Raw genomic sequence first — 60,376 nt, forward strand, 5'->3', positions numbered from 1 at the left:
AAAACATCCCATATTAGCGACAATGTTCTGACGATGTCGTTTCTGCTTGAGGCTAGCTGGCTAGTGTGGCTAGCGCGGCTTTGCTAACAAGCTACAGCCGGCCTGGATGACAGTGAGAGCGGCTTACTCTGGTTTCACACCCGGTCCTTCGTAAAGTCTCGTGGTCACAGCTGGACTTATTTTTCGTTTAAATGGACCGATGATTTATTTATTTATTCATTTTAGTAACGGTATAAACAGTGAAAGGTGGTGGATTGGCCAGATGTAAACTTCAAATATCTGTTCGTGTTACCAAGACATCCCATATTAGCTCTGATGGTTTCGGTGCCTGCAAAGAGCTAGACAGCTAGCTAGCTAACTGGCTGTCTTTTTGACTCAGGGTCATAGCTGGACTTATTTTTCGTTTTTATGAGCTGATGAGGGTTTTTTTTTAGTAACGGTACAAACAGTGAAAGGCGGTGGATTGTCCAGATGCTGGTCGATGTGGAAAAAATAACTGAGTTGTTTGGTGGTCGCTGACACGGAGCTACAACCGAGGGCAGCTATCCACCGGTGTGTGTCAGACAGAGCATGCAGGGAACGAGACATACGAGGCGGCGAGGCGACCACCGATCGACCGGTGGTAGATCATGGATCAGGGAAACCGAAGGCAGGAGAAGCAGGCGGCTGCCGGTCAGAGCGTGAGGTGAACTGAATTTCAGGTAAGAAGTTATGAACTGCACTCTATTTGGGTCAGATATAAACCGAGTTTAGGTGTAGTTTATTTTCGTTGTGCTGACTTTTTACAATCAGTTATAATAACTCGTACTGCGTGCTAGCTAGCACAACGGAGTTTCTATACAGCTGTGTGCGCGCTAAGTTACTGATGTTGAACTTTATGACAGCCTCCCCTGTCATTCTCTCGCCTGTTCAAACTTCAGTCATGAAACTGATCAATGATCAGCTTTTCTCTCTTGTTTGTTTATCGCGCTAAACAACAGCAGCACGTTTAAGCTTGATCAGCTGTTGTTAGAATTCATTTGATTTTAATTTCTAGTATCAGCTGATGTTTGCTGGAGCCACAGCTGTAGAAGCGGCTGGTGGAAACCAGGAGATGACCTTACCGAATCATTAGAGCTGAACTGGTGATGGAGAAACAGGTTTACCTTTTTTTTAGGTGACATGAATGAGTTGAAGGGAAGTTATGAACTATTTCTGAGAGAAATAAACACCAAGCTCCTTTTTTATTTAGCTGACAGCTGGTAACTGTGCAGGGGCGGATCTAGCAAAGCTTTTGCCAGGGGGCCAGGTAGGGCATCTTACAACCAAAGTTTGTATAATAATACACAAGATTGGCTGTAGACCATTGTTAATCATTCAGAACACTGTGTAAAAATAACAAAAAACAAAAAGTGAATGCAAAAGTGCATAAATATTTATTTTACGTGATTGATGTGTGTGGCGGGGCGTGGTCTGCAGTGCCGCTGCAGGGGAGGTGGACCCACCTGAGCGGCATCTGCAATCACGCCTCTCTGGCGTAGTCTGTGCTCTCTCAGCTGTTTTTTGGGTGTGTGTCAGGCTGTGAGTTGAAAAGCTACAGCCGGCTGTGTGGGTACACCAACCATGTGTGAAAAGTGGTCCATAACGTAATGCTTCAAAGCGTGTTCATGCAAACATTGTCGGGTCTGCCGTGGTACAATGGGACTTCTGCTCATGAAACTATGTGCACAGCATCTGCAAATCGGGGCTGTACAAAGTCACTTCATCTTTACCCAAAATTGTAAGCTGTCATCTGTGAGGCGCGAGCGGTGTTTGTTTTTACCATAGTTCATGGTGGAGAATGGCTGCTCTGCTGAGTTTTGCTCTCTGTAGCTGTATGAATGGCAAACTACACTGTTTACCAGCGGCATAGGCACACTTAAAATTTCTTCTGAAATTTTCGCTTTCTAGTTTGTTGTTGTTGTTGTTGTGCTAAGCTAAAAGGCAGAATGCTACAGGCATGGCCCTAAAGAATGTAGCCTCATGGGCAGTGTAGTCCGTGCTGCAGCGAGAATGGACTGCCATACACGTTATGTGTCTGTGAGCGAGGGAGGGAGAGAAAGGAAAAGTCCGAGCTGTTACGGAGCAAAAACGGGAGCTGGAAGCATGTAAATATAATAATAACCACAGCAGCCAAGAAGAGTGCCTGACGAGCCCAGCTGTAAGTAAGCTATTAAGACTCGACTGTACGCTGTATTCGTGTTTTCCTCCGAAACAATAAGTTCCGTTGGAGCAGCCTTTCAACGCCTCTCTCTGTCTCTGGCAAGCAAAGTTGACCCAGACAACAAAGTAAAGCTATTTTTCGGCTACCAGCCCAACACGGAAACCGACGTATTAGCCAGAGGTCCCTTTACTACGGTTCGGAGCCGCGGACCTTCAGTAACAGTAATAAATCACAGCAATAGTACATTCACGTAGTTGTAAACAGCATGATAATATATTAAGTAATCCAAAGTATTCAGAATACGTTACTCTCATTGAGTAACGTAACGGAATACGTTACAGAATACATTTTGGGGCATGTATTCAGTATTCTGTAATGGAATACATTTTAAAAGTAACCTTCCCAACACTGAATACTGAATAGATGAGTCCACTGTCAGAGGCCATAAGATGATCATTTTTAACCTTCACTAAAGCTGTTTCTGTGCTGTGATGAGCTCTGAAACCTGACTGAAACTGTTCAAATAGCCATTCCTCTGCAGATGATCTGTTAGCTGTTTGACAACTAAGGCTACGTTCACACTGCAGGCGAAAGCGCATCAAATCCGATTTTTTTGCCCCTATGCGACCCGTATCCGATCTTGGTATGACAGTGTGAACGGCACAAATCCGATATTTTCAAATCCGATCTGGGTCACTTTCGTATGTGGTCCTGAATCCGATACGTATCCGATGTTTTAGAAAGCGACTGCGGTGTGAACGGTCAAGTCGCATTAAATCCGTCTTTTACGTCACTGACACAAGACAGACGCCAATTATCGGCGCCGGAGAAGCGCCCGATAGGACATCGCGAACGATTTCTTGCCATCCGGTGAAACTGTTGGGAAGACCACGTTGGAGAAATGTGGACATTTTATTTTTACTGTATTTTCTGCAGATTCTGACAGAAATCTGCAACTATCCTTTGAAGCACCGCTCCTCTAAAACAGCAAAAAGGATCATCTACATTATTATGTAAATAACAAAATAACTTAAAGCAAAAATTTGGAAACATAAAGTCCGAAGTCTTTATATTAAGGGCCATCAGTCAAACAATATTGTTTGCTCTGGGTCTAAACAGAGCGAGTTGTGTGTGACATCTTCTTTTGCACATGCGGGCCGCTTTGAGCGTTCACACTAGAGCGCGTTTGATGTCGCATTTTATGTGTAGTGTGAACAAGCAGACAAAAAAATCGGATTTGATCAAAAAATCGGAATTGAGCATTAAGACCTGCAGTGTGAACGTAGCCTAACCTTTAAAGAACTTTTGAGATGAAATGCAGGTTGGAGACAGCTGGGTCAAGAGATGGCTTTTTAAGTAACTATTTAACTACTGCCAGCTTGAAGGCCTGTGGTACATGATCATTTTTAAGTTTGAAGCATTAATTATGGCAGGACTTCTTTGAGCAGTCTTGTAGGAATGCGGTCTAAAAGACACGTTGATGGTTTGGAGGAAGTAATTACTGACGTTAACTCAGAAAGATCAATTGGAGAAAAAGACTCAGTACCATTGATACTTATTCAAAGTAGCCGTAGATAATGTTACATCTGTGAGATGATTATGAGTCATTTTTTTCTAATGGTTAAAATTTTATTTGTGCAGAAGTTCATGAAGTCATTACTAGTTAACGCTAAAGGAATGGTTGACTCAGGGCTTTGACTTTTTGCCAGCCACAGAAGAGGATAACAGCAAATGAATTATATCCCTAAACTTAGTTGCAGCACTTAACATCAACTGTTATTAAATATATTCCCCACTGCTGTGTAAATGTAAATGTTATTAGGAAATGATCAGACAAAAGAGTTTTCTGAGAATACTGCTTCTATGCCATATTTCTGGACAGGATGCAGTGTGATTAAAGCTGGAGGAGGTGGTGAGAGGGAGGTCTGAGCTTCCCTGCTGCCTCCACGACTTTAGATAAGAAGAAGAAAATTGCTGATGATTTATGATTTTGTTATTTTAGATTTTTAACTGTGATGAATTTTCAATCAATGTTCATCAATCAAATTGCATGGCACAATTCGCCGTGCATTATTTTATTATTTTTTTAGGATGTCAATTTGTCATGTTTTAACAATGTGAACATCTTTTATAGTAACATGTTTTCATGTCATATTCAGCATCAACATTTTTCTTTGTTGTCTGTCTGGAGTATAATGTGTAATGTTGTCAATGCCCCTGGGATGTTCCTGGCCAGTCGCCTAGCTTGGGGGTCACTGTACCGAGTGCTCCGATTACCACTGGGACCACTGTTAACTTCACCCTTCATACATAGGGAGAGGAAACAAACAAACAGCAAAAGATGGCACAGCAGATAGAAACGCAGGTTTGTCCTCTAACTCATTTGTGCAGTCCAAAGGAACCCTTCATCTGGATTGCCGAGTGTCAACATGCATTTGACTGTGCCAAGTCTCTCCTCTCCAGTGCCCCTGTACTGGCCGCTCCTGACTTCAGCAGGGCATTCAGGCTGGAAGTGGACGCAAGCACTACTGGCACTGGGGCAGTACAGCTACAGGATGGAGTTGATGGCATCAGTCACCCAGTTTCCTACTGGGTTCAAGCCTCACCAACTTAACTACTCCACCATTGAGAATGAAACGCTAGCCATGTTGCTTACTTTGCAGCATTTTGACGTTTACGTAGGGTCAACCACAACACCTGTTATGGTATATACCGAGCATAACCCTTTGATATTCCTGAAGCGCATGTACAACCACAGCCAGAGATTGATAAGGTGGGCTTTGCTTGCTCAAGAATACTTCAGACATAAGAGAGGTGTGGACAATGTTATAGCTGATGCACTTTCAGGGCGCAGTGTTGAGCTCCCTGATGAACATGGTGGTATGTGTTAAAAGAATGTCTGTTTTACTTTATGTAAAATTTTGTGTGGGGGTGTTGTGGTCACTGACCTCTGGTGGCTCTCCCTATGTGAGAGAGCTTTTTCTCGTTTCTCCCTCTGCTGTATTCCAGCTCTGCCTCATGAGCCGCAGCTGACATGTGTTGCAGCTCATCAGCCATGGCATAAAGACTGCGTCTCTAACCGCCATGCCCCTTCTTCTTCTCCCTCCCCTTTTTGCCTGAGCTGTGAGCTGCAGTGGTTTGGGCAGCGGGCTGTAGCTGTGTGTGTGAATTTATGAAACTTGGCGTAACTTTGGCTTTTCTTTTTCTGAGTAAAGGTATGCCTTTACTGAGATAATTGTGAACCACACTGGAAGCAGGTAGGGGTTCTCTGCCATTTTTGTTTTGACTGTTTTCTCCTGTTTTGTGGCTAGACAGGGAGCACAGCCATTGTATTTTGTTTTCTGATAGACAGATCTTGGTTTGTCTTTTAGTTAGAAAGGAGGTGTTTTGTTTGTTGTTTTGGCCTTGAAGACCCTGACGCGTAGAGCTTCCCTGTGTTTATTTTTGGGCCTAATTAGTTCTGTGAAATAAACCGTGTTTTAATCACATCGACTTTGCGGTCGTAAATGGTTTTCATTACACTTTGTGTTACCCTCCACCCCAGTACTACTTCGTTTCTAAGTGGGGTGTAACAATGACAAGCAAGCTGAGTTTACCAAGTTAATAATAAAAACTTTACTACTTGTGTTCATATGCGTGCTATTTAAAAAAAAGAGAGGTGATCATATCGCTTTAAGAAGCTCAACTATGACTTGCACACAACAATGTAGTCATGTGATGTGAGGGAGGAAAGAAGAGCTGCTTTACAGGAAACTGCTCAGTAAGTTCTGACTATATGCCATACTCAACAGAACAGGAAGATTGTCTAAGAAGAATGACTGTTACAAAAACCATCCACTCTTCAGCAGTGTAAGGTCCTGCTTCCAATGAAAAGTGACATGAAGGTAAGTCATGTACAAGGAAGAAAGAATGCTGCTGTGTTTGTTAGATCAGCGTCACTAAAACTGTTAACAGTTATTAAAAGATTCACACATGGTTGTGGTAGTCTGACGGTCTGGGGAGGCTTTGCTGCTTCAGGAACTGGACAACTTGCCGTAACTGATAAAGAGCAGAATTTATCATTATTCGTTCTTCAAAAGGCATGATAACATCAGAATTGGTGTGATAGAGATTTTAGTATTGTCTAAACACTTTACAGCCTCAGAGTTTAAATGTAGTATTTGCACAGTAAAGAATATCACTTGTTGTATACTAAAATAAAACAGACAGCTGTTTTTTTCAAACACAGCAGCTTGTGTGTGTGCAGAAAGATCGCACAAGAGAGCTGTGCCTTCTGTTCTGCCAGCACTTCATTTTGACTGCCCATCTTCAAAACACAAGTTCCTGCATAGCCATAATCAGAACTTAGGATTTAAATACCACACTTGATCATGTTCAGAGCCTCAGCCTCATGAACCCGACCATGATAGTCATCTCAGTGTCCAAGCAACAGGAACATATACAAGAACAATGTGGGATTTATTCTATGTTCCTGTTTCCAGAGGTCAGCAACAGAGACAGAGAGCAGAGTCTCCAGGATGTCTATGGAGAGTGAGCAGCCCAAAGATCCTAATCCATATTTGAGTACTGAACCTGAACCTTCAAACACAAGGTTAGAGACTTTTTGTTCTTCATGGACCTGATGGTCAGCTCACAACGGAAAGAACAATGTTTTCATTAAGGAGAGCTATTGTGCACAGATCAGTTTAAATTATGAATTAGAATAGTCAGAACTGGTACAACAGTGGTTGCAACTGGGATCTTCTCACTTTTGTTTATAGGCTATATTAATACTCCCCATCCAAGTTTGGGGTTTACTGCCCTGAGTGTTCCAGTTATGAGGACCTCTGGTGCCTTCACCTTTCACATCTTCTTTAGCTCATCTCTCAGTCTTTGCTGTTTCTCAAGCTTCTCATTCTCCATCTTCTTGATGTTGCTATCACTCGGTATAGCTACATCTATCACTACAGGCTTCTTTCTCTGCTTGTCCACCTATGTGCGGTTGATTGCCGTCACCAGATTGCTTTTCTGTGTCTGGAAGTCTCACAGGATCTTAGTCACTGGGGGCGAACACCATCTTAACCTTGGGACCAGCACATACTCTGCACAGATGTTCCTGTATAACTCTGTATGTATGCCCTGCCTGCTAGCATCTTGCACTCAGCTGTTATGTGCTGGATTATCTCAAGGGCATCTCTATACAGCCTGCACTTGGGGTTTTGGCCCAGATCTCAGGCCCAGAGCTTGTTCCTGTGCTGCCACAATTACTGCTTCTGTGCCATCTTTCAATCCAGCCATGAGCCACTTCTTCTATCTGCTGGTGTTTGCTGTGCAGTCGACTGTCCTTCTATGATAGTTTCTTTCCTTGCTCCTCTTATTTTACAGGTTTGTGCTACCTGAGGTATTCACAAAATACGTGATCATTTGTGGCCATCTTTCTGATGTACTCATGGCTCTTTCTCGTTTCATCCTGGATAGTAGTTCTGACACTCACTAGTCTTTGGCCTCCTTTCCACTTAGTGTATAGTCTCAGGGTGCTGGATTTTGCACGTAACCCTTCATGCATGGTAAGGGGCTTTCTAGTCTTATTGTCAGTGGTTTCTATTTTCTTCTTTGGCCAGCTTATTGTCCAAGCAGGGCATCTGATAACCAGGAGGGTGTAGCTGTCCATTATTCTTCCCATTAAGCTAACGTCTCAGGACTTGCCTTACTCTTCAAAGGTATAGCCTGTGGGATTCCAAGGTACTTATAACTATCCTCATTTTCTGCAATGTAATACTTCTTGTAGTACAATCCTCTCAGTTCTGACTAACTTCCTTCTCCTTATTACTTATTACTACTGCTATTGTTGCTCCTAGTGGTGGGGATCAATAAATCGATGTCTCATTCACTCCTGGCATACAGCTTGATGTCATCCATGTAGAGGTGGTGGCTCATGTTTAGTCCATTCCATAGTTGGCATCCATAACCTTGTTAATGATCTGGCAGGACTATCCAGAACAGCAGTGGGGATAGAGCATATCTTTGTAAACGGTGATAACTTCTGCAATTGGCTTGAAGTTGGTGTTTAGGGTTGTTTGCCATATCTACATTAATTCCGATGAAGGCTCTGACTTTACTGTCTTTTGTACTGGTCAGAATCAGAATAATCTTTATTTGACTAGTTAGTGCACACAAACAAGGAAATTGACTATAATTTTTCTTCATGTCTACAGCCAAAAGAGATGTCATGTTTATCAGGACAAGCAGCTATCCTGCTGTGCTTTCTGTCATGACATGCTGAAGGATCCAGTCTGTACTAGATGTGGACATTGGTTCTGCAGACAGTGCATCTGCCCATACTGGGACCAGTCTGCTTCATCTGGGGATTCCTGTCCTCAGTGTGAGAAAACTTCCAGAACCAGTAATGGACTACAGACAGCAAGTTGGAGCAGCTGTATACAAAGTAAGACTGAATATCTGTCTGCTGAAGGGCTTATTTATGAAAACAATTTTTTGGTGTTTTGTTCAGATATTAAATCAATATTAAATTCTTTGTTTTTGATTGTTTTTCTTATCTTTCAGAAAATGCTGGCCTTCAGGAGGTTTTAGATGAACATAAGATCGATCTCAGGAAGAAATATAAACATGTGACGGAAAGAGCTGATGAAACGGGCAGTGGAACTGTCTATCAGGGAATCTATGCAAAGTTCCATATCACAGAGAGACAAAGTAAAACGGTTCATACCCAGCACGAGGTGAGGCAGCTAGAAATGGCTTCCAAGGAGAAACCCATGCATGACACTCAAATCAGGTGCCAAGACATTTTTGAAGCCTTACCTAAACAACAGAAACCCATCAGAGTGGTTCTGACGACTGGTGTTGCTGGAGTTGGAAAAACATTCTCAGTACAGAAGTTCACTCTGGACTGGGCAGAAGGTTTGGAAAACCAAGACATCGATGTGATGGTCTTGCTTTCATTCCGGGAGCTGAACATGATCAGAGATGACCGGTACAGTCTTCTGGAACTGCTTGATGTTTTTCATCCAATATTACGAAAGGTCACAGCAGAGCAACTCGCTGTCTGCAAACTTTTGTTCATCTTTGACGGCCTGGATGAAAGCAGACTTTCACTGAATTTCACTAAAGGGAAGCTTGTGTCTGATGTCACACAGAAGTCATCAGTTAGCAAGCTGCTGACAAATCTCATCAAGGGGACTCTGCTTCCCTCGGCTCTCATCTGGATAACTTCTCGACCCGCAGCAGCCAATCAGATCCCTCCTACATGTGTTGACAGGGTAACAGAAGTACGAGGCTTCACTGACGCCCAGAAGGAGGAGTACTTCAGGAGGAGATTCAGTGATGAAGAGCTGTCCAGCAGAATCATCTCCCACATGAAGACATTCCGCAGTGTCCACATCATGTGTAGAATCCCAATTTTCTGCTGGATCACTGCTACAGTTCTGGAGCACATGTTGACTACAGAGGAGAGAGAAGAGCTGCCCAAGACCCTGACTGACATGTACTTACATTTTCTACTAATTCAACCAAAAAAGTATGAGTACCATGAGGGACATAAAACGCGTCCACAGAAACTGATGGAGACTGATAAGCAAGATATTCTGAAGCTGGGAAGCCTGGCATTTGAACATCTAGAGAAAGGAAACATTGTGTTTTACCGAGAAGACATGGAGCAACATGGTATCAATGGTGCAGGGGTCTCTTTGTACTCAAGAGTTTGTACAAATGTCTTCAAAAGAGAATGTGGTATCTTTCAGAAACCAGTCTACTTCTTTGTTCATCTGAGCTTTCAGGAGTTTCTTGCTGCAGTCTACATGTTTCACTGTTACACCAACCAGAAGACAGAAGTGCTTCAGAAGTTCCTGAGAAATGGTCTTTGTATTTATCCTGAATCTTTAGTATCTTATTCATCATCATCCACAGATATATCCTTTCTGGATAAATTTTTGTGGAGAGTCATGCAGAAATCCCTCGAAAGTAAAAACGGCCACCTGGACCTGTTTGTTCGCTTCCTTCATGGTCTCTCTCTGGAGTCCAACCAAAGACTATTAGGAGATCTGCTTGGTCAGACAAAAACAAATCCGCAAATAAATGACAGACTCTTAGACCTTTTCAATTCAAAGACTTCAATTCAAACAATGACACTAAACAGCTATAGAAACTTCAGAGGCCTGTGGGGTCAAACAGAGGAAAGACCCAGAGCATTATCAATCACCCAGCGAGTCATCAACAATGTGACGACAATGAACATTTACAACATGTCTCCGGACAGAAGCATCAACATCTTCTACTGTCTGTTGGAGATGAATGACCGCACATTGCATCAGGAAATCCAAGAGTTCCTGAGGTCAAAGAACAGATTAGGGAGAACCCTCTCGGAGTCCCAGTGCACTTTTCTGGTCTTAATGCTGCAAACATTTGAAGAGGTTCTGGATGAGTTGGATCTGTGGAAGTTTAACACAACATTGGTGGGAAAATGGAAATTGATTCCAGCTGTGAGGAACTGCAGAAAGGCTCGGTGAGACAAGGAGTGATTAACATCTTAAATCAGTTTTAATTAAGCTGTTTTGTTTTTGTTTTTTTGTGGTTGATTATTTTTCTCTTTCTGTGTGTGTGTGTGTGTGTGTGTGTGTGTGTGTGTGTGTGTGTGTGTGTGTGTGTGTGTGTGTGTTTTTTATTTTTATCTTTTGTAGTGATAAAAGAATGAGGGTAGTGCATATAATGTACAATGATATAAGGCTAAAGGTTGTCCTTGTTACTGAAATTATTGCTATTATTTACATTTATTTTGCCTAATCCATTATTTGAGAAAGAATACTGTTAGACCTGGCCTCTCCCTTAGATAGTGTGAGGTTTTCGGCCATTCTGGATGGGCTCAGCATATAAGCATAAGTGGATGGATGCAGTAATAAAAAAAATGTGACTGTGGTTCTTCATTGTTTTGGTTGTTTGTTTTGTCTTTGCCTTTAACTATCGAGTGTTATTGACTAAGTTTTTAGGTGCAAGGTCATTTTGGGTGACTTAGCATCAGAAGGCCACCATTGCATCACTTTTTCACAGCTAATTCAAATCTACATGATTATCATATCTGCATTTAGGGCCTTTAGGCCAAAGGACAAGGGAGTGAACTGATGAGGACATCTAGTGGGCAAATAATATAAGATAACCACAGATTTGTGTGTGAGCACCCCATTTCCACATGAAATGTATGAAAAACGTGCTATCTTTATAACAAATTTTAAAAATGTATCTGTCATTGTAGACTTTCTGGATGTCAACTGTCACTGACTCACTATGAAACCATAGCCTCAGCTCTAAAGGCCAAGAACTCCCATCTGACAGAGCTGGACCTGAGCTTGAATGTGATGCAGGATTCAGGAGTGGATCTGCTGTCTGCTGCATTGAAGAGCCCAAATTGTAGACTGGAAACTCTGAGGTCAGTTTACTGAATGTGCCTTAGTTTGAAGTGTTAAGCAAGTCCTTTATAAACTGACACCTATGCTGTGTGATGAATGTAATGTTCCCCGTCTCTGCCCCCCTCCCCGTGGTGATGCATTGGATATATTTGTGGCCTAGGCCCTGTTTCAGAAAGCCGGTTTAGAAAACTCAGAGTTAAAAATGATACTCAGGGTTGAGTAACCCCGAACTGTCCAACTCGGAATATTCGGTTTCAGAAAGGCTGATAACAATTAGTTCAATTAACGCGGAGTTGCTTTAACCCCAAGTTAAGCGCGCGCACGAGGATACATAAAGCCCTGATTAGTGGAGCACAGATTAAGCGAGTCACCATGGAGACGGAGGGAAAGAAGGCGCGGTCAATGTATTTTACAGCGCTTGAGGCCGAAATTCTGATGGCAGCATATGCCGATAACATGCAAATTTTCCGGAAAAAAAGTAACACAGCCTCAGCTGCAAAAGAAAGGGAGCATGCATGGCAAAACATAGCCGACAGAGTCAATGCGTGAGTGTTAATTTAAACATTGATCTAGGGATTTCCACCCATTTAACACGTTATTTTATTATATTTCATTTTATTTTTTATGTTATACATTTTATTTTGTGATGTGATGTGAGCGCAGGTGCAACCCAACAGGCCCCAAACGTTCCTGGCAGCAAGTAAAAATGAAATATAAAAATATAGTCCAAACAGGTAAGGTGTAATTGTATTATGAGCCATAGTGCTTGGTCTGTTTGTCCTATGTAAATCAATTGCAGTTAGAGGCTACATTAATTTTCTTTCTGTAAGCACTTATTGAAATTATCTGAGCACATTACAAGTACATATTTGCTTACTCTGTATGCTCAAATGTGACCCGTTATAGCCAACAGTAAAAAAGCGGAGGGCCGAAAAACAGGTGGGGGTCCTCCACCAGCACCACTCACAGAGGCTGAGCAGTTGGCCCTCAGCCAAAACAGTGGGGACATCCTCTGAGTCAATAACCCCGCAAGACACAAGTGCCTACATAAGAGGTAAATTACTATACTCCATTACTATACTTCAGCCTACTCCTTTTCAAACAACTGCATGGAATGATTTTATGAAATGTTGGTGAATGTATATGTTTGAAATAAAAATGAACTGAACTGAACTGAACTGAAATAATTTGTTAGTTTGAAATGCTACAGGGAACTATGTACCTGTACATTAATGCTGTGGAAAGACTTCCTGTTCACATAGTCTCCTTCATTTACTGAAGGAGCAATGATTGGAATGTGAGTGCCATCTATACAGCCAATCACGCCTGGGAACCCTGAAAATAAATGTAAAATTTAAGTAGTAGTTCAAGTATCACCACATCATGAATTAGGTTTTGTTCATCCTGATACCTGCAATTTTGTGGAATCCCTCTTTGATAAATCTTGTGGGTCTATGACCGGGGAACACCACAAACGAGTACAGGAGACGTTTCAGTGCAACTGTCACATTCCTGACTGCCCGACAGACGGTAGCCTTGGAAACGTGCTCAGCGTCACCAATATTATACAGAAAGCTCCCGTTTGCAAAAAAACGAAGTGCAATACAAATAATATGTACAGAACTGAGAGAATGTCCGCGATGTGTGAGGATGTTATTCAAATATATTATAGATTGTGCTGAAAAACAGTAACGTTCACACAGAAAATCATCAGGAAATGATAAAATGTCCAGACGCGCTCTAATCACTCTCTCCCGGCGGAGAGCTCTGCGGAGAATTTGGGCTTCAACATCTACTGGCTCTTCAAGGAAGGGGCACGCCATGTCTGACACTTCCTACAGTCAGGTTTCCGACAAAGAGGCGGAGAAGGTCAGGGTTAGTTGAAGTAAACCTGCTAGGGGGCAGGTTAGCTTCACGGAGTGTGTCGTCATAGTAACTCACTCAGAATTAATCTAAACTCGCTTTGTGAAACCGAAAACCCAGAGTTTTCGTTAACTCAGGGTATACTTACTCAGAGTTTGCACTAAACCGGCTTTCTGAAACAGGGCCCTAGTGTGATATTTTATGTGTTAGTAATTTCTGTTTTCAGTACTTTCAGTGCTGGTTTTCCTTTTAGATATGGCTACTGAAGATTACTTTTAGTTAGAATGCTCTGCCTCCAGTGTCTTTCACATTGGGTCCTTTACAATCCATACACCAAACCAATAGTTGAGGATAAAATCAACAATTCTGTTCTCTAGGTAAAAAAAAAAAAAGGTTGCCTCGCAGTAATCTGAGATAGGAAAACCTGAGGGCCATATAGCTTTTGTTCTTCAGCATGTAGTCTGTGTTTGTGGCAATTGAAGTCTTCTTTCTGGTTAGAGGACTGTCAGATGTCTGAGAGTGATTTGATTTTGTTCTTTTTGATGAGCTTCTAATTTTTTTGTCATTGTTTTGTTTTTAATAACTTGATATTGGAAGTAGCTTTCCTTTCTCTTTAAGTTCAGTTTTTAAATTGTAAACAGAACCTGCTTTGTCATGTGGACTTTTTAAACATTATTATTATTGTTACTTCCTCACATTACTGGGAACCCACGCTAACAAAAGCGTTTTTTTTTTTTTTCCATATACAACTTAGTTGAGGTAAGTGTGTGTGTTTGTTTGTTTTTGGTTTTAATTCAGGTGTCCTATGGTTTCTTATTTTTATGGACAATTTTGCTGTGTTCAAAATTTGTCATAGTTTAGGGTGAAGAATGTAGCTGTCTGTCACAAAACGGCTGTGTGTAGGCAGGAGAGGACCCAAATGCAAAACTCACCGAGACGGAACGTGAACTCAAAAGCACAGCTTTATTGCTGAAAACAAGGCCAAACGATACAAAAATAAACTGGGAAAACTAATAATAAATCATACATGGGGGGGGGAAAAAGGAGACTCACACACAGCTATGAGGGAGGACGCGACACTAACAAAGAGAAACACAGGGCTTAAATACACTGAGGGATAACGATGGAAATGAGACACAGAAGGAGAGCACAGCTGGGAGTAATTAGACTGGATAAGACAAGGGAAGCAAAACTAGAAACAATGATATGAGACACGTACCTTCAAAGTAAAACAGTAAACACACCAACTGAACTCTAGACATGTAAACTTAACAGACTGGGGAGACAGAACATAGGGACCTGGAACATGGGAGAGAAAGGCACAGTAGAAAACCTAAGAACTAAACCCTTGACAGCTGTAATTGAAACCTAGCGAAATGACAATAATCAAAACAGTACAGCCAAGGACTCAGAAAATAAACCATAATATAAAAATACAAAAACTCTAAATGCTGGGTCACAAAGACCCAGAACCGTAACACTGTCATAATGGTGTAACGTTGAAGGGAAATGTCATTCAATTTTATTTCAGAAATGGTCACTGATTAGGACAGTATTGTGAACATCCACATTTAAAAACACATCTGTATAATCAATGATTTTATTCACATGCTCTATTCTTTGTGTAGATTGTATGGCTGCAAACTGTCAGACACCAGGTGTGCTACACTTGTCTCAGCTCTGAAGTCTAACTGCTTCCATGTGAAAAACCTCGACCTGAGTATCAACAGCTTGATGGATTCAGGAGCAGAACAACTGTCTGACCTTGTGAGGAGCCCACACTGTAGACTCGACACTCTGAGGTCAGACATCATGTTTTGGTTGTTGAGATTATAATGTTAATAAGTGCTGGAAACACTAAACAACAGATACGAGCGTTATACTGGTACATCCCAAGTATCCTAATGGTAGCCTGCTTTCATATTCTGTGGTTCATTGCATTTGCTATTACAGATCAATACTGAGCCTCATTCTTAAAATAACAAACAGTCTGCTACTAAATTTGATCTGCAACAGGTGATATTCTGTACTATTGGTCACATTTAAAAAAAAAAAAAAAACTACTATGATTTTTAATTGATTGATGAATATTCTTTGACTGGTATTCATTTTCTAAACATCTCTTCTTCAGCCCATCTCTGAAATTGATTTTGAAACACTGAATGAATTCATCAAGCATGCTGGTTAAAAATCGTCCTTTTTTTTTTTTTATTTTAAAGTTTGGAGGAATGCAGTTTGTCAGAGAATAGCTTTGTCTCTCTGGGCTCAGCGCTGAGGTCCAACCCCTCCTATCTGAAACATTTGAACCTGAATGACAACAACCTGCAGGACTCAGGAGTGAAGCAGCTCTGTGGTTTTTTGGAGAATCCACTTTGTAGACTGGAAACTCTGAGGTCAGTTCATTTTTTTTGTTTCATATTTGTTTGCATGTTTTAGAGCAGAAAAGGGAAAAGCTATCCAAACCGACCTGGCCCTATATGAGTAGGTAAGTACCCCTAAACCTAATAACTGGTTTTGCAATTATTGGCAGCCATAACTGCAATCAAACATTTGTTATAACTTACAAGGAATATTTTATGTATCTGTAGAGAAAATCTGGCCCAACCATTTTTGCATAATTGTGTTAATTCAGCCAGAGTAGAGGCTATTAGAGCATTAAAGTGTTTTTCATTTATTTAATTTTCTTTTTACTTGTGTCCTGTCTGGCACCTTTGTAATGAGAATTGTGATCTGAATGTGATGTTGAGCCAACTATATTTGCTTGTCCAAGATGTGCTTTGTAAATTCTTTATAGGCTCCTCTTCCTCATGTGTTACTTTTATCATTCTTCATTTCCATTTGTGCCACTTGACAATAGTACGTTAAATGTACAATTTGGCCAAATCCAACCTGACAGGCAGGAGGGGGGAAAAAAGACAGAACGGAAAAGGAACTGGGGAGAAAAGGGAAAAAATAGTTAATAAAAATTGAATAAAAATAGAAAAGAGTTTCACATCTATGGACAAAAAATCCTCTGAAATCCACATGAAAATCAGAATACGTGTGATTAGAGTGTCTATAATTTTGTCCATCTTATTTTCTTGATCAAAGATTGAGGAGCTGTGATTTGTCAGAGATCAGCTGTTCTTCATTGGTCTCTGTTCTGAAGTCCAACCCCACTCATCTTAAATATCTGGAGCTGAGTAACAACAACCTGAAGCATTCTGGAGTGAAGCAACTGTGTGGTTTTCTGGAAAGTCCAGACTGCAGACTGGAACATCTCAGGTCAGTTCGTTACCTGAAATTTTATGTATTGTAGAAACTTAGATACGCCGTGTAAGTTGTGAAGGGAAATAAGCAGAGTTATGTATTGATTATTCTCAATCAAAAAATGTTCAATCATAACATATTCTCAAAAGTGTCAAATCTGTTTACAGAAAATCCTCAGAGTTAGAAAATGAATTTCATGAAGGAGACATTTTCTGGGTTTTTTGTTCTGTTGATTTGAATTCATTAAAATGCCTGATAATCCTGTGGAACAAACACACATAAGCGAAAGCCTTTTTGAATATGAGTATGAGATTAAATGCTGTTGCAACAGTTTACTGATGTGTAAAATGCTAACATGAAATTGATCTTCAATAACAGGAGGCAGTTCTTTTAGAATGGAGAGGTCACTGAGACATAGAGCTCTTTGGGACAATTTCATTCATTTTTTAAATATAAAACTATATATAACTTATTCTTTATTCAGATTAGGGTGGTGCAGTTTGTCTGGGATGAGCTCTGCTCTTCTTGGCTCAGCCCTCAAGTCCAACCCCTCTTATCTGAAGCATCTACACCTTAGTGACAATGAACTCAAGGATTCAGACGTGGAGCTGCTGTTGGATCTAGCCAAGAGTCCACACTGCAGACTGGAGTATCTAAGGTTAGTAGAGGGGTCGAGCCATTCAGGACTCAATTTTGTTCCACTGTGGACTGGAAACGGAGTTCACACTGAATCCTTGCATGTGTGAGAACTTCTAATTTAGCACATTCACTCCAACTCGTTATCACAAGAGCTGGTTACGCTGCTCCACTGCTGCTCTGAACAGGAGTGATTGCATGTACTGCATCAGCTAATGAAGGGGAGCCTCTGTACACACCCATTTATCAGTTCTGTTCTTTGTTCTCTCTTCTTAGCTGGAAGTAAAGGGTGGAGCCTTGAGAAAGGATGATCTGTGTCCCGATCTCCAGAGATGTTGAAACAGCAGCACACAGAGTACTTCAGTGACTTTGAACTAGTGTAAAGTCTGTGGTAATCACTGTTTCTTTCTTTCTTTCTTTCTTTCTATTTTTTTTTTTTTTTTTTTTTTTTTAATTATCATGATACCTGATCCCAGTGTTGGGTGTCACTACTTCAACAGTAAAACTAATCTCTGTAATCAGAGTACATTTTTCACTAACACAGTAATGGACCATAGTGTAATACTAAATAATTAATTGCATTATAGTTACTTATATTATCTGTGTTATAAAAGGTTGTTCAGTTGTCTGCATGCAAGGGCGTAGATTTGGCATGGACGGAAGGGACATGTCCCCACGAATATCCAGCGATTATTGAATTGTCCCCACCAATAATTTGATCTCTTCGAGTAAACGAAAAACCCGATAAAAAGAAAGAAAAAACAAAAACCGATCTGTCAACGTCTCATTCACCTAGCGGTGCAGAAAGAGTTAAATTACGTTCTCTACTGGAGTCCTACATCATGTGACAAATATGGCCAATGTGATTGGCTGTGCCTTTAAGGGAGCTCTGTTTAGTTTTAGCAACAGCAAGCCTGCGCTGCGAGGACCTACAAGGAGGAGAGGAGGATGGCAGCACAAGGGAAGAACCTGGATATAAGAAAGTATTTTTCAAAGAAACCTGTAAGTCACTTAAAGTCAAGTTCACTCATAAAATGTGTCCGTCATAATAACGTTACAGGCTATGCTAGGCTTTGGCCCACGTCAGTCTAAAATTGTATCTAACCATGAATAATGTGTTTTGGAAACTAACTGCACAACAGGCAGCACTATTAGTTCTCTCAGTCTCCCAGAGCAGCATTTCTAATTTTGATTGAAACTGTCAGAGAAAACGGCAGCCTCGAGCAAGCCAGGATATTAGTTTACAGAGGCTGTTACAATTATGTCTAACGTGACTAAGGTCAACAATGACTCAAATGAGATTATACAATGCTGCTGTATACCATGTCCACCAGGAGAGATTGGACAGTATAGATGTAAAACAAATATGCCAGCAGTTTATCTCAGTTAACGAGAGGAGAAGGCATGTGTTTGGCTCCTTCACATAGTGGACATTGAGTTGTTGTGTGGGGCACCAGTAGTCCATGTCTGTTGCTGTAACAGTAGTTCATGTTTAGAATAAGAAACCCCAGCTCACCGATTTGATCGGGGCCTAAAATGTTGCATAATTTTGCTGAGAGATCTTTTACTTTGTGGTCATCTTAGATGAGTAGTTTTATGGACAAAAACCACCAGGTCATTCAGTGTTCCCTTAGTGCTAATGTATAAGAGATGTTGGTGTAACTGAAGTAATGTTGTTAAGTCCTTAAAGTCATATTCTTTTATTGTCATGACTGTATTTGAAGCTTTGTTTTTTATTTTTGTATGATACCTGATTTATGTGGAATATGGCTGAAGTAAAGTAAAGCCTAAAATACTTAGTCAGTCATTTGTTTAATAGTAATTTAACATTATATAATTCACATATAAAACTATGAATTGTAATTTTAAATGGTTTAAAAGCATGTAGAATAGCATATGTAGGCAAGTATATTTCTCCTCTTTTTTTTTTTTTTTTTTTTTTTTTTTAAAATCAAGAAGCAAAGACAAAAAGGAAAAAAAAAAAAAGAAACAGGGCAGGGTTCGGTGGTTGAATCATCCGTCCCCACCAATGCCAAAACCAAATCTACGCCCTTGTCTGCATGCCAGTCACACTGAAGTCTCGTTAGGCTGATTTTCAGCTGCTTTCTCTTCCTGTTGCCGTTTGTTGTTTTGTTTGTTTGTTACCAACACACAACCACCCATATCTTAGTCAATACATTTTCTTTTGTACCTTAATGTTTTGTTGGTCAGTTTTTGTAATATATATTCAATATATTATGCCAATAAAGGTTATTGGTAATGGTAATCATTAGAGATGTCTCCCTTTATATGTGAAACATCCATGCACACAATAATGATAACAGTCACTACTCCAAACCTTGACGGCTAATGTACAAAAAACGATTAAACAATAAAAACAATACAAAAATAAACAAAAATATAAAAATGTGGCTCTGTATCGTCGTCTCTCTGTCACGAGTAACCTCTGGCTATGAATATTTGTAGCTACATGAGCATATCTGTATGTGCATAAATAATCTTAACTGTCTCACTGTGACACTGCAGATATTTACTTTATGAAGCTTATTGTATAATGTGATTAAAATGTGCTTTATTGTTCCCAGTGTGGGCATTTATAATTTGATCTAATATCAGCCTTCTCTGATGATAGCATCTTTAAAGTCACTGTTTCACATTTAACTTAAAAAAAAGCTTTCCAATCATTCATGGATGTAAAGTTTTAGAAAGAGAGGGATCATTTTCTAGTGGTTAAAGGAGTTGTGGCAGTTTGTGTTAAAATAACAACCGTAATCTCAACATTTTGATCTTTTTATATAAATTGTATTTTGAGTTTAATCTTAAAATATAGACTTTAATGTAAAAAACAAAAAAAAACCCAATACTTTTTTTGTTCTTAATGTGGCCCTAATACTCCATCAGAGAAAAGTGCTCATGTGTCTTTAAGAAGCCGATCTGTGACTCACACAGCAATGTGGTCATGTGATGTCCTGTAAATGGGATGCAGGGGCTGCTCTGCGTTACAGGAAAAGATTGCATTTATGTGGTGTGACACATAGAACCCTGTGAATAACTGAAGATTACTTAAAGGAAGAGGAAGACAGCATAATCCACAGTATTCAAATGGCGTTCTAAGGAGAAGGACTGCTTCAAAAATCGTTCTCCAGTCTTAAGTAGTGACCCTGGACCCAAAGCCACAAAGTAAGTTCCTGTTTCTACTGAACAGTGAGATGAAGGTAAACTTTAGATCAGCCTCACTGAACTGCTTCTTTCCCACTAACACAGGAAATCTTCAGTAAGAAGTTTTAACATCTGTTATTTAGTTTATTTTCTCAACAGATAAACTTTTTAGGACTGAAAAACAGCAACATAAAGCTTACTGATAAAAGCATGCATGCGTTTTTCTATCCGTTTGTATCGATATACATGTAAAGCTGAAAATCTTTAAGGAAGATTGCCTGACTTGTGTATTAAAGGCAAACGATTCCATATCAGAATACCTGTTTTTACAGTTATTAAGGAACCACGATGGAAACAAATCGTGATTCGTGCTCAGAAATCCAGGTGAAAAAAATCCCATGAAGCTGATAAACTGAAGTAGGCTAAAAAAAATTTAAAAAGCAGCACATCATGATGATGCTCACTTACATCTATCAGTTTGGAAAGGACTACCAAGCTATTTCCAGGGCTTTGTGATTCCAATGAATCGCAGTGAGAGCCATTATCTATAAATGGACAAAACTTGGAACAGCTGTCTAAGGATCTTGGAAAGAAAAGCATCTGGACTTCTTTAAGTTGCTTGAAGATGTTTCACTTATCATCAGAGAAGCTTCTTCAGTTCTAGAGTCAAATGGTGGAGAGTCCCAGATTTAACCCCTGCGGGAGTGTCCCCCCGGGAGGGACAATGGACCCCCTAATGATCCTCTACCTAATCACATGAGCCAAGGGTTTAACTCATTGTCAAACCTAGCCCCACCCTATCATGTGATTTCCTGAGGTCAGATGGCCCAGGATGTGAGTGGGCATCTGGGAAGGGATCTCAAAACTGGATCTCACTTCCCAGAAGTGGCCAGTCTACCAGAATTACCATGAAATGCAGTGATGATGTCAGGATTGATGGAACGGGCTCAAGTGCAGATTCTGAAGTTGAAGCAAAAAGTCTTTATTTACAACACCCAGTGAACTATATACATAATGTGAGGGGAATGAATAGGGGCTCCAGGGATCCACGGGACAGGAAGGGAAAATGCTCCACACACACTTGTAGGTCCACACTCTGTTCGTTCCACGCACTCACTCGCTCCACTCTTTCCAAAGGGGAGAACCCACAATAAGTTCCACCCAGCTGAGCGAACACAGTAGAGAGAGGGAGCAGAAACCAAAACAAAAACACATGTGGACTTACTGGGTCGGCTGGGCAGACACTTAATTTCAGATCATTTGTTTGATGATCTGAAATACTTTTTCATGTCACTGTTTCTTTAAAATGACTTCAGTGATTTTAAAGACATGGTAACATCAGAATTTGAGTGTATTTTCTAAGCCGTTTACAGGCTCACAGTTTAAATTTATTGTTTGCTGCCCAGAAAGGAATATATTTGTTGATTTGTTAAATACACAGGACCTCAGCTATGCACGGACACAGTGTGTCTGTGAAGAAAGATCACACAAGAGAGGGAGGGGATGTGTTTTCTGTTCTGTCAGCAGTTAAAGTCCTCTTCAAACACATCCTTTCCTACACAGCCGCATTCAGGATTGAAATATCACTCATGATCATGTTCAGAGCCTCCTCACCATAAACCCAACCCTGAGAGAAAGTCATCTCAGTGCCAAACAACAGGAACATATCCAAGAACAATGTGGGATTTATTCTGTGTTTATCTTTCCACAGGTCAGCAGCAGAGACAAAGTACAGAGACTCCGGGATGTCTATGGAGAGTGAGCAGCCCAAAGATCATGATCCAGATTTTGGTATTGAACCTGAACCCATGACAAAAAGGTGAGTGACTGTTTGTACTTAATGAATCTGATGGTCAGCTAGCAATGGGGAAAATATGTTTACATGGAGTAGAACTATTAGTGCACAGATGTTCCATTAAAGGAAAGAATTTACGAATCACTTACAAACTGTCAGGTTAAGTTGTGAATTATGCTTTCTGATAAAGAGCAGAATCCATAGTTCCATCAATTACAACAAGTTGTCCAGGTCATGAAGAAGCAAAGTACCACCATACAATCTCCTTCTACCTGGCAGCTCTATCTTCTTTGCCTCCTTTTCTAAGATATCCATTGTTCCTTCTCTGCATATGTCCAAACCTTTTCAGCCTTGCCTCTCTAACTTTGTCTCGAAACCACTCAATCTGAGCTGTCTCTCTGATAGTTTCATTTCTAATCTTGTCCATTCTGGTCACTCCAAATGAAAATCTTAATATTTTCAGGTCTGCTACTTCCATCTCTGTCTCGGAACCATACATGCATCATAAAAGGTCTTGCTACAATCTTGTAAACCCTCCCTTTCAGTCTTGCTGCTATCCTTGAGACACAAATCACCCACAAAACTAGTCTCCACCTACTCCACCCTGCCTTCACTCTCTTCTTTATTTCTCTTGTGCACGCTATTGCTTTGGATGGTTGACTCTAAGTATTTAATCTCATTTACATTCACTAGTTCTAGTCTATTTGCATCTTCACTGTTACAACTGTCTCCCTCCCATTCATGCCCATATTCTGTCTTGCTTCTACTGACTTTCATTCCCTTTCTCTCTGGAACATACCTACATCTCTCTGGGCTCTCTTCCACCTGCTGCAGAGTGTCAGTACAAATCATTGTTGTCTACAAATGAGTCCATTGAGACTCCTCCCTGACCACATCAGTCGAGCTGTTCATCATCATTCCAAAAAAGGATAGTGGTCAGAGCTGATCCCCTTCTGCCTTCATTCATTTCCTCTTCTTGATTCCTAAAGTCGTCCTACAGTTTATATTCTGATAATGCATAGCTATGTAGCCCCTAACACCACCTTACAGTTTCCCATTTCTTTCAAACTGCACCTTCAGCATAAGATGTAGTTTGCGCTGAGAGTGGAAGACACAGACTTCACAGCATGTACATCAAATCTGTGATCGTATACATCAAGTCCATTCACCTTGTGGGCTTGTGTCCTCTGCCAGAGTCCTGGGGGCTTGAGGGTCCTGAGCAGTATTCTTGCTGTTCCTAGGACTGTGCTCTTCTGGATAAAGATCTCACAATGTTGTTCCTGGGATCTGCTGGAGTCAATTCAGTTCAAATCAATTTTATTTATATAGCACCAAATCACCACAACAGTTGCCTCAAGGTGCTTTATATTGTAAGGTAAAGATCCTACAATAATACCAAATAAAGAGAAAAAAGCCCCAACAATCATGAAACCCCCTATGAGCAAGCACTTTGGCCACAGTGTGACATACAGTGGCTTGCAAAAGTATTCGGCCCCCTTGAACTTTTCCACATTTTGTCACATTACAGCCACAAACATGAATCAATTTTATTGGAATTCCACGTGAAAGACCAATACAAAGTGGTGTACACGTGAGAAGTGGAACGAAAATCATACATGATTCCAAACATTTTTTACAAATAAATAACTGCAAAGTGGGGTGTGCGTAATTATTCAGCCCCTTTGGTCTGAGTGCAGTCAGTTGCCCATAGACATTGCCTGATGAGTGCTAGGTTGTCTAAGAGAATATTGGGAGCAACAACACCATGAAGTACAAATATGTCTGTGAAGGTTCTCAGTCATCCAGGTCATCGTAGTCTAAGGAGCTTGGAAAGAAAAGCGTCTGGACTTCTTAAAGTTGCTTGAAGACGTTTCACCTCTCATCCGAGAAGCTTCTTCAGTTCTAAGGTCAAATGGCCGAGAGTCCCAGATTTAAACCCAGTGGGAGTATCCCCCCAAAGAGGGACAAAGGACCCCCTGGTGATCCTCTAATCACATGAGCCAAGGTGTGAAAGCGGGTGTGGGACCTAATCAGCCAGGGTTTCGGGTGAGCTCATTGTTAAACCTGGCCCCACCCTATCATGTGAATTCCTGAGGTCAGGAATTCACATGATAGGGTGGGGCCAGAGAAAACTAGCAGATTATAGGAACCATCTCCGTTTCAACCTGAGATGCAGACAAAGCAGAGTTGTTCCTAAGAGCCTGTGCCTTGGATCCACTGTCAGGGGACACAGAGCAGACTTGATTCTACAGAGAGCACAAAATCACCTTCTAAGTGAAAGGATAAGACAGGTCCATTTCACTATAGATGCCCTCCAGATCAAGATCAGCCAGACTCTGCAGGAACTGGAAACCCTCCTACCCTCTCCAATCCTAGAAGAGGTTTACAAGTTTGTGGACAAGGCTCAGCGGGCCCAACACTCTAAAGGAAAAGAAAGACAATGCAGGAAATTCCACACCTTGCTTTCAAAAACACTCACTCCTCAGTCTGAATCTACACAACTCAGAGAAGAACATACACCTGAGGACAGTCAGGAAAAATGGGTGAAGAACTTTTCAGACCGGAAGCTCACTGAACCTGAAAAGAACGTATTAGCCAAAGGACTCAATTTTGCCATTGCTCCGCAACAGTTGCCCATAGTGGACCTCATCACAGCCACAGAAACTGCCATACGGATCAACAAATTATCACAGACAGAAGCAGAGCAAATCAGGATGAAAGTCTCAGCCACCCTCTCCAGTGCCAAAGTCCCTCCGTCTAACCTCACATTACAAGAAAAGAAGGCCGTCGCTTCCCTGAGCAAAGACCACAACATCACTATATTACCAGCGGATAAGGGAAGGTGCACCGTAGTCCTAAACACAACGGATTACCACACAAAGATCACTACTCTCCTCAGTGACAACAATACCTACGAAGCCTTAAAGCGAGACCCCACAAGCAGCTACAAAAAGAAAGTTATAGCTTGCCTTCAAGACCTTGAAAGGGACAAAATCATCGACCGCCTCACATATCACCGCCTTTATCCAGGGGATGCCATACCCTGCATTTATGGACTTCCTAAGATCCACAAGGAAGGTGTCCCTCTCAGACCCATAGTCAGTAGCATAAACTCAGCCACTTATAACATTGCGAAACACCTTGCTACCATCCTTGCACCTCTGGTGGGGAACACCCCACACCACATCAAGAACTCCACCGACTTCACCGACAAGGTCGAGAAACTTACCCTGGATCCAGATGAAACCATGGTGTCCTTTGATGTAGTCTCACTCTTCACTTGCATACTCACCACGGAAGCAGTGGAGACTGTCAGAAAACGATTACAAGAAGACAGCTCCTTGGAGGACAGGACCAACTTCACACCCGATCAGATCTGCACACTGTTAGACCTCTGCCTCACCACTACATATTTCAAGTACAACGAGGGTTTCTACAGACAAAAGCATGGCTGTGCCATGGGCTCCCCCGTGTCACCTATTGTAGCCAACCTTTACATGGAGGAAGTGGAAAGAAAGGCTCTTGGCTCTTTTAAAGGGAGAGTACCCAGCCAGTGGTACAGATATGTAGACGACACCTGGGTCAAAATCAAAACACAAGAAGTGGAATCCTTCACTGCGCACATTAACGCCGTGGATAAAAACATCAAGTTCACCAGGGAAGACACAAAGGACAACTGCTTGCCCTTCCTAGACTGCGCTGTGCACATTGAAGAAAACGGCAACCTCAACATTGAAGTTTACCGGAAGCCCACACACACGGACCAGTACCTCCTCTTTGACTCCCATCACCCTCTGGAACACAAACTTGGAGTAATCAGGACCCTACACCATCGGGCAGAACATGTTCCCTCTAAGCCTGAGGGAAAAAAGAAGGAACACACACACGTAAAGGAAGCACTCAAAACATGCGGTTATCCCAACTGGGCGTTCATGAAGTCAGCAAAGATGCACAGAAAAGAAGATCAGACACCAGCGAGGGAGGATAAGAAAGACAGACGCAACAACGTTGTCATCCCCTATGTAGCTGGTGTATCAGAGAAACTCAGGAGAGTTTTCTCCAAGCACGACATCCCAGTGTACTTCAGACCCAGCAACACACTCAGACAAAAACTGGTTCACCCGAAAGACAAAACTCCAAAACACAGACTTAACAACGTGGTGTATGCTGTACAGTGCAGCGAGGAATGCCCAGACCTCTACATTGGAGAGACCAAACAGCCACTTCACAAGCGCATGGCACAACATAGAAGAGCCACCTCCACAGGACAAGACTCAGCAGTCCATCTGCATCTTAAGGATAAAGGTCACTCTTTCGAGGATGCCAATGTTCACATTTTGGACAGAGAGGACAGATGGTTTGAAAGAGGAGTGAAAGAAGCCATTTATGTCCACTGTGAGCGACCATCTTTGAACAGAGGCGGTGGTTTACGACACCAATTGTCTGCCATCTATAATCCAGTTTTGAGATCCCTTCCCAGACGCCTTAATGCCCACTCACATTCTGGGCCATCTGACCTCAGGAATTCACATGATAGGGTGGGGCCAGGTTTAACAATGAGCTCACCCGAAACCCTGGCTGATTAGGTCCCACACCCGCTTTCACACCTTGGCTCATGTGATTAGAGGATCACCAGGGGGTCCTTTGTCCCTCTTTGGGGGGATACTCCCACTGGGTTTAAATCTGGGACTCTCGGCCTTTTGACCTTAGAACTGAAGAAGCTTCTCGGATGAGAGGTGAAACGTCTTCAAGCAACTTTAAGAAGTCCAGACGCTTTTCTTTCCAAGCTCCTTAGACCATGAAGTACAAAGAACACACCAGACAGGTCAGGGATAAAGTTATTGAGAAATTTAAAGCAGGCTTAGGCTACAAAAAGATTTCCCACACCTTGAACATCCCATGGAGCACTGTTCAAGCGATCATTCAGAAATGGAAGTATGGCACAACTGTAAACCTACCAAGACAAGGCCGTCCACCTAAACTCACAGGCCGAACAAGGAGAGCGCTGATCAGAAATGCAGCCAAGAGGCCCATGGTGACTCTGGACGAGCTGCAGAGATCTACAGCTCAGGTGGGGGAATCTGTCCATAGGACAACTATTAGTCGTGCACTGCACAAAGTTGGCCTTTATGGAAGAGCGGCAAGAAGAAAACCATTGTTAACAGAAAACCATAAGAAGTTCTGTTTGCAGTTTGCCACAAGCCATGTGGGGGACACAGCAAACATGTGGAAGAAGGTGCTCTGGTCAGATGAGACTAAAATGGAACTTTTTGGCCAAAATGCAAAACGCTGTGTGTGGCGGAAAACTAACACTGCACATCACTCTGAACACACCATCCCCACTGTCAAATATGGTGGTGGCAGCATCATGCTCTGGGGGTGCTTCTCTTCAGCAGGGACAGGGAAGCTGGTCAGGGTTGATGGGAAGATGGATGGAGCCAAATACAAGGCAATCTTGGAAGAAAACCTCTTGGAGTCTGCAAAAGACTTGAGACTGGGGCGGAGGTTCACCTTCCAGCAGGACAACGACCCTAAACATAAAGCCAGGGCAACAATGGAATGGTTTAAAACGAAAACATATCCATGTGTTAGAATGGCCCAGTCAAAGTCCAGATCTAAATCCAATCAAGAATCTGTGGCAGGATCTGAAAACTGCTGTTCACAAATGCTGTCCATCTAATCTGACTGAGCTGGAGCTGTTTTGCAAAGAAGAATGGGCAAGGATTTCAGTTTCTAGATGTGCAAAGCTGGTAGAGACATACCCTAAAAGACTGGCAGCTGTAACTGCAGCAAAAGGTGGTTCTACAAAGTATTGACTCAGGGGGCTGAATACTTACGCACACCCCACTTTTCAGTTATTTATTTGTAAAAAATGTTTGGAATCATGTATGATTTTTGTTCCACTTCTCACGTGTAGACCACTTTGTATTGGTCTTTCACGTGGAATTCCAATAAAATTGATGCATGTTTGTGGCTGTAATGTGACAAAATGTGGAAAAGTTCAAGGGGTCGAATACTTTTGCAAGCCACTGTACATGCCAACCCTCCTGATTTTTCTGGGAGAATCCCGAATTTCAGTGCCCCTCCTGAAAAACTCCTGGAGCCACCATTCTCCGGAATTTCTCCTAATTTTCCACCCGGACAACAAAATTGAAAAACCATTTCCCAGAATTCATAGCGTGGCTCAGCCAATTCCAGTTTCCAATAATGGTGGCAGCTACTTAGTTTTAATATTACTCTTATTACTCTTTCTGGGTCCCAAAATAAACTTTTAACATATTTTCAGGCGAGAATGTAGCTGTGTAAACTTCAAATATCTGAGCCGGCGAAAACAGCAAACTGCCGGCACATCGCTTTCAGACCCCTGCGGTCTTTCACTACTCAGGTTAAACATGATATACAAGTCACTTAGATCAGCGGTCCCCAACCTTTTTTGCGCCACGGACCGGTTTATGCCCGACAATATTTTCGTGGACCGGCCTTTAAGGTGTCGCGGATAAATACAACAAAATAAAACTAGTACCGGTACCGAAAAAAAGAAGATTTATTCATAACACACGTGAAAAGACCCAGGAAAACCGAGTTAACGATAAAAACGATAACAAAATAATGCTGAAAACCGATAAAAACCCTGAAAACCATACATTTCACACATGAGCCTCAACTCTCGGCCCAGTACCAAACAACTCACGGACCGGTACCGGTCCGAGGCCCGGGGGTTGGGGACCGCTGACTTAGATAACTTAAAAATTTTAATGTTTGGCTTTTTTCAGTGTTTTATTTGTTTGTGAGTAAATCAGTTTGGCTGATATTAAAGTTATTACATTAGATTAGATTAAATGAAACTTTATTAATCCCTCGGGAGGGTTCCTCCGGCATTTTCATACAGCTGAATAAACGTCAAACAGAAAACTGATTAAACAGAAGTGTGAGATGGTCAAGAATTTGCGCCACCGTCTGGTTATATTTTAGATAGCAAGGAGCAGGAGGCAGAGTTTCACTCCACCGAGAGAGCTCGTGACGTAATTCTGAAGGCTAGACCGTCAAATTTCAGTCGCTCACTTCCGGCCTACCTGGCTTTGGGAGGACCCGGCCTTCGTGGTCTAAGTGGGCCGGGTCCTCCCAAATCCTGCAGAGGATGCAGCCTCTGAATTTGGACACCTCTGCTGTTTCCGGCCAGCCACTAATAATGGTGACATTCAACTTATTTTATCCGACAAACAAACACTGTAAAATTTGTTTGTTTGCCCCCCCCCCGCAACAGCCCTTTTGAATGTCTCCCTAATCAGGTGTCAAGGTTAATTTTTTCTTCCACTTCTAATGTTCCCTCTTCCTGATGTTACTATCACTAGGTATAGCAACATCTATCACTGTGGCTGTCTTCTTTGGCTTGTCCACCACTGCTATGTGGTTGTGGCTATCATTCTGAGGTACTCATGAGTCTTTGTTGTTTTATCCTGGATAGTGGTTCTAAAACTCACTAGTCCTTGACCTCCTTCCTTCTGCATAGCGTACAGTCTCAGGATGGTGAACTTGAGATGAAATCCACCATGCGCTGTAAAGAGTTTCCTTGTCTCGATGCCAATAGCTTCTATCTCCTCTTTTGAGCGATTTATAATCCCAGCAGGCTATCTGACGACTGGGTTATTGACCGAAGTTTGTTCTTCCCATTCAGTTGACTCTGTGCCACTTTCTTTACTCTCTGCAGATATTTAGTGGTTACAGCTTTCCCAGTGGCCTCTTCATGGTTCTCATTTGCCTGTGGGATTCCCAGGTACTTTTAGCTGTCCTCAATGTCTGCAATGTTGCCCTCTCACTGTGCAATCCCCTCAGTTCAGACTACTTGCCCTCTCTTTGTAACCATCTGACTACACTTCTCCAGTCCAAATGACATTCCACTGTTGTTGATTTAGATCAGGGGTAGGCAACTCTAAGGCTCGAATGCCGGTGTGTCCTTGATCCAACACAGCTGATTCAAATTGCTAAATGGCCTCCTCAACATGTCTTGAAGTTCTCCAGAGGCCTGGTAATGAACTAATCATTAGATTCAGGTGTGTTGACCCAGGGTGATATCTAAAACCTGCAGGACACCGGCCCTTGAGGCCTGGAGTTGCCTACCCCTGCTTTAGATCCTTGTGGTATGGATCAGTGAATTGACATCTTGGTCATTCCTAGCACACAGCTTGATGTCATCCATGTAGAGGAGGTGGCTGATGTTTGCTCAATTCCGTAGTTGGTATCCTTATTGATTCTTGTTAATGAGCTGGCTGAGGGGGTTTCGGCCTTTGCAGAATAGTAGTGGGAACTCCTCTGGTGTTCCTGTTAATTCTTTCTTCCACTCATGTAGTGAGTCATATGCCTGTTGCTATAATGTCTGACAGGAGTTTCCATGTTGTGCTAAGGCAGGTCATTGGCTGGTAATGGGATGGGACCAGTCACTTCTGGGGATCCTTGGGGATTAGGGATGACTGGCCTTATGTTAGCCATTCTGGGTATGTCTCGTCCATTAGCAGCTGGTTCACTTGTCCTATCAGGCACTCATCGAGTGCATTTATCTTCTTTAGCCAGTAGACATGAATAATGTCAGGGCCTGGTTCTGTCCAGCTCTTCATGCTTGTGAGTCTTTCTTGAGATTTCTACCAACTTCCGGGGGGTTGCTGTGGTCTGCTCTTTGACCAATGATTCATAGCCTCAAACATGAACAATGTTATTTCATTTTTACTTAGTAATAAAAATGTACATATTAACCCTCTGGGGTCATGTGCATCAAAATCACATGACCAATTTAAGATGACACAGCACCAAGATGCAGTGACCCAGACTTCAAACTATATACCAGTTTTTAAATTGTGTTGATAGGCCACATAAAAATAGTTATGATAAAAAATACACACAGTGTTTTCTTTTCTGAATAAAACAGTGGTATTTGCAGCGGGAAAAAAAAAAACACGTATAAACTGTGTTTTCTAAGGACAGCGCTAGCAAACACTCTCTGCTTGCGAGCAAAAAAAAAAAACCACCAGTTTTGCAAAAAGTTGCTGCAAAAAATCCACCAAAGGTAGACTGCAGCGTAAATGCTGTCTCCAGGTGGAGAACAGGAGGAGTGATGTTAGACCTGCAAAGTTTAGTCCTGTGCTGTTCTCCTCTGTCTTATAATGGACAGAAACTATTTTTTGGATTGGCACAAATAATTTGTGTGCCTTCTTATTTCATGGAGAACACCTGATTGTTCTGTAAATTGTTTTAAATGGTTATATAAAAAATGCCTTTGCTGCATTTTAGGTTAATAGCAGCATATAACTTTGTTTGCAAAACCTGTGCATAATTAAAAAAACAAAACAAAAACCGATTAAATTACAATTACAATTCAGACATGTGAGATTATATTGAAAATAATGATACCAAACAAGACAAGGTAAACAGTTTTTAAAGTTGAACTATAGAGGTAAAATCAAAAATAGTCAAAAACAGCAAATTATACCCTGGACCCCAGAGGGGTAATACAATCCATATTATCTTATTTCTGGCATAAAAGTAATTTCAAGAATCTAAAATGCAAAGTGAAGTTGCCTGCACAACCAGGCCAGATATCAAAACTTCTAAATGGAAGAAACTATTGGGTACTCACAACCACAAACATTCCACAGATATTTTTTTCTGTTATCCAGGGTGGGCATTCAGCTTTTGTATTTCTGATTTTACTGTGTTATGCACTGATTACTTTTGCTTCATGTCTACAGTCAAAAGAGGAGCCACACTGATGTGGAGAAGCAAGTGTCCTGCTGTGCTTTGTGTCACGATGTCCCAAAGGATCCAGTCACCACCAACTGTGGACACTGGTTCTGCAGACAGTGCATCTACCCATACTGGGGGAAGGCTTCCTCACCAAGAGACTCCTGTCCCAAGTGTGGGAAATATTCCAGGACCAAAAGTGGACTACAGTCAGTCAATCAGAATACCTCTGTACAAAGTAAGACTGTGTACTTCTAGTTAACTACTGACAACTAAACTTCTTGTCATGACATTCAGACATTAACAAATTTCCTTGTTAATGTTATTTTGATTTTGTGTGTCTGTCTTTCTAAGATGCCAGTCTTCAGGAGGTTTTAGATGAACATAGGATAATTATGAAAAAGACGTGTGAACAAGTGACTGAAAATAATGATGAAACAGGAAGTGGAACCCTCTGTAAGGGGATCTATGCAAACTTCTATATCACAGAGGAACAGAGTGAAGAGGTTCATACCCAGCATGAGGTGAGGCAGCTGGAAATAGCTTCCAAGAAGAAAGCCATGCATGGCACTTCAATCAGGTGCCACGACATCTTTGAACCCTTACCTGAACAACAGAAACCCATCAGAGTCGTTCTGACAAATGGTGTCGCTGGTGTTGGAAAAACCTTCTCAGTACGGAAGTTCACTCTGGACTGGGCAGAAGGTTTGGAAAACCAAGACATCAGTCTGGTGTTTCTGCTTTCATTCAGGGAGCTGAATCTGGCCAGACATAAGCCATACAGTCTTCTGGAACTGCTCCATCTTTTCCATCCAACATTACAGAAGGTCACAGCAGAGAAGCTCGCTGTCTGTAAACTTTTGTTCATCTTTGATAGCCTGGATGAAAGCAGATTTTCTTTGGATTTCACCAACAGGAAGCTTGTGTCTGATATCACACAGAAGTCATCAGTCGGTTTCCTGCTGACAAACCTCATCGAGGGGAATCTGCTTCCCTCTGCTCTCATCTGGATAACTTCCCGACCTGCAGCAGCCAGTCAAATCCCTCCTACATATATTGACAGGGTTACAGAAATACGAGGCTTCACTGACGCCCAGAAGGAGGAGTACTTCATGAGGAGATTCAGTGATGAAGAGCTGTCCAGCAGAATCATCTCCCACATGAAGACATCCAGGAGCCTCCACATTATGTGTAGAATCCCAGTCTTCTGCTGGATCACTGCTACAGTTCTGGAGCACATGTTGACTACAGAGCAGAGAGGAGAGCTGCCCAAGACCCTGACTGACATGTTTTTACACTTCCTGCTCATGCAGACAAAGAAACACAAATGCCACGAGGGACATGAGTCAAGCCAACTGATGGAGGCTGACAGGGAAGTTCTTCTGAAGCTAGGGAGATTGGCATTTGACAATCTGGAGAAAGAAAACACTGTGTTTTACCAGGAAGACCTGGAGCAGTGTGGTCTGGATGGCACAGAGATCAAATTGTACTCAGGAGTTTGTGCAGAGATCTTCAAAAGAGAGTGTGTGATCTTCCAGATACCAGTCTACTACTTTGTTCATTTGAGTATTTGTGATTTTCTGGCGGCGGTTTATATAATCCACTGCTACACTAACACAAAAACAGAGGTGCTGCAAGGCTTCCTGAGAAATGGTCATCATTATTATTATCACACAGATTATTCCACAGATATCCCATCTCTGGATGGCTTTCTGCGGGCAGCCATGCAGAAATCCCTCCAAAGTGAAAATGGCCACCTAGACTTGTTTGTTCGCTTCCTTCATGGCCTTTCTCTAGAGTCTAACCAGAGACTCTTAGGAGATCTGATAGGACAAACAGAAATGATTCTAGCAATTAATGAGAGACTCGTAGACCTCGTGGAAGTGAGAAATGTTAGACGGATAAACAACCTGAGAAGATTTAGAGGTCCGCAAGTTCAAATAGAGAACAGACCTGGAGAGTCATCAATCACCCAGAGAGTCATCAACAATCTGCAGACAATAGACATTTATAACATTTCTTCTGACAGAATGATCAACATCTTCCATTGTCTGATAGAGATGAATGACTTCTCAGTACATCAGGAGATACAGGCGTTCTTGAAGTCAGAGAACAGATTAGAGACAGAGCTCTCTGAGTTCCAATGCACAGCTCTGGCTTGCATACTGCAGATGTCAGAAGAGGTTCTAGATGAGTTGGATCCTTGGAAGTACAACACATCATGGGGAGGACAATGGAGCCTGATTCCAGCTGTGAGGAACTGCAGAAAGGCTCGGTGAGTTCAAATGTTAATGAAATCATAAATCATTGTAGGTTTGTGTAATATTACTTCAGATTCTTTGTGACATATTATTGTTCTCATGACAATAATTCACTTATTCAGTGCATCATATTTCATTTTATTTTGTAAGATGTGTTGTTAAGCTATTTCAAAAGCAGTAAAAATGTTTAATTTAACAAGAACTAATCTAATCCAAATTAAAGCTGCAAGCAGCGATATGAGGGCCCTCGCACCCCAGCACGTCGAGCCACGCCCAACACCTACAACCAGCACGTCTGATCTGATGTCACATTGATGGAATTCATGCATTTAACCACCAGCTAACATTTCATCTAATTCAACCATTATTATAGTCGTCCCACTAGGTGGCGCTCTAACCATTACTGACAAATGGCATAACAAACATTTCCGAGGTCAAGTCTAATCACGCCTGCGACCTTTGGGAGAGATTGGACATTGTGTTTTTGAGTGACAGCAGATTACAGGTTTTTGGCGAGTGATTGAAACTCCACGTGCCGCCATGACCACCCCGTTTCCCTGAACGTAAAAAGCTTCGCAATTTAACATCACAAAGGTCTTTAGATTACACACACTGGAGATTGGGTCAATATGATGAAATCCCTTGGAGGAGTTCGTCAAAGAATGAGGCTTGAAAAGAGGGGAAAATGTCGCAGAAATTACAAATTAATTTCAAAATGGCTGACTTCCTGTTGGATTTGGGATATTGCTCCAAGAGACTTTTTTGTACATCTTGATATCTTCCATAAGCGTACCAGGTTTCAGACTCATACATAAAACACAGAGCAGGGGCTGTTGTTTTGAAATATTGTAGGGGGCGCTGTGGAGCCATTTTGCGCTATTCAAGGAAAATGGTAAAATAACAAGAAAGCGCTCATCACATTGGAGGTGTGCGCCAAATTTCAAGACATTTTAAACTGTCCAAGCCCTTCAATATCCGCTTCATCTTTCATGGTGAACTGCGTTGCCACCAGGGTGCGCTGTTCAGTTTAAAGTCACAATTTTCTCACTGAAGCATCACGAGGGACTGATCGTGATATTCACTGCCTTTGAGGTGGCCACGATAAACCTGTGAAAATCAGTACAACAAAATGAAAGACATGACATTTCCTGTTGCCACTAGGTGGCGCTCTATGTATTCCAGACAATGGGCGCATCAATCTGTTCAGGGCGGGTCTGACATCATGTCTGTAAAGTCTGGTACTGATCAGACTGGATTTCATTGAGTTATACTAATTTGTTTCTTCATGGCGAGACATCAATGTTCGCCATGCTGCTGGGGTCACACCCTCTGACGAAAACTCACAGTTTTCACTGTAACCAAGGACCAACTCCTTAAGGCTTTCCTGGAGAAATTTGAGACTTCAGATGTCACCCATCACATTACTGTACACCAAAGTGTAAAACATGACATTTCCTGTTCCCACTAGGTGGCGCTGTCCCTGTTGTTAAATATGGCAATTGAAATATGTTTAGGGGTGGAGCCTTATCATATGTGTGCTCTTTGGTCCAGGTCGGACCATGTATGACAGAATGAGAGGCAATAAGATTTTCATGGCGAGTCATCGAAATTCGCCATGGCGCCACGGCCTCACAGTATCACGAAAACTCAAAAGCTCCGCAATTTAACATGGCCCAGGTGTGTAGTGTACACTGACCAAATATGAAGCTTATACGACCAAATCCCAAGGAGGAGTTCGAAAAAGTTCGAGGCATGGAAATGGCAAAATTGGAGCCAAAATGTCACCTTCAATCCAAAATGGCGGACTTCCTGTTGGGTTTGCGTCAATGGTCCCAATGACTTTTTTGTTCGTCTTAGCATGATACACATGTGTGCCAGTTTTCATACATGTAGCTCAAACGATGTGTTCGTAGGGCTGCATTTAAGAAGGCATAGGTGGCGCTCTAGAGCCATTTCCCAGTGCTCATATGTAAAACCATTAAAATACAAAATTTTTCACCAGACCTGGCATGTGTGCAAAATTTCATGAGTTTTTGAGCATGTTAAAGCCCTCAAAAAGGCCCTTGTTTTGCCTGAATAATAATAATAATAATAATAATAATAATAATAATTAAAGCTGCAAGCAGCGTTATGAGGGCCCTCGCACGCCCGGCGCGTCGAGCCACGCCCAACACCTAAAACCATCACGTCTGATCTGATGTCACTTTGATGGAATTCATGCATTTACCCACCAGCTACCATTTCATCTCATTCAATCATGATTATAGTAGTCCCACTAGGTGGTGGTCTAACCATTACTGACAAATGGCAAAACAAACATTTCTGAGCTCGAGTCTCATCGTACCTGCGACCTTTGGGAGAGATTGGACATTGTCTTTTTGAGTGACAACAGATTACTGCTTTTTGGCGAGTGATTGAAACTCCATGTACCACCATGACCACCCCGTTTCCCTGAACGTAAAAAGCTTCGCAATTTAACATCACAAAGGTCTTTAGATTCCACACACTCAAGATTGGGTCAATATGATGAAATCCCTTGGAGGAGTTCGTCAAAGAACGGTACCTTAAAAGAGGTGAAAATGTCGCCAAAATTACACATTAATTTCAAAATGGCTGACTTCCTGTTGGATTTGGAATATTGCTCCAAGAGACTTTTTTGTACATCATGAAATCTCCTATAAGCTTACCAAGTTTCAGACTCATACATAAAACACAGAGCAGGGGCTGATGTTTTGAAATATTGTAGGGGGCGCTGTGGAGCCATTTTGTGCTATTCAATGAAAATTGTAAAATAACAAGAAAGCGCTCATCACATTGGAGGTGTGCGCCAAATTTCAAGACATTTTAAACTTTTGAAGCCCCTCAAAAGCCACTTCATTGTTCATGGTGAACCGCGTTGCCACCAGGGTGCGCCGTTGAGTTTAAAGTCACAATTTTCTCACTGAAGCATCATGAGGGACTGATGGTGATATTCACCGCTTTTGAGGTGGCCACGATGAACCTGTGAAAATCAGTACAACAAAGTGAAAGACATGACATTTCCTGTTGCCACTAGGTGGCGCTCTACCTAGTCCTGACAATGGGCACATCCGTCTGTTCAGGGCGGGTCTGACATCATGCCTGTAAAGTCTGGTACCTATCAGACTGGATTTCATTGAGTTACACTAATTTGTTTCTTCATGGCGAGACATCAGTGTTCGCCATGCTGCTGGGGTCACACCCTTTTGCGAAAACTCACAGTTTTCACTGTAACCCAAGACCAACTCCTTAAGGCTTTCCTGGAGAAATTTGAGGCTGCAGATGTAACCCATCACTATACTGTACCCCAAAGTGTAAAACATGACATTTCCTGTTCCCACTAGATGGCGCTGTCCCTGGTGTCAAATATGGCAGTTGAAATATGTTCAGGGGTGGAGCCTTATCATATGTGTGCTCTTTGGTCCAGGTCGGACCATGTATGACAGAATGAGAGGCAATAAGAATTTCATGGCGAGTCATCGAAATTCACCGTGGCGGCGCCGCTTCACCGTATCGCGAAAACTCAAAAGCTCCGCAATTTAACATGGCCCAGGTGTGTGGTTGACACTGACCAAAGATGAAGCTTATACGACCAAATCCCAAGGAGGAGTTCGAAAAAGTTCGAGGCATGGAAATGGCAAAATTAGAGCCAAAATGTCACTTTCACTTGCAAATGGCGGACTTCCTGTTGGGTTTGCGTCAATGGGCCCACAGACTTTTTTGTTCGTCTTGGCAGAATACACATGTGTGCTGGATTTCATACATGTAGCTCAAACCATGTGTACGTAGGGCTGCATTTAACAAGGCATAGGTGGCGCTCTAGAGCTATTTCCCAGAGCTCATATGTAAAACCATTAAAATACAAAATTTTTCACCAGACCTGGCATGTGTGCAAAATTTCATGAGTTTTTGAGCATGTTAAAGCCCTCAAAAAGGCCCTTGTTTTGCCTGAATAATAATAATAATAATAATTAAAGCTGCAAGCAGCGATATGAGGGCCCTCGCACCCCAGCACGTCGAGCCAAGCCCAACAACTAAAACCAGCCCGTCCGATCTGATGTCACATTGACGGAATTCATGCATTTAACCACCAGCTAAATTTTCATCTCATTCAACCATTATTATAGTCGTCCCACTAGGTGGCGCTCTAACCATTACTGACAAATGGCATAACAAACATTTCCGAGCTCGAGTCTCATCACGCCTGCGACCTTTGGGAAAGATTGGACATTGTATTTTTGAGTGATAGCAGATTACTGCTTTTTGGCGAGTTATTGAAACTCCACGTGCCGCCATGTCCACCCCGTTTCCCTGAACGTAAAATGCTTCGCAATTTAACATCACAAAGGTCTTTAGATTCCACACACTGGAGATTGCGGCAATATGATGAAATCCCTTGGAGGAGTTCGTCAAAGAACGGTGCCTTAAAAGAGGTGAAAATGTCGCCAAAATTACACATTAATTTCAAAATGGCTGACTTCCTGTTGGATTTGGAATATTGCTCCAAGAGACTTTTTTGTACATCTTGATATCTCCCATAAGCTTACCAGGTTTCAGACTCATACATAAAACACAGAGCAGGGGCTGTTGTTTTGAAATTTTGTAGGGGGCGCTAGGGAGCCATTTTGCGCTATTCAAGGAAAGTGATCACATAACAACAAAGCCCTCATCACATTGGAGGTGTGCGCCAAATTTCAAGACTTCTTAAACTTTGCAAGCCCCTCAAAATCCGCTTCATCTTTCATGGTGAACTGCGTTGCCACCAGGGTGCGCCGTTCAGTTTAAATTCACAATTTTCTCACTGAAGCATCACGAGGGAATGATCGTTATAATCACCACTTTTGAGATGGCCACGATGAACCTGTGAAAATCAGTACAAAAAAATGTAAGACATGACATTTCCTGTTGCCACTAGGTGGCGCTCTACGTATTCCTGACAATGGGCACATTAAACTGTTCAGGGCGGGTCTGACATCATCCCTGTAAAGTCTGGTACTGATCAGACTGGATTTCATTGAGTTATACTAATTTGTTTCTTCATGGCGAGACATCAATGTTCGCCATGCTGCAGGGGTCACACCCTCTGATGAAAAGTCACAGTTTTCACTGTAACCCAAGACCAACTCCTTAAGGCTTTCCTGGAGAAATTTGAGGCTGCAGGTGTCATCGATCACAATACTGTACCCCAAAGTGTAAAACATGACATTTCCTGTTCCCACTAGGTGGCGCTGTCCCTCATGTCAAATATGGCAGTTGAAATATGTTCAGGGGTGGAGCCTTGTCATATGTGTGCTCTTTGGTCCAGGTCGGACCATGTATGAGGGAATGAGAGGCAATAAGATTTTCATGGCGAGTCATCGAAATTCGCCATGGCGCCATGGCCTCACCATATCACGAAAACTCAAAAGCTCCGCAATTTAACATGGCCCAGCTGTGTAGTGTACACTGACCAAATATGAAGCTTATACGACCAAATCCCAAGGAGGAGTTCGCAAAAGTTCGAGGCATGGAAATGGCAAAATTAGAGCCAAAATGTCACCTTCACTTGCAAATGGCGGACTTCCTGTTGGGTGTGCATTAATGGGCCCACAGACTTTTTTGTTCGTCTTGGCATGATACACATGTGTGCCAGATTTCATACATGTAGCTCCAACGATGTGTTCGTAGGGCTGCATTTAACAAGGCATAGGTGGCGCTACAGAGCCATTTCCAAGTGCTCATGTGTAAAACCATTAAAATACAAAATTTTTCACCAGACCTGGCATGTGTGCAAAATTTCATGAGTTTTTGAGCATGTTTAGGCCCTCAAAAAGGCCCTTGTTTTGCCTGAATAATAATAATAATAATTAAAGCTGCAAGCAGCGTTATGAGGGCCCTCGCACCCCCGTCGGGTCGAGCGACGCCCAACACCTAAAACCAGCACGTCCGATCTGATGTCACATTGAAGGAATTCCTACAATTTAACCACCAGCTAACATTTCATCTTATTCAATCGTGATCATAGTCGTCCCACTAGGTGGCGCTCTAACCATTAATGACAAATGGCATATCAAACATTTCCGAGCTTGAGTCTCATCATGCCTGCAACGTTTGGGAGAGATTGGACATTGTGTTTTTGAGTGGCAGCAGAATACTGCTTTTTGGCGAGTGATTAAAACTCCACGTGCCGCCACGACCACCCCGTTTCCCTGAACGTAAAAAGCTTCGCAATTTAACATCACAAAGGTCTTTGGATTCCACACACTGGAGATTGGTTCAATATGATGAAATCCCTTGGAGGAGTTCGTCAAAGAACGGGGCCTGAAAAGAAGGGAAAATGTCGCCAAAATTACACATTCATTTTAAAATCGCTGACTTCCTGTTGGATTTGGGATATTGCTCCAAGAGACTTTTTTGTACATCTTGATATCTCCTATAAGCTTACCAGGTTTCAGACTCATACATAAACCACAGAGCAGGGGCTGTTGTTTTGAAATTTTGTAGGGGGCGCTGTGGAGCCATTTTGCGGTATTCAGTGAAAATGATCACATAACAAGATAGCCCTCATCACATTGGAGGTGTGCGCCAAATTTCAAGACTTTTTAAACTTTCCAAGCCCCTCAAAATCCACTTCAACTTTGATGGTGAACTGCGTTGCCACCAGGGTGCGCCGTTCAGTTTAAAGTCACAATTTTCACACTGAAGCATCACGAGGGACTGATGGTGATATTCACCGCTTTTGAGGTGGCCACGATGAACCTGTGACAATCAGTACAACAAAATGTAAGACATGACATTTCCTGTTGCCACTAGGTGGCGCTCTACGTATTCCTGACAATGCGCACATCAATCTGTTCAGGGCGGGTCTGACATCATGCCTGTAAAGTCTAGTACGGATCAGATTGGATTTCATTGAGTTACACTAATTTGTTTCTTCATGGCGAGACATCAATGTTCGCCATGCTGCTGGGGTCATACCCTTTCGTGAAAACTCACAGTTTTCACTGTAACCCAAGACCAACTCCTTAAGGCTTTCCTGGAGAAATTTGAGGCTTCAGATGTCACCCATAACAATACTGTACACCAAAGTGTAAAACATGACATTTCCTGTTGCCACTAGGTGGCGCTGTCCCTGGTGTCAAATATGGCAGTTAAAATATGTTCAGGGGTGGAGCCTTATCATATATCTGCTCTTTGGTCCAGGTCGGACCATGTATGACAGTTTGAGAGGCAATAAGATTTTCATGGCAAGTCATCGAAATTCGCCATGGCGCCACGTGCTCACCGTATCACGAAAACTCAAAAGCTCCGCAATTTAACATGGCCCAGGTGTGTAGTTGACACTGACCAAATATGAAGCTTATACATCCAAATCCCAAGGAGGAGTTCGAAAAAGTTCGAGGCATGGAAATGGCAAAATTAGAGTCAAAATGTCACCTTCACCTCTAAATTGCGGACTTCCTGTTGGGTTTGCGTCAATGGGCCCACTGACTTTTTTGCTCGTCTTGGCATGATACACATGTGTGCCAAATTTCATACATGTAGCTCAAACGATGTGTTCGTAGGGCTGCATTTAACAAGGCATAGGTGGCGCTACAGAGCCATTTCCCAGTGCTCATGTGTAAAACCATTAAAATACAAAATTTTTCACCAGACCTGGCATGTGTGCAAAATTTCATGAGTTTTTGAGCATGTTTAGGCCCTCAAAAAGGCCCTTGTTTTGCCTGAATAATAATAATAATAATAATAATAATAATAATAATAATAATAATAAGAAACGGAGCAGATACAATAGGGCCTTCGCACTCTCGGTGCTCGGGCCCTAATAATAAGAAACAGAGCAGATACAATAGGGCCTTCGCACTCTCGGTTTATTACTAATTAATAGTAATAATGTATACTTTATTGATCCCATGGGGAAATTACTTGTTTTTCTCTGCATTTGACCCATTCACTCAGTGAAGCAGTGGGCAGCCACTAAGCAGGCGCCCGGGGAGCAATGTGTAGGGACGGTACCTTGCTCAGGGGTACCTGCTCAGGCCATCAGGGGTAGCCATTTAGTGGATTCGAACCCCCGACCTTCTGATCATGGGGCGACCACTCTACCTACTGAGCTATCCCTGTCCCAAGACGTGGGCACTGGTTCTTTAAGCGCAGCCCAGAACCCCACTAGCTGCTGAGCCACAGAGTGGTTTCGAACCAGCGACCTCAGCATCTCACACACGAGCTAGTAGCCCAGCAGTTTACGTCTGCGCCACCTGCTCAGGCCATTAGGGATTATTAGTTAAAATAAATAAATAAATTATAGGCTAACCGTCGCTGTCTCAGCTTCCCCAGACAGCAGGTGAACACCGATGTTTATCCTCGTGAATGAACTTAAAATTCAATGGCATTCCTCCAGTCAGTCTGGCGGTGGTGCATGTTAATTACTGCCAGCTGCTAGCTTGAAGGCCTATGATACATGGCCCAAGACAAACTATTCAAAATGACTGACTATTGTGAAATAATCAGGACCCGCACAGCATTCAATTCTCAGTCGTAGCACCTTTATTTTGACCCACAGTGTTTTCCACTGCTTCAGCACCTTGTGTTGAACCGGGAAGCCAGCTTTCCAGTTGCCTCCCACACCACACACTGTTCCTTCCCGACTCCAGACACTAAAAGGGGAGAGCTCATTAGTTCCTGTCCCTCTCACCTGTCCCCTCCGACCTCCCTGCACCGCCCCGTGAGCTCACCATACCACCCCTCCACTGCAGCAAAGCCAGAGACCACATCCCTGCCACAACTATGTTTTGCTGCTAGGTCATTTTATAACCTTATAACCTTTCGGCATCCTATAGGCCCAGAGGTAGGGGAATGAACTGATTACGACATTGGCGAGGAGACGAGATGAGATAGGAAAAGAATAATGAATCACAGATTTGTATAATAAAATAATATATCTTTTTATAGTAACATGGTTTGCAATGTATCTGTCATCATAGATTTTCTGGATGTCGGCTATCAGGGACTCACTATAAAACCTTGGCGGCAGCTCTGAAGTCCTGTCCCTCCCATCTGACAGAGCTGGACCTGAGCCTGAATGAGATGCAGGATTTACAAGTGGATATGCTGTTCGGAGCACTCAAGAGTCCAAATTGTAGACTGGAGACTCTGAGGTTAGTTTACTTACTGTAACTTCTGAAAACACACAAGTAGTTCAAAGTGTGATGTTCCATTATGAAGTGACACCAGTGCTGTGTGAAGGATATAATTTGCTCTGTGTTTTGTGTTCTTTTGGGTTTCACAAAGAATTGTATCCATTTCCAAACAATCTGAAAAATCAGATGATTTAAAAAAAAAATGTCAATCTTTCTTTAAGAGGCCTTTCAACAACCATTGTACTAATAAGGAAGCATGACAGTAGTTTTTTTTTTTTTTTCTACAGGCCTAAAATAGTCAGTATAAAAAAATAACTTTCTTTAGAGACCCATAAGTCTATTGTTATGCTTAGAACGTAAGTCTCTTACCATGCTGTTAACTACCGAGAGTGGCACAAACAGCCCTAACATGCACAGAGTGGGAGTGGGCACGACTGTGCGAGAAGACAACTTTAGGATGCTAGACTTAATGGCAGAATTCCCAAGAAAAAGCCATATTTTAGACTGACCAATTAAAAGAAAAGTCTGGGATGGACAAAAGAGAACAGATACTGGAGGAAGGCATTATAGACAGATCAGTCCAAATTTGAGGTGTCAGAACATTTGTGACATGGAGAATGAATAAAAAGATGCATGAACAATGGTTAATCCCATCAGTCAAGCATAATTGAGGTGTAATAGTCTTGGGGTCCTTTGAAGGTAATAAAATAGCAGATTTGTTCAGAGTGGAAGGGACCTTGAGGAACGAAAGCTATCACCAGATTGCGCAACACTATGCCAGATCCTGTGGACAGCAAAGCTCTGCTTTTACTCTAGTGTTTGACTTTTGGATTTTTGTGTTAGCTGAATTTTGAATTCCTGTTCTGATTTCTTTAATAATTTCTTTTATCTCAGGTGATATTATTTTGATCCCTGCTTTCACTTTATGGTTGTTTTAGCTTAACTTCCTTTCTGCAGTTGTGTTTTGGTTTAGGTGTTGATTTTTAGGTCTCGTGTATTGTTCATATATGGTCCTTTAGACCCCACACAACAAATTGTGATGGTGGAGTGTCATGTTTTGATGTGTGGCAGGCAGGATGTTGGACCCAAATGCAGGACTCATAAAGAGAGGAGTAAACTCAATACAGCAGCTTTAATGTTGGAAAACTTCTCATTCAAATACAAAGCAAAACTAGACACTCAAACACTAGAAAATAAACCATAAACTGAAAACTAGGAATTGACTTTGAAAACAAATCTCAGAAACATACAGCATAGTAAGGGTACAAAACAAGACAGCAAGGAACACACAGGGCTTAAATACACAGAGGGATAATGAGGGAATGAGACACAGGAGGAGAGCACAGCTGGGAGTAATCAAACATGACAAGACCAAGTGAAAGCAAAACTGAAAACATTAACATAGGACATGGACTACCAGTAAAACAGGAAACCTGAGACAGTTCACAAAGACGCAGACTAGACACCAAGACGTGGAAATGTGACAGACCTGGGAACAGAGGAAACATGAAGCACAGAGACAGGAGTAGCAAACTGCAACATGAGACACGACTGACTGGGGAGCAAGAAAATGAAAATAACAAAACTAAACCTATCCTATGAAGGGCACAGGAACCAAAATCTAAGAGCTAGAAATCACAAAACAAAGAAGAACTAGAGAGCTAGAAATTCAAAACAGAAACCAAAACACTAGCAGTCAAAAACTATGATGAAATGTAAGATCAATAATAGTACAAACTCAAAATACTGGGTCACAGACCCAGGTCCGTGGCATGGAGGATAATTCACAATGTTCGGTTCTTAAACTAATCTGAGAGACCATTGAGGGCCATATTACTTTTGTTCTTCGGCGTGTAGACTGTGTGTTTGTGGCAATTTGTTGATTTTTTTTTTCTGTGGAATGTTTTACACTGTCTGAACTATTTGAGTCCTTTTCAACCAATTTTTATTTTCTTCTTTGTTTATTAATTTGGTAGTGATGTGGGAATTCTTTGTTGCTTACCCACATCACTGGTACTTGTTAGGTAACAAAATAGGCGATTGTTCATGATATGGTATTATTTGGTTTAACTTCCAGGTTAAAATAGGTAAGCTAGATAAGCTGCTTGTTTTTCCTCCAGGTGTCATCTTCCTTATTTTTTCTCACAATGTTCTGAGAATTGTTTAACTTTGTATCAGAAGGGCAAAATCACATCATTTTTTTTTTTTCAGAAATGGTCAGTGATCAGGACAGACTGTGAACATCCACATTTAAAAACACATCTGATTGTATTATCAATGGTTTTATTCACATGTTTTATTCTTTGTGTAGATTGTATGGCTGCAAACTGTCAGAGACCAGGTGTGCTACACTTGTCTCAGCTCTGAAGTCTAACTGCACCCATGTGAAAAATCTCGACCTGAGTATCAACAGCTTGATGGATTCAGGAGCAGAACAACTGTCTGACCTTGTGAGGAGCCCACACTGTAGACTCGACACTCTGAGGTCAGACATCATGTTTTGGTTGTTTGTTGAGATTATAAAGTGATGGAAACACTGAACAACAGATATGAGCATTATACTGGTACACCCAGTATATCAATACTGAGCTACTATCATAATATTTATAATGACAAATTATAACAAAAAGTCATCTATTAGATAATTTGATCAGAAATATGATCTTCTGTTTGATATATGTGTATATATATAAAGATTCTTGACTTTTAAGACTCCATTATTCCTCAATTAGCTATTCTAAGCTTCTATATTCCAAATCTTCTTCAGCCCAGCTTTGAATTGATTATGAAACACTGAATGAAGTATGTTGTTCACAAACTTTGATCCTTTCTTCTGTTTTTATAAAGGTTGGAGGAATGCCGTTTATCAGAGATCAGCTGTGCTTCTCTGGGCTCAGCACTGACGTCCAACCCCTCCTATCTGAAACATTTGACCCTAAATAACAATAATCTGCAGGACGCAGGAGTGAAGCAGCTCTGTGGTTTTTTGGAGAATCCACTTTGTAGACTGGAAACTCTGAGGTCAGTTCATTTACTGTCTTTTAGCACCATGATTTTACACTCACCAGCCTTTTCATTAGGTACACCTGTTAAACTGCTAATTAAAGCAGATTTTAAATTATGTAATCACATGGCAGCAACTCAGTGCATTTAAGTGTGTACAATCTAGTGAAAAAGTATTCCTGAATTCTTATTGTTTTTTGCATATATCAGCAAGATACTAGCAAGGTGTACCAAATGTACCAAATGTATTGCGAGTGTATCTTCAGAAAGTTTTGAATTTTCTTTCTTGCTTTTAATATTTTGCCCAGATTTCCTAAATTTAGTCTGTTATCACAAAATGAGTGTGAGTAGTTCATCAAGTAAATTATTGTTTACAAAATATCCTCTGAAATCCACATGAAAACCAGAAAACATCTGATAGATTATCCATCATTTTGTCGATGTTATATTCTTTTTTCAAGATTGAGGAGCTGCGGTTTGTCAGAGATCAGCTGTTCTTCACTGGTCTCTGTTTTGAAGTCTAATCCCGCTCATCTTAAATATCTGGAGCTGAGTGATAACAACCTGAAGGATTCTGGAGTGAAGCAACTTTGTGGTTTTCTGGAAAGTCCAGACTGCAGACTGGAACATCTCAGGTCAGTTCATCTGGGAATCTGTCGGTAGCCCTGGGTTAAATCCAGCATTGTAAAAAAACAAGCAGTGCCCAACCCGTCCAGGAGCTCATTGACCCGTGGCATGGGATAAGCATCAAACCATAACACCTCGCAGTAGTCAACACGGAACCATATAGACCCATCTTTCTTTACTTCAAGAACTATGGGGCTCCACCAAGGGCTGTGTGACTCTTCTATTACTCCCAGCTTTATCATTTCAGCTAATTCCTTTTGTACAGTCTGTCACTTTTGCTCAGGGAAGCTGTAGGGCCAAGTTTCAAAATGGTGCTCTATTAGATTCTTATGGCCTGGCAGTGCCGGCAGTGGGGAGAACACATCTGCAAGCCACTGTTGCAACACAGCAACATCTGCTGTCTGGGCCTGTGTAAGATTGTTATCACAAAGGAGAGAGGTGACAATGGTAGAATTTGGCACCTGTGGCCCCAACCACTCTCTCCCCTTAACCAGGCTCACCAGAGAATGATCTCTGCTGCCAGCTCCTCTCGCACCAGATGCTCCAATCAGATGAAGCTCCCTTCTCCAGCCCCGCCCGCTACTGAAATAGGGAGGACATGATTATGCTAGTAATGATGCTATAATAATAATTATGTAATAATTATGATAATGTTCACCGGTTGTGAAGATCAGTCTCCCCTCACACCACACCCGAACCTGCTGCTCCAGTGACATGATATCGATCTATGAAAACACTCTACTCAATTTAGAAAGTAGACCTCACTGAGACATAGAGCTCATTGGGACATTAATCCACTCATTTATCACTGGAAAAACTGATTTGATTATTAATAATTTTATATGCATGTTTTATTCTTTATTCAGATTAAGGTGGTGCAGTTTGTCTGGGATCAGCTCTGCTCTTCTTGGTTCAGCTCTGAAATCCAACCCCTCTTATCTTAAACACCTACACCTGAGTAATAATAAACTGAAGGATTCAGATGTGGAGCTGCTCTCTGATCTAGTCAAGAGTCCACACTGCAGACTGGAGTGTATGAGGTCAGTAGAGAGTGTACTCCATCTTTGCTTCAGGAGTATTGTGCTAAAAAAAGTTAGTATGAAAGCAAAACTGCTGGGTTTTCTGTAAAACTGCAGTCTTTTCAGTGCCTGCTTTATTCATTGAAGATGTAAGAGGAGACAGACGACATTCGACCAGTCAGATGATCCATAAATCTTTTTGTGATCAGGTGTTTAAGTTCTGTGAAGATAATTAGTGTTGTTCATGTCTACAAGAAATAAAGCTGGATTCTAACTGACAGCCATACAATTTGAATCAAACTCTCCAATCTGATCTCACATATTTTTGTATTCATTTTAACACTAAACAACAGATTAGCTTCATCTTTGTCACAGGTCTGAGATCAATTTGACTGAAGCAGAGAAATTAACTGGGTGTTATACATACATTTATTAGCATGCAGAACGGAAGCTCTGATACGATTTTTTTAATATATTTTATATATATAAACATTTTTTATATATTTTATATATATATATAAAAAAAATTATATATATTTTATATATTTATATATATTTGTCCTTCTCTTAGGGGTTTCATCCAGATATCTTCAGGAACAGTCTCTGTTTATTAAATAGTGATTCAGAAATAGATGAGATGTTCATGAAAACACAGAGAGCCATCACTAAAGTGTTGGTACAGTAATGAAGTACTCAGGACTCTCAGCAGTTTGTACAACAGTGTTTCTATTTCTGCATATTCAGTCCAAAACTGAGAGGAAGGCGCACAGCTGCTCCACCACAACCAAGTCCCTGCTGCTCTTTTTGCTGGATTTCCTGCAACACTGACTGACAGCTGCTGAAGAGAGCCTCTGTAAACACTCATTTATCATCTCTGTTCTTTTATTCTTCGTTCTACAGCTGGAAGTGAAGTTACCAGGGCTAAGAAAGGACAGCAGCAGCTTCTGTTTGGGGAGATGCTGCAACTGGTCAGTGTTACTGGGAGGTGGAGTGAAAAGCAGAGTTTAATCCAGCAGTGACTGACAGAGGAATGAGAAGCAGTGCAAATGACTGTTAGTGCTGCAGAGTGAGCTGCTGTGGGAATAGCTCTGCTGTCAGACACAGCAGAGTCCACCATCATTCCTATGTCTCCCTCAGCAGTATGTCTGGACTGCTCTGCTGCTGCTCTGTCCTTCTACACACTCTCTGCAGACACACACTGACTCCACCCCCTCTGCTCCATATTCACCTGCATTTTATTTCATCTATTTTATTCATTTAAATATTCTTTAAAAAAGTCTCTGCAGAATATTTTTGTTTATGACACAACACTGAGAATCAGTGTGCTTTGAACTAGTGTAGGCTGTGGTTATGGTTGTAGTGTTTTGAGCTGCAGCTTCACCCTGTGGAATGATGGGGAACTGCGGTGAATATTCAGTTTATACTTCAGAGCTTGTACAGTGGTGTGAAAAAGTGTTTGCCATCGCTTTTTCACATGGGGCCGTGTAGGTTTGAAATTTTTCCCCCCTTAATAATAAACACCTTCATTTAGAAACTGCATTTTGTGTTTACTTGTGTTATCTCCATCCATCCATTCGCTTCCACTTATCCTTTTCAGGGTCGCGGGGGCGCTGGAGCCTATCCAAGCTGCCTTAGGGCGAGAGGCAGGGTGCACCCTGGACAGGTCGCCAGTCTGTTGCAGGGCTAACTCATGAACAGAGACAACCATTTGCACTCACATTCACCCCTGCATTCACAATTTAGTGTTTCTAATTAACCCAACCCCACTGTCTAATATTTAAATTTGTTTAACAATCTGAAACATTTAAATTGACAAATATCCAAAAAAATTATTATTATTTTTCCAATTAGTTTTTATCTATAGTCTCTATAAATATGACGACAGCTCTACCAGCAAGTTGAACAGTGAAACGATAAGATTCACAGCAGAAGAAAAGGACAGTATGAAAGCTTGCTTTTTTCATATTTAAAAATTTATACGACGTCAACTGTTTTATAACAGGAAATAAATAGTTATAATATTGTCATGGTTACCTGTTGCCTCTTTACTCACAGTTTACTAACACATAATCAGATGTGCCCATTATATTTGTTCATCTTAATGTTATATTAATGTTTGTAACATCATCAGTTTTACTTGTAAATTCTGGTGCTGTGACAATAGGTATTAACAATATAATGCTAATAAAAATGTTTCATTTTGAATAGTAATGATGATTTAATGATTTTCTTTTGGGAAACGTTAGCAAAAATGACACAACAGTCACTACTGCAAACCCTGAATCTGAATTTGAAAAAAAAAAAAAGGTGACATTATAAATATTTGTGACTTTGTTAAACACATCAATGTGAACAATCCTGAGAGCCATAACTGTTTGATCCTCTGTCAGGAATAATTGGTAGAGATGAATATTTACAGCTACTGTGCCAAGTGCGTAAATACACATAGCTCTTTCACTTTGAAGTTGCAGATATTGACTATGTGAAGCTTCGGGTGTTTCACTAATTTTACAAACAACCTACACAGGTAAAAATCCTTTTGAGAAAACAGGATTACCGAATGTCATTAATAACCTCTTACAGACAGGTCTGTCTGTAAGACATAAACTGTTCTCGTGTTTTTGGAACATTATTGCAGCTGAGATGTGTAAAATGTCTGAGCATTTTCTGCCTACAGGAAAAAAAGGAGTCTTTTTGAGCATGATGGTAACAAGCTTGGCAAACCTATTTTTGGTCAGTTTCTCCCAGCGATCTTTGCAGAACATTGATTGGATGGGGTGTGTTGGTGCACATCCACATTCAGAGTGGTCCTGACGCCACTCCTTTGTCATCTTGGCAGTGTGCTAAGTGTCGTTATTCTGTTAAAAGATTAATCTTCTTAGTCTGAGGTCCCAGAGTGATCTGGAGCAGGTTATCAGGAATGCCTTTGTACATCAGTGCTTCAGCTTTCCCTCGACGCTGATTAGTTTCCCGGTTCCTGCTGCCCCAAAACATCCCCACAGCATGATGCTGCCACCACCATGCTTCACTCTAGGTATGTATTGTCCAGGTGAGGAGCCGTGCCTGGTTCCCTCCAGAACCTCTTGGAACCTTGTTAAGATCCAACCATTCTGCCATTTTTCATGTGGTCTTAAACTTTTGATCAGGACTGTATTATCACAGCAGGGCTGCTGTACATTAAATGACCACAAGATGTCAATACTTGCAAATGAGCTGTTGAGCAAGGGTTCATCACACACACATATTTATATCTATATATATCTATACGTATAGTCAATCCTTGCATATATACAGAGCCTTTCCAAAAAATTTGAATATTATGGAAAAGTATATTTATTTCCATAATTTCATTCAAAACGTTAAACTTTCATAGATTATAGACTCAGGGCCCACAACTTAAGCGATTTCAAGTACTTAGTTGTTTATTTGTACATAATTTGGGCTTCCAGCTCATAAAACCCACAAAAACAGGAATTCAAAAAATTAGATAAATAAATAGATAGATAATACCCCATAGATTCTCAATGGGGCTTAGGTCCGGCGAGTTGGCTGGCCAGTCAAGCACTGTGATAGCATGGCCATCAAACCAGGTTTTGGTGCTTCTGGCGGTATGGGCAGGGGCCAGTTCCTGCTAAAAGATGAAATCTGCATCTCCATACAGATCCTCAGCAGAGGGAATGATGAAGTCCTCTAAAAGATTCTGGTAGACTGTTGTGGTGGATTTAAGAAAGCAGAATTCATCAACACCTGCACCAGACATTGCACCCCATAATGTGATGGTTTTTGAAGCTGTGACTCCTGCCTCATTCCACTCTTTCTGGATCTCTGGCAGATTCTTGAATCTTCTCTGTTTGATAATCCGCTGAAGGCCACGGTCATCTCTTCTGCTGGTGCATCTTCTCCTGCCACATTTTGCCTTTCCACTAGACTTTCCATTGATATGCTTGGAGACAACACTCTGTGAACAGCCAGCCTCCTTAGCTATGAACTTTTGTGGCTCACCCATCCTATGGAGGGTATCAATGATGCTTTTCTGGCCAGTTGTCAAGTCTGCAGTCTTCCCCATATTGAACCTAACTGAGACAATTGAATCAAAGTGAAGCAATTTAATGACACCTGGGAAAACCTGTGCAGGTTCTTTAAGTGTAGCAGATGAGTTGTGTGTGACACTCAGATTAAAACATTCATGCCCTGTAAAATTTTTTGAATTCCTATTTTTGTGGGTTTTATGAGCTGGAAGCCCAAATTATGTACAAATAAACAACTAAGTCCTTAAAATCATTTAAGTTGTGGGCCCTGAATCTATAATCTATGAAAGTTTTTTGAATGGAATTATGGAAATAAATATACTTTTCCATGATATTCTAATTTTTTGGAAAGACTCTGTTATTCCATTGTCTTTGCACATGCTGGTATTGTCTGTTGTTGACTGTGTTCTGAGAGCAAAGAAATAATTAGAGCCCAATTCCTTGTACTTGTGTACATAGTTGGTCAAAAAGTAATAATTGTATATATTAAAATAAGTAAGAAAATTTATGTTTTGCTAAATTATTTTATTATTGTAACAATGCTTTTTGGCAATACCCTTTTTTATCCATTTATTTATTCTGTTTATTTCCCCTTAAATGGAGCCTTATTTGTAAGGAAAACACATTTCTGGGATGAGCAGCGGAGATGAGTATGTGGGCCGTGCCCATGAATAACTTGACAAATCTCTGCCAAACATCTTGTTTTAAGCTTCTGGCACTCCAAGAGCTGACAATCAGGTGATTAGCATTGACTCGGCTACAACTGTCAGTTGTTGTCTCCTCTAAGTATCCCACGTTTGACTGATCTGGATTGAGCCGGAGCCACAGAGCAACTTCAAGTTGGTGTTCCACAGCAGCATCTCCAAACTGAAGGTATTATTTGTATTATTATTTCATACTTTACACTCCTGGTGATGAAGCAAAGTCCAGACAGCCAGAGCTAGAGTTACCTTGTAGTCTCTTATAGTCACCTATATTATATTATATTATATTATATTATATTATATTATATTATATTGTAGCGGCTATCTTGTTTCTTCTTGGAGTTCTCTATTTCTCTTATATCTAAAATAAGAGTCTGGATGGACAAGAGGCTGTTTTACGCGTCGGTTTGTGCAACAACGACGGTAAAACCATCGTGTCGCTCCGCCATTCGCTTGTTTATTTCTCACAAACTTTTCACAACAAAAGCACCATATCCTTTTCAGGCTTTTCAAAATAAAACATGTAATAACTATAAATGGCGCTAACATTCCGGCCCCTAATTGTTACTGCTAAGGCATAACAATTACATATTAACACAATAATGCGTCATTTAATATCAACACTCGGAATATAAATGGCTTAACCAAACATTATATGCAACACACATCATATGTGTTGAACATAAATCTGTTACACTTGAGGCTAAGATTCAAACTGTTGCCTCCATTTCAAGCAATAAACATAACTTGTCGATGGGCCTCTCCAAAACGCTAGTTTTGGTTTTGACAAACACACGTCTGACAAGTCCATGTGAGTCTGGAACTGTACTCTCAACCTTTCCCATTAACCAGGAACTTCTTGGTGCACTGTCATCAACTATGAGAACAACATCTCCTGGTCTCAGATTTCTCCTAGTCACTAACCACTTCTGTCTTTCTTGTAGAAGCGGCAAATACTCTTTAGTCCAACGCTTCCAAAAGATGTCTGACAGGTACTGCACTTGTCTCCACCTTTTTTTTGCATACAAGTCCTCTCTTTGAAACAATCCCGGTGGCAGTACTGGCTGCCCTTTAAGAAGAAGTAGATGGTTGGGTGTAAGTGCGTCTAAATCATTGGGGTCATTAGACGCTCTTGTTATTGGCCTGCCGTTGACAATTGCTTCAACTTCACATAGCAATGTCTGCAAGCATTCATCATCCAGAGGTTGCTGTTTTAGGATCTGGTTAAGAATTCTCCTAACTGAGCGAATTTGCCTCTCCCAGATTCCTCCAAAATGTGACCCTGCTGGGGGGTTAAATATCCAGGTGATGCCTTTTTGCATGAGCATTTCTGAGATTTTTGAATGATTCCATCCCTTGATTGCTTCACGCATTTCCTTTTCTGCACCCACAAGGTTAGTGCCATTGTCTGATCTCATGACAGACACTTGACCTCGTCTTGCAATAAACCTCCTGAATGCATTTATGCAGGAATCAGTATCAAGTGAGTGGGCAACTTCCATGTGTATTGCTCTAACAGCAAGGCATGTAAACAATACACCATATCGCTTAACTCTGCTGCGCCCATGCTTGACCTCAAAAGGTCCAAAATAGTCTATGCCACATTTGTGAATGGAGGTTTGTCAGGAATCAGGCGATCTTGTGGCAAGTTTGCCATTCTTTGTTCACCAGGTTTCGCAGATATCCTTCTACATGTTACACACTTTGACAGGATCTTTCTTATTGCTGAATCTACCTGTGGAATCCAGAATCTTTCTCTCAGCCTGGATAATGTGTAATTCCTTCCTCCATGACCTGTTTCTTGGTGAATGTGTCTCAGAATCAAAGTAGAAACATGATGACCTTTAGGGAGAATCACTGGATGCTTAACATCGGCTGGTAGTGCGGACTCATGCAACCTACCGCCAACCCTTAAAACTCCATCCTGGACAAAAGGATCCAGCTTTGCAATGTGACTGCTCCTTTTAAGCTTGTCACCTTTCTGAAGACTTGCAATTTCTTCTGCGAAGCTTTGATTTTGACAAAACTTAACAATCTCAGTTTCTCCCTTTGCAACATCTGCAGTGGTAAGTGAAGATCCCTTAATACATGTTTTGAACTGCTGCATTTGACCTGCAACCTTTTCAGCTTTCCTTTTGCTGCTTTCACAGTCGCTTGCTTGTGACATGAGAAGCTTCCGATGTGCACTTAACCTGCGAAGCAGCTGCTTGAACATAAGTATCCAGGAAACTGCCTTTTTTAGACGGTACCAGTCTGAATAGTGAGAGAACAGTTTGTTTAGTGGATTTTCATGTAATTTTGTAACATCCACACTCATCACCTCTTTGACTTCAACGTCATTTTTTAGTGTTTCTTTTATGTCCGGTGAAATTGGCCAGTTTTTCCTATCTTTTGTCAAAAACTCTGGCCCAGCAATCCAGTTTGAACACTTCATGAATGTGTCTGTGTTCATCCCTCTTGAAGCGTGGTCAGCAGGGTTTAATTCAGAGTTCACATACATCCACTGACTTGGTTTTGTGTTGTCTCTAATAAGTGACACTCGATTTGCTACAAATGTCTTAAATCTGATGTTCTCACTGGAGATGTACTTTAAAACAGTGGTACTGTCAGACCAAAACACAGATTCTTCTTGTGGCATTTGCAGCTCCTTTCTCATGAGCTTGTCCATTTTTACAGCAACTGCAGCTGCTGTCAGCTCGAGACGTGGAATTGTTATCTGCTTCAGAGGAGACACTCTGGACTTGCCAATAATGAATGAGCAGTGAGTTTCTCTTTTTTGGTTTGTGATACGGAGGTAAGTAACGACTCCATAACCTCTCTCACTAGCATCAGCGAAGTGGTGCAATTGTGTAGATATGACCACTCCAAATCCAGCAGGTTTCAAACACCTGTTAACGGTAAAGCCATGAAGCTTTGAAAGCTCTGAATGCCAAACTTGTGACCTTTGAGCCAGTTCAGCTGGGATTTCCTCATCCCATGAGATCTTCCTGCCACATAGCTCTCGCAGGATGATTTTTGCTGGCAGAATGACAGGAGACAAAAAGCCCAGTGGGTCATATATTGCACTTACAAATGAGAGGATGCCTCGCCTAGTCGTTGGCACAGGTTTTTCAGTTATCCTGATCTTGAATACATCTGTCTCTGTGCACCAGTTCACTCCTAGGACTCTTTCATCTGGTAGTGCATCATGTCTCAAATCCAAATCTTTAATCTCTTTTGCTCTTTCCTTTTAAGGAATGGAAGCAAGGACAACTCTGCTGTTGCTCATCCACTTTGTTAAGTGAAATCCTCCACTCTCACACAATGCTGTCAGGTCCCTGACCATAGTACATGCCTCTGTTTCATCTGAAACTGACAGAAGACAATCATCTACATAAAAGTTGTTCAGAACAGCGTTAACTGCTGCTAGTGGCATTTTTTCTTTAGCATCTTCTGCTGCCTTTTTTAGTGCATAGTTTGCACAACTTGGGGAGGATGTTGCCCCAAACAAGTGCACCATCATTTTGTATTCTTGCAGAGGTTCATTCAAGTTTCCATTTGGCCACCAGAGAAAACGCAAAAGATCACTGTCCTCTGGAGGTACTCGCACCTGGTGATACATAGCTTCTATGTCTGACATCAAGGCAATGTGATCCCACCTAAACCTTGTTAGTACTCCAATCAGTGTGTTCGTTAGGTCTGGCCCTTGCAAGAGTTCTTCATTCAGTGATTTTCCTTGAAAGGATGCTGCACAGTCAAAAACCACACAGAGTTTTCTTTTCTGGGGGTGGTACACCCCATGGTGTGGTATGTACCAAACTCTCTCAATTTCAGGGGTAGTCTTTGTGTTTGGTACCTGAGCTGCATAGCCTTTAGTCAGCAAGTCAGACATGAAGCTCTGATACTCCTTGTGAAATTCTGTGTTTCTGATTAATTTTCTTTTCATATTCTCTGCCCTCTGCATTACTGCACTGCGGTTGTTTGGCATTTTGACAGCTTTGTTTCTTAAAGGAAGACCTATACTATAATGACCATTAATCCTTTCAACTGTGCCATTGACAGAATCCATAAACATGATGTCTTCTCGTGACATTTCCTGTTTTTCCTCAGAGGCTTTCTCTGGAAAATCATAGTTGAGCTGTTGCATCAAAAGATTCTCAACATTAGTGACAGAGATGCGATTTACTGAAACACTCAGCTCTCTGTCAGAAGGAGTAGAGCAAGAATCTCTCTTGAGAGGGCCATTGATAACCCAACCCAGGACTGTTCGAACAGCATATGGACCGTTATCTTTACTATGAATAATCTCCCATGGTTCCATAGCCTTGTGCACATCACATCCTATCAAAAGTCCAATGTCTGCATCTGAATGTGGGAACCTGATTTGCCGAAGATGTGGCCACCTTTGTAAGTCATCCTGAGTAGGGATATTCTCCCTAGACACTGGAATGTCTGCATGAGTGTAAATGTCAGGAAGGTCTATATAGGTGTTCTCATTTAAACCACACACTTCTAATCCTGACAGGTGGTAACTTGTCACCATCTTTTCCTGTCCCATTGTGCGAAGCATGAATTTTGTCTTCTTACCTTCTACACCGAGTTGTCTCATCAGCTTTTCTGAACAGAATGTGGCTTGGCTCCCATTGTCCATGAATGCATAAGTCTCAATTAACTTATTGCCTTTCTTTAACTTAACCCACACAGGGACGATCGATAACACATGAATGTCTTTTCCGGCCCCTGTGGCTCCACAAAGTCTGCCTGAAATGTGTGTTTCATCACTTGTCGTGGGAATGTCAGAGACGTTTCTCTGCATGCAATCATTTGCCTTACTGTCCTCCTCCCTTGTCCGATGAAGCATACTTGGATGTCTCTTAGAGCAGTACTCACACAATGATCTTTTCTTACAGTCCTTACTCAGATGACCTTTTGTCAGACATGCAAAGCACAGACCCTTTGCTTTGAGGAACTCTAGTCTTTCTTTGTAAGGCTGGTTTCTGACCTTTTGACATTCTGCCAGTGTATGCAGTTTTTCACAGTATATGCATGGTTTCTGGGAGGCACTGCTAGTGTGACAAGAAGCACTTTTATTAATTTCAGGTGGCCTTTCATTTGCAGCTTGTGTTACACTTGTAGCAAATGTGCTTCCCCTTTGCCTGGATGATCTGTTCATTCTCACATTTGCAGATGACTTTGCTTTATCTTCAGCATCTTTAATGTCACCAAACAAAGGATCTGCAGCTATTTTTGCTTGTCTGTTTATGAATCTGACCAGATCTGAGAACTTTGCTCTCCTTCTACTTGTTTCTTGAATGTCAAAAGCAGAGACTCTCCACATTTCTCTCATTTTGTATGGCAGTTTAGAGACAATAACTCAGAGGTTCGTGGGGATCTCCATTTCTTGGAGTTGACTGATGTCTTGCATTGCATTGCTACAACCAGTGAGAAACAGTGAATAGCTATGAAGAGCCTTTGCATCATCTGTTTTGATTTGTGGCCAATCAAATGCTCTGTTCATGTAGGCAGTTGCAATTCTCAGTTCATTACCATAATGACAAAACAGCAACTTCCTTGCCTCACTGTAGCCTTGTTGAGGACTCATGTGCTGACAACTCCTTACCAAATCTCTGGGTTCACCTCTGGTGAACTGTTCAAGGTAATATAATAAGTCACTGTCACTGTCAGTTTTGTCATGAATTGTATGGTCAAAGGCTCTTATAAATGGTATGAACTCAAGTGGATCACCACTAAAGATGGGAATGTCTCTTTGAGGCAAATGTGACAGTCTATGTTGTTTGACTAACATCTCAGTGATATCATTTTGTTTCAACATGACTTCACATAGATTCATTGGAATAATACTGGCATCAGTTTGGTGCAAGTCATCTTCTTGTTTTACACTGTCACCATTTACCTTTGACTGCCCATCATGTTCACTGCGTACCTTTGGCTCTTGGAAGCTGAACTGTTTAACAGCTGATTCACACTGTTCCACATCATTTTTAGAGCTGTCATATTCACAGTCCTCTAACACTTTTATTTTGGCTGTCGAAGCAGCAATAGCTGTCTCAATCTCAAGCTGTTCTCTTCTTGCCTTTAACTTACATTCTTCAATGTCCAAGGCTTGTCTCTGTTTCAAGGAAGCGGCTCGTGCGAGCAGAGCAGCGCGCTCTGCTTCCTCTTTCTGCCGTACAGATGATACCGAAGAAGCTCTGGACGACCTCGATGAGCGGCTACTGACTGAGCTTCTTCCAACACTGGTACCTGATTTCTTTGCAGATGGTCTAGCAGTCACTGACACGCTGTCATCTGGGCTCACGTCATCTTGATGCTGATGTCTTGTTACCATGATCCATTTCTCAACTTCAGTCATAAACGCACTGAACTGCTCCTTTTTTGGATTGAACCAGAGCATCTGGTCCACATTCCTTTCATCTTCTGGCAACAGCGACAGTACATCATCATTTGCCCGTAAGAATTCTTCATGTAGCTTTGAAAAGTTACTTAAATGTTCATCAACAATGTCAAGGCTTTCATTCTCTTTCATCAGTCCGCTAATTTTATTCATTTTTGCAGTTAATTGTGACAGCTTGGACCTTCTTGCGTTTATGTGCCTGCCGAGCTGTTCTTCCAAACCTCTTTCGGTGTACTTTTGTGCCCTCTTGTGGCCAGTCCCGCTACTGCAGCTCTGTGCCCTGGGCCTGGAACCTTGCGGCTCTTTATCTGTCATCTCTGCTCCTTTTACACAACTTCTTATTCAACAAGTGTTCATGAAACAAATGGTCTATGACACAAAGCTGAGGCTTTCGTAGTGAATATCATCTTCTTAAGACCAAAAACACTGTCACTGACTTATTTGTAAGAAGTTGAATATCGCAATTGTTCAATTTTAGCACGACTTGTAGCTTGGCAGCATATCATAGTCCAAAACTTTATCCATGGAAGCTTATTTCTTCTCCTCTTAGATTCTTCATGCATACAGCTCTGTACACTTAACTGAGTTGCTGTACCAAACTTTGTACGATCTCATAGCGATGCAGTCGTCTCGCTCGGGAGCTTGATGGTTTTACTTAATGTAGCGGCTATCTTGTTTCTTCTTGGAGTTCTCTATTTCTCTTATATCTAAAATAAGAGTCTGGATGGACAAGAGGCTGTTTTACGCTTCGGTTTGTGCAACAACGACGGTAAAACCATCGTGTCGCTCCGCCATTCGCTTGTTTATTTCTCACAAACTTTTCACAACAAAAGCACCATATCCTTTTCAGGCTTTTCAAAATAAAACATGCAATAACTATAAATGGCGCTAACAATATTATATTATATTATATTATATTATCCATTTTCTTCTCCTTATCCAATTTAGGGTTGTGGGGAAACTGCCATAGGGCAAAAAGCGGGATACACTCTGCACAGGTCATCGGCCTGTAGCAGGGGGACACAGACCAACCATTCACACTCACATCTACAACACCTACAGCCAATTAAAATCACCAGTGAACCTAACAAGCGCGTGTTTGGACTGTTGGAGGAAACCCGAGTACCCGGAGAGGACCCAGCCAGACTCCACACAGAAATGTTCGCCAGATGGTGGATTATATGATATGATA

At 41.6% G+C, this 60,376-nt stretch overlaps 2 protein-coding genes across 5 annotated transcripts; both read left to right on the forward strand.

Moving 5' to 3' along the window:
* Window positions 1-5,313: 5,313 nt before the first annotated feature.
* On the forward strand, window positions 5,314-17,710 carry LOC134615641 (NACHT, LRR and PYD domains-containing protein 12-like). Of its 2 annotated transcripts, none has more exons than XR_010091312.2 (11): window positions 5,314-5,439; window positions 5,974-6,066; window positions 6,664-6,773; window positions 8,377-8,606; window positions 8,726-10,679; window positions 11,424-11,597; window positions 15,069-15,242; window positions 15,660-15,833; window positions 16,531-16,704; window positions 17,179-17,347; window positions 17,602-17,710. XR_010091312.2 is itself a non-coding variant. In XM_063460210.2 (11 exons), the coding sequence occupies exons 2-11, from the start codon at window positions 6,049-6,051 to the stop codon at window positions 17,609-17,611; spliced, it is 3,192 nt and encodes a 1,063-aa protein (XP_063316280.1). In that variant the 5' UTR covers window positions 5,314-5,439; window positions 5,974-6,048; the 3' UTR covers window positions 17,612-17,710. The 2 variants fall into 2 exon arrangements, 1 of the variants encoding a protein (XP_063316280.1); XM_063460210.2 differs by having other exon boundaries at window positions 17,174-17,347.
* Window positions 17,622-50,116, forward strand: LOC134615642 (NACHT, LRR and PYD domains-containing protein 12-like). Of its 3 annotated transcripts, none has more exons than XM_063460213.1 (10): window positions 17,622-17,716; window positions 22,196-22,303; window positions 32,020-32,249; window positions 32,366-34,286; window positions 43,254-43,427; window positions 45,721-45,894; window positions 46,257-46,430; window positions 46,874-47,047; window positions 47,906-48,079; window positions 48,959-50,116. In XM_063460213.1, exons 2-10 carry the CDS (start codon window positions 22,230-22,232, stop codon window positions 48,966-48,968), a joined length of 3,105 nt encoding a protein of 1,034 aa, XP_063316283.1. In that variant the 5' UTR covers window positions 17,622-17,716; window positions 22,196-22,229; the 3' UTR covers window positions 48,969-50,116. The 3 variants fall into 3 exon arrangements, with proteins under 3 accessions (XP_063316283.1, XP_063316282.1, XP_063316281.1); XM_063460212.1 differs by lacking the exon at window positions 17,622-17,716 and adding an exon at window positions 17,819-18,327; XM_063460211.1 differs by lacking the exon at window positions 17,622-17,716 and adding an exon at window positions 20,319-20,505.
* Window positions 50,117-60,376: the final 10,260 nt, after the last annotated feature.

The sequence above is a fragment of the Pelmatolapia mariae genome, linkage group LG17, assembly GCF_036321145.2.
Source record: "Pelmatolapia mariae isolate MD_Pm_ZW linkage group LG17, Pm_UMD_F_2, whole genome shotgun sequence".
Taxonomy (NCBI): domain Eukaryota; kingdom Metazoa; phylum Chordata; class Actinopteri; order Cichliformes; family Cichlidae; genus Pelmatolapia; species Pelmatolapia mariae.

Bases quoted from the DNA above. Each gene is read 5' to 3' on its own strand.
- LOC134615641 (XM_063460210.2), top strand. The intron at 8,607-8,725 runs GTAAGACTGAAT...CTTATCTTTCAG, and splicing joins TTGGAGCAGCTGTATACAAA to AAAATGCTGGCCTTCAGGAG. The intron at 11,598-15,068 runs GTCAGTTTACTG...TTCTTTGTGTAG, and splicing joins TGTAGACTGGAAACTCTGAG to ATTGTATGGCTGCAAACTGT.
- LOC134615642 (XM_063460213.1), top strand. From the start codon at position 22,230: ATGTCTATGGAGAGTGAGCAGCCCAAAGATCATGATCCAGATTTTGGT. The intron at 22,304-32,019 runs GTGAGTGACTGT...TCATGTCTACAG, and splicing joins CCTGAACCCATGACAAAAAG to TCAAAAGAGGAGCCACACTG. The intron at 47,048-47,905 runs GTCAGTTCATCT...TTCTTTATTCAG, and splicing joins TGCAGACTGGAACATCTCAG to ATTAAGGTGGTGCAGTTTGT.